The sequence below is a fragment of the Papaver somniferum genome, chromosome 8 (genome assembly GCF_003573695.1).
Source record: "Papaver somniferum cultivar HN1 chromosome 8, ASM357369v1, whole genome shotgun sequence".
In the NCBI taxonomy this organism is placed as follows: domain Eukaryota; kingdom Viridiplantae; phylum Streptophyta; class Magnoliopsida; order Ranunculales; family Papaveraceae; genus Papaver; species Papaver somniferum.
Genome location: NC_039365.1, coordinates 18484900 through 18556988, shown reverse-complemented (window position 1 = coordinate 18556988; position 72089 = coordinate 18484900). Strand labels below are relative to the sequence as shown.

The 72089-nt window shown below is 37.0% G+C and overlaps 6 protein-coding genes across 7 annotated transcripts; 3 read left to right on the top strand and 3 right to left on the bottom strand.

Annotated features, from left to right (window-relative positions):
* Positions 1-11121: 11121 nt before the first annotated feature.
* On the top strand, positions 11122-14342 carry LOC113305208. The gene is made up of 3 exons (XM_026554292.1): positions 11122-11629; positions 13767-13819; positions 14259-14342. Exons 1-3 carry the CDS (start codon positions 11122-11124, stop codon positions 14340-14342), a joined length of 645 nt encoding a protein of 214 aa, XP_026410077.1.
* A 23657-nt stretch (positions 14343-37999) lies between these two features.
* On the bottom strand, positions 38000-42239 carry LOC113303030 (leucine-rich repeat receptor protein kinase EMS1-like). Of its 2 annotated transcripts, XM_026552018.1 has the most exons (3): positions 41109-42239; positions 38887-41009; positions 38000-38792 (listed from the first exon to the last, which is right to left on the bottom strand). In XM_026552018.1, the coding sequence occupies exons 1-3, from the start codon at positions 42112-42114 to the stop codon at positions 38088-38090; spliced, it is 3834 nt and encodes a 1277-aa protein (XP_026407803.1). In that variant the 5' UTR covers positions 42115-42239; the 3' UTR covers positions 38000-38087. The 2 variants fall into 2 exon arrangements, with proteins under 2 accessions (XP_026407803.1, XP_026407802.1); XM_026552017.1 differs by having other exon boundaries at positions 38887-42239.
* An 11440-nt stretch (positions 42240-53679) lies between these two features.
* Positions 53680-54345, top strand: LOC113305207 (pre-mRNA-splicing factor 38B-like). Its single transcript, XM_026554291.1, has one exon. It carries the CDS (start codon positions 53680-53682, stop codon positions 54343-54345), a length of 666 nt encoding a protein of 221 aa, XP_026410076.1.
* A 2156-nt stretch (positions 54346-56501) lies between these two features.
* On the top strand, positions 56502-57726 carry LOC113305205. Its single transcript, XM_026554290.1, has 3 exons — positions 56502-56864; positions 57042-57303; positions 57416-57726. Exons 1-3 carry the CDS (start codon positions 56502-56504, stop codon positions 57724-57726), a joined length of 936 nt encoding a protein of 311 aa, XP_026410075.1.
* Positions 57727-64203: 6477 nt separating this feature from the next.
* On the bottom strand, positions 64204-64877 carry LOC113302807 (BON1-associated protein 1-like). The gene has a single exon (XM_026551765.1). The coding sequence runs from the start codon at positions 64770-64772 to the stop codon at positions 64311-64313; it is 462 nt and encodes a 153-aa protein (XP_026407550.1). The 5' UTR covers positions 64773-64877; the 3' UTR covers positions 64204-64310.
* Positions 64878-65542: 665 nt separating this feature from the next.
* LOC113304421 (E3 ubiquitin-protein ligase At1g12760-like) lies at positions 65543-68800 on the bottom strand. The gene is made up of 5 exons (XM_026553525.1): positions 68028-68800; positions 67721-67840; positions 67497-67629; positions 66264-66428; positions 65543-66086 (listed from the first exon to the last, which is right to left on the bottom strand). Exons 1-5 carry the CDS (start codon positions 68624-68626, stop codon positions 65913-65915), a joined length of 1191 nt encoding a protein of 396 aa, XP_026409310.1. The 5' UTR covers positions 68627-68800; the 3' UTR covers positions 65543-65912.
* Between the last annotated feature and the right edge of the window lie 3289 nt (positions 68801-72089).

Sequence of the window (72089 nt, the reverse complement as noted above, 5' to 3'; positions counted from 1 at the left end):
ACTTCGCATCAAAATTTCATCCATGGGATTGGAGGTTAGCTCTAAGTGTAGCAGGAGTTCCTTCTCTTATGCTCTTTGTTGGTTCTTCTATTATTCCTGAAACGCCTGCCAGTCTATTAAAGCATGGTCAAATACAAAAAGCAAGAATGGTTCTTGAGAACATTCCAAGAACGGAACAAGTTGACGATGAATACAATAGAATGGTAGTGTACTAGCTGAAGAAATTAAGAACCCAACCCTATACTACTTCTTTCAGCATAGGAACAATTCTGCATCTGAATCTGAACGCGACTGAACCATTAGGCTCTATACGATCAACCTGTGTAGTGATCTTGGTTTGTTTATACGTCATGAGCTCCGTGTTAAGAAATATTCTAGTGTATTCTGCGTATCTTCACATATCCATCTCATTATTCTAGGATATACTGTATTACTCCCGTATATATTAGTTTCCTAGGATATTTCATATTCTGTAAGATATTTGTTTCCTTCTCTAGTGTAATATTTCTTGTAGAAGAAGTTTAATGCTCTATCGTAATTCACACAATCAATATACACATAACTCTTGATTCCACGACTATTTTTGTCATGGCACCAGAGCCACAAAAAATCCAGTAATCTTCCGCTGCAAAACATCTTTCTTATCAAATGTGAAACTCAACGCATCCTTCATGTGTATCACTCGTATCCTTAATTTCGTTTATATCTGCGATATCATTTTTCATTCATCATGTCCCGAGAAGACTCTCAACCTATTACAACTAAGTTTGATGACACTGACTATAATCATTGGTCTTTTCTTATGAGGAGCTTTCTCAAGGGAAAAGGATTATGGAAATATGTCGATGGAACGGAGAAATGTCCAGTTGCAATTAATCGGGATAAATCAAATAAAACTCCTACCGCAACCAGTGATAGTAGTGATAATTGGGAGATTAACAATCACAAGATACTAACATGGATAGGAAACACTGTGATCACATCCATCAGTATGCAACTTACCAGTTTCAAAGTTGCTAAAGAAGCATGGGATTTCCTCTCCAAAAGGTATACTCAAATCAACTTTGCGCAGCGATACAAACTCGAACAAGATAATCGATCCTTGAAACAACAGAACGACCAGTCAATATCTGATTTTCATGTTGAGATGTCTATTATATGGAATCAGCTGGCACTAATGGAACCCAAATGGACTACTGATGCACATTTGTGGGAGAAATATCAAGAAGAATCACGGTTAGTACAACTTCTCATGGCTTTAAAGGATGAGTTTGAATCGGTTAGAGCGACCATTCTCCATCGCACACCTCTTCCCACTGTAGAAGCTGCATTATCTGAGCTTATCACCGAAGAAACAAGGAAAAGAATCAAACCTGACATCTCAGCCGTATTTTTTGTACCTTCACGATCAACTCATAACTTTCAGAGAAATCAAACATCATCAAAAAATCGTGATATGTCTCAAGTCCAATGTCACAACTGCAAGCAGTTTGGACACATTGCCAGAAACTGCACTCAACCATCTACTGTGTCCACATCATCAACAACATCACAAGCTTTGTCTCAACAATAATGCAACTACTGCAAGGAGTTAGGACATACGGTGAACAATTATCCATCACCAACATCCAGAAATATGCGTGAAAAGAGGAGGAACTCTAACACAGCATTGACACGATTCATTGCAGCACCTGTTTCATCTGAGATTGAGAAGAAGCATGAACCTTCTCTAGCTGATATCCAAGAAATGATCAAACAAGCCTTATCTATTGGTAACAATCCTAGTGTAGCCTCAACACTTGCAATTTCCCCAAGTATTTACTCAATTGGATGGTTTCTAGATTCAGGTGCATCCAATTATATGACATTTAATTCACAGTATTTTGAGAAGTTACATTCAATACTAACTCCTAAGATACATATTGTTGATGGTTCAGAATTATTGGACTGGTTAAATCCTCAAACAAAATATGTGTGCTTTTAGTTCCAAAGATCACCATGAATCTTATTTCTATTGGACAAATATGTGATCAATGACTTACTATTCTCTTCTTTACTTCTGGTTATGTTATACAGGATCCCAAGACGGAGAAGCTAGTTGGGATAGGTCAGATAATGGGTCGATTATACCTTCTTGAGTCTCTTATTATCTCTCCACAGTCTAAAGGTCATGTTGATGCTGCTTCAACATATGAATCTCCATCAAGTGTCTCCCCATTCATGTCTTGGCATTCTAGGTTAGGTCATATTTCGTTTTCCCGTTTTACATATATGATTAATAAAGGTCTCTTAGGATCAGTTCAGCTAGATAAAGAGCCTTGCTGCATCACATGTAAGCTGGATAAACAACCAGCACTTCCTTTTAATAAGAGTACCACCTTTTCAAATGCATCTTTCGATTTAATTCATTCAGAGTTTGGGGAAAGTCACCTTTTGTTTCTAAAGGAGGGGTTATGTATTATGTGTATTTTATTGACGACTAAACAAGATACAATTGGGTTTATTTATTCAGTTCAAGATCTGATTTTTTGAAAATATATACTGAGTTTGCTTCCATGATCAAAACCCAGTTCACAAAAACCATTAAAATCTTCTGTGTTGATCAAAGGGGGAATACATATCAAACCCTTTTAAAGATTTTCTCAAATCTAAAGGTACTCTTCTTCAAATTTCTTGCACAGAAACTCCTGAGCAAAACGGTGTTGCAGAACGAAAACATCGTCACATTATTGAAACATTAGAACCCAATTACTTTCTGCATTTGTTCCCTCCAATTTTTGGGGAGAATATGTTCTCACTATTGTTTATATAATAAACCATAGTCCTACAGCTGTTATTGGTGGAGTGTCTCCATATGAACGACTTTTTGGAGAAATACCTAACTACTCAGGACTTCGTGTCTTTGGTTCAACTTGTTTTGTCCTTCTTCCAGAACGGAAACATAATAAACTCAGTAAAAAGAATGCAGCTTGTGTGTTTGTAGGATATGGTATAGAACAAAAAGGGAATAGATGTTATGACCCTGTCAGCAAGAAATTGCGTATATCTCGTCATGTAACTTTTTGGGAGAAAATATCGTATTACTCTCTCCCAAATAGTAAAACTTCTAAGAGTTTCACATATCTAGACCCCTTTGATGCATTAGAACCCATCACTCCTATTCCTGAGATCACTACTTCTTTAGAAACTCCTTCTGCCATGTTCTTTCGAAAGTCAGATAAATGAATTGTTCTTATCCTTCTTTATGTTGATGATATGGTTATCACTGGAAGTGATTAAGAAGGTGTTAATGTTCTCAAATCGCAACTAAGTTTATCTTTTGAGATGAAAGATCTTGGTCATCTAAGGTATTTTCTCGGTATTGAAGTTGATCTATCATCTAAAGGATATTTTATATCTCAGGTGAAGTATGCTACTGATATTCTTCAACTTGCAGGGCTAACTGATAAAACTGTTGATACTCCCCTTGAAGTGAATGTGAAGTATAACCCTACAGATGGAAAAGTTCTATCAAATCCTACATTATATTGACAGCTAGTGGGTAGTCTCAATTATTTGACTATTACACGACCTGATATTATCCATGCAGTATATATTGTGAGTCAGTTTATGTCATCTCTACGTTCGACTCATTATGCAGCAGTCCTTCGAATCCTGCGTCATCTCAAAGGTACAATATATCAGGGATTACATTTTTCTTCCACATCTTACTTAAATCTCAAGGCATATTCCGAATCTGATTGGGCTGGTGATGTAACTGATCGTCGATCAACTACTGGATATTGTATGTTTCTTGGAAATTCTCTAATCTCCTGGCGTAGTAAGAAACAATTAGTTGTTTCTCGCTCAGTGCTGAAGCAGAATATCGAGCATTGGCTCACACTACATCTGAGATTGTCTGGCTACGTTGGATTATTGTTGACATGGGAGTTCATCTTTCAAAAGCCACTCCATTATTTTGTGATAACAAAGCTGCTATTCACATTGCACACAATGATGTCTTTCATGAACGCACAAAACACATCGAAATTGATTGTCATTTTGTGAGACATCATTACAAGAAAAAACCATTGGATTGCATTATGCTGCTTCAGAGTTACAGATTGCAGATTTGTTAACAAAAACGCATCCCTCTATACGAATTCAATTTTTAAATTCCAAACTCAATAAGTGTTGTAGACCATCTTGAGTTTGAGGAGGGGTGTTAAGAAATATTCTAGTGTATTATGCATATCTTCACATATCCATCTCATTACTCTAGGATATACTGTATTACTCCAGTATATATTAGTTTCCTATGATATTTCGTATTCTGTAAGATATTTGTTTCCTTCTCTAGTGTAATATCTCTTGTATGAGAAGTGTAATGCTCTATTGTAATTCACACAATCAATATACACAGAACTCTTGATTCCATGACTACTTTTGTCACTCCGCATGGTCCTAAGAACCATTAGGTTGGTTGATTTCAAGTGAGACGTTCCCTCCAGAAACAAGGACAGTGGGGTTGACATTCTCAAATTATTCAAACACGATGTGCACCTTCATCATAGCCCAAGCACTCTTATCAAATGATCTGTCATATGAAAGCTAGCATGTATTTCTTCTGCTTGGATTCTGGTTATGGGATTATTCGTATGGTTTTTCGTGCCGGAAACCAAAAAGTACCATCATTTGGGGCATACAAGAAAATTTTGGGGCCTATTGAATAAGACAAAAACATGGTGGGAAATAGTGTTTTTAGGCTATCACTTATCTAGCAACTTTCAAAAATGCTAAAATGCCCTTGGATGATTAGTGTTAATTTTAATAATTAGTTGTTAATGATTATAGTTTGAGTTAGCGTTAATTTAAGATAATAATTATCTTTTTATAGAGATTGAATGAGTTATTATAGAAGAAGAAGAAGAAGTGTAGTAGAGAAGGAAAAAAAACTTTTTTTTTGCCTTTGTGATTGTTGAAATATGTGTGATTCAAATTCGAGTGAGGAAGGTGAATCTTCATCACGTAAAGCTAAGAAAATACATATTAATTACGATGGAGATCCGGAGATGGCTTATTTGTTGGATTATGAAAACGATTTTAAATCTAAAACTCCACTTTTTTTCTCAAGCTCAAGATGATTCCTTTTTGGAGCCAAATCCAGAAGATGAGTACATTGATGAGGAACCCAATGCTAATAATATGTATGGTTGTAGACGTTGTTTATTGTCCATTTTGTAGCTTGAATTCACCAAAAGTTTGAATTTTTGTATGTAGTTCGGCGCAACATTGTTAGGTTCGGCAAACAATTTGGATGCCGAACCTTGAAATATAAGAACAGTTCGGTATATACGATTGCATTCTATATAAGCCGAACTGTCATTAAATTTTTTTGGCGCCAAATAAATTACTTGGTTCGACTTGAAAATGTTGTGTTCATATAAGCCGAACCCTATTCAAAAATATTTATGAGTTACAGTGTCATGTTCGGCTCATACGTGTTCCAGCCGAACATAATTTTATTGTTTTGGTAAAACTCAAGTGTGGTGGTTCGTCTTATAATGTTAGTCCCCTATAAGCCGAACCCATATATGTTTACTAGTTCGTCTTTGGAAGTCTAAATCGAATCAGCCGAACCCTAAGATCGGCTTTCAAGTATATTTACGAATAATCCGAACCTTACCCTAAACGTATATTATATTGTTGTAGATTGTTCCTGAAACGGAAACTATGGAGGACCAACCACCTCTTGTTGATGTAATTCATGAAGATACTATAGATCACTTCCAAACTGACTTGGTAGGTAATCTAATTTGTGTTTTTTAATTATTTTATCAAGTATGTTGTATTCAAAATCCGTAATAAAACTTAACTTTTGTACTTGTATCTATGTAGACGTGGAAAACTCGAGATGAAGTTGTTCAATGGGCTGAGGAACATGGTTGAAAAATCAATTGCGTCCTAGTTAAAGGAAGAAAAAGATGAAAGGAGCGAGTTGAGATGGTTTGTGAGAGAGGGGGGAAGAAAGTAAGCAAAAATAAAAAAAGGTGAGGTGTATGTTTTGAAGACCGGGAAAAAGTATAAGACTAAATCAAGGAAGATAAATTGTCCCTTCAAAATCGTCTTCAGTTGTAACTCAAATGAGAGGGTTTTCACCATGAATAAAGATATGGATTGGCGTCATAACCATCCACGTTCAAAGGATCTTCATGGACATTATAGAGCCGGAAGACTCAAAGCTCGTGAATATGCGGAGGTAGATAAAATGACACGACCACGTATGACACCATCTAAAATTGTACACTTGAACAATCTAGAAATCAATCATAAACCCTAATTATAGAAAAGACAATCGATGATAATTAAAACTTCAAAAAAACTTGTATTAACAAATCAGACTTCACGTCTAGAACGTTGAATTCATCCTTAATCAATCAAAGTTTAGCTTCACATAATTACAAGAAGAATGGATTATCCCTAAAGGGGTAAACCCTAAGTTTTAATGTAAAAGATGTAATATGATATAAAAGATGTCTTCTCAAGGATTGGATGTCTTCTTATATAGAACTCTCAAAGTTAGACTTTAGAATCCTACTGGGGCCGTGTTTTCTTGAGTTAGAAGTCAATTTCGCGTCCAAATATGTCCCAGGAAGTTGTCAGGTTCTGCTCATAACATACCGACCTTTCCTAGACAAACCTGAAAAATGAAAATTACTCCAGGCGAGTGTTAGGTTCGGCTCACTCGATTAAAATACTTTTGATCCGAACATCCTTATGTATACTCCTCGAAAATATTGATTTTTAAGCTCCAGGTTCGGCTGACTCGAGCTGATGAGTTTTGAGCCGAACCTCTCTCTGTAACTTCAAGTTTCAACTTTGTTTTGCCCATAACTTCTTCGTCTGAACTCGGAATGACCTCATATTTTTTTTGCGTTCTTTTCGTATTCTCGTTCTCTTCAAGATGGTATTGAGAACTCCTATATTTGAATGAGTTGAATTTGGACTTTGGCCTTCCTCCATTGATAGACTCCACTTCCTTACTCATTTAAGCACTTTGTAGCTCCTTTTTGGATGATTCACCTGATATGACACATAAACGAGAAAACAATCATAATAACAAGTAATATTCAAGAATTATAGCTTAAACAAGTATGGAATTGACATTATAAACATGTAAATTATAGACTTATCAGTCGAACAATCTAAGATAGCATATACACGTACTTAAGTTCGGCTTATTAGCATAAAAATTAAAATCAGCCGAACATGCAGGTTCGGCTGATTCGATATTTAAAAAAAAACATACGTATCATCCGAACTGTTCTTCGTATGTAGAAAAAAAAAGGTTCGGCTGATAAATGTCAGCCGAACAATACACTGTAAATACTGCAACCGCAATGAATCATGGATTACATTCATCAAATCAGTGAAATACGAAAAAAACAAGCAATGGGTTTGTGCGAAATACCTTTATATGTGCAATTTTAAGGAATCAGGGTCTATTTCTCGCTCTCCAACACCTATTAATCCACTATCCTCTTCAACTTCTTCTTCATCAAAAACCCTAGGTTGAGTTGCTGCAGAAACAACTGCTGGATTAGGCATCCTACCTGATCTTGAAACTCACTTATAACGAGGTGGCATAATGTCTCTGGGTTTAATCAAATTTTTTTTGTGATTCAACATTTTTGATTGAGTTTTTAGAAGAAAATGAAGAAGAGAGAAGAAGGAGAAGAAAATGAGGGAAGAAGAAGAAGATGAAAAAATTGAATTTTTGTATTAAGTTTTTAATTAAATGGGTTAATTAGTGGGAGAATAGTTAATTAGTGGGAGGGTAGTTAATTAGGGATGGTTAATTAGTTGGAGGATTATATGATTAGAATTAAATTTAGAGTAAGGGTAATAATGTAATTTAAACTATATAAGGGTATTATAGTAACTTAAGCATCACTAGACACCCCATATCAGGAATCTTTGGATGGCATAATAAGTTTGTATGCCCCAAAATTTTCTTTTATGTCCCAAATGATGGTACACCAAAAATGTTCCAATAGAGGATATGGCTGAAAAAGTTTGGAAGCAGCACTGGTTTTGGAAGAAGTACATGGACTGCGATGTTGATGAACATGGCGACAGAATCGTTACGGATAATCCTTAGAGCAAAGTCTATGGGTAGTCTCCATTTGGAGACTAACTCTCCCATATGAACGAGTATAGCCATTGTAGGCAAATATAAAAGAAGGACTAGACGGGGGACTGTCCCCCGTTTAATAGTTTTTTTGAAATTCTACGAGGGACTAAATAAAAAGAAATCTTGACGAGGGACGGTCCCCCGTCTAGAATATAAAAAAATCCAAACGGGGGACGGTCCCCCGTATGTGTAGGAAGTCGATATCAGGAGAAAATTTCCCCCGTATGTGTAGGAAGTCGATATCAGGAGAAAATTCTCCTGGATGTTTTCATTCTTCTTCAACATTTTCATGGTTTTTCATCTTCTCCTTCACTATAATCTTCAATAACGATAAGCAATCTGATTTCTTGAAAAAATAAATGTATCCCACTGATTAACTAGTAGAGGTAAATTCTATTCTAACAAAAAAATCGTTTATTGATATTAATTTCATCATCTTATTTAGGTTTTGGTTAAAAGTTACCCTAATTTGATTTTTTTCTAAATTATTGAAGGTGTTGAGCTAATTGGGATAATTGAGCGAATTAAAGCTATGATTCTTAGCTTAATCTTAATGTTGAGCAAATTAATTTTGTTTACCTCTTGTTTCATTGTTTTAATTTGATTGATTTATAACTTAATTTTGATAAATGGTTAATGACACTTGTTTTAGGGTTCATATAGAGAACAATGGATTATACTATTTTGTCTTCTAAAGGTGAAGAAAATCATATATGCAACACTCTTGACATTGTAGATGGTGAACCTTCAATTAGATTTAGAGGTGGATGGAGCAATATGCATAATCTGTATGAAATTGTATGTAAAAATGAAAAATGTAAGTTGTTTGTAGACCAATGTGGATTGGGTCGATTACTTGAGATAAATGTTTCGAAAGATGATCAACAACTCACACATGCAATTGTTGAGCGGTTTTGGAAATCTACAAATACTTTTCATTTTCCAACATTTGAAATAGGGCTCACAGCCAATGACTTCTCTTGGTTGACGGGTTTAGAAGTAGGAAAAGGAGTAAAGCTAGATTATGTAAATTGGTGTGATAAGGAAAATAGAGAAACTTGCTTGGAGTATGTTGAAAAACTTTTGCCCAATTTAGCTTAACTTATTTTCGATAAAGCCGAGAAAAAGAAAGTCGCGGAAAAGAAGAAAGCACTAGAAAAGGGGAAAGGGAAAGCCAAAGCAACCGAGCAAGAAAGTGATGAAGAAGATATTCATGAGAATTTGGAGCCGAATGATAGTGAAGAATAAATTGGTGAGAATGGGGAAAACATAATTCGTGGTCTTGATGTGTCCTCCTATTTGAGCAAGAGGAGTGGTGATATCAAATGTGTAGATATGTGTGATTGGTTGAAGACATTTAAAGGAAAGAGTGGAGCGGCTATGGAACCATATTGGGATGAAATTGTTCGGGTTTTTATTTTATGGATGATTGGTCAAGTGCTTATGCCAAATAGTGTATCCACCACAAAGGTAGGATGGTTATGTAACTTTGAGGAGTTGGATTTAGAAAACATAAGTAGGTTTGATTGGGGATCTCCGATGTTGGCTTGTCTTTATAAATCTTTGGGCGAGGCTAGTAGAAAATTGAATACTTTCAACGGGATGTGGATGATCTTAGAGGTATGTACATATGGCTCATTTTATATCTTAAACCCATTTAACGTTGATATTTGTGGAAAAATGTTCTATATTAATTTCCCCCACTTTTTTTTTGTAGTATTGGTTTTACTACTATTTCCACACTTTGTTTCCCAAAATTGATGGGGATGCACCGGTTTGGGATGATTTGTGGCCAAAAATTAAGGTGTTTAAGAAGGAGAATTTAGCGGAGGTTCAAAGGGATATGGGAAGACATTCAATTACTATTGCTCGTAAGCAAATGGAGAATAGGTCAATACAAGGAACAACATGGCAGCCATGGCGAGGAAGTGAGCATACTAATAATGAAGTCCTAAGATATTCGCATAGGTTGTCAAAGAAACGATGTGTTTTCTTGTATATTGAAGATGATCAAGGCTATAGGTACTTGGGTGAGAGATGTTCGTTTCAAGTAACCGCTGTATTAGGTATTCTGCCTCGCCCACCTCCTGAACATGAAATGATACGAATGGATCAAAGAGCATGTGAGAAGTGCAAAGGTTTGAGGACTTGTAGGGAACCCAATAGGATTGCAACTGTTGAGGAGTATGAAAGCTGGTGGTCTCAAGTTTCTGTTGGTCCATACTTTTCAAGGGTTAAGCCAATATTGGTTCGAGGACGGAATCGTGACGACATTTCTTCATCATCTCAAGCGTAGTTTCGTGTTCCATATCCTCCTCCTATGCAAACAAGTTCATATGTGTATGAAAATGAGCGAGCTCAGAATGAGAATGAGAATGTAGAGCTTGAGTATCTTCGAAGTCGGGTTGTAATCCTTGAAAATGAGAATGTAGGGCTTCGAAGTGAGAATGTAGGGCTTCGAAGTGAGAATCAAATTTTACGAAGCTCCTTCAATTCACAAGAGTGTTATGCTCCAATTGTTGGGGGGTTATCTAGTCAAGTTTATCCGGATGTTGTTAATGAAACTCAAGATCCTCCTCAACCATCTGATCCATCTAATACTACTTGGAATGGACAATGGTTTACGGACTTAATGAGTTAGAGCAATTGGATACCTGCTTCATTAAAATTGAATGTCATTTTGTAGTTTTTCTTTTTAAAAATGTATGTTATTTTGACACTTGGTTGTTTAAAAATTAATGTTATTTTGGATTTACAAGTTATTTTGGATTGACATGTTATTTTGGTTAGGTGACATGTTGTTTTACTTATTTACATGTGAAGTTGGTTATTTGCAAAATTTTCGTGGTCCTAATTTGTTTTAAATTTTTTACAGGTATAATGAGTGACACGGACTCGGATGAAGATTACTTTCTAGACGTCGTAGAAGGAGACGAGCTAATGCGGCGATGGTGGTGAGGACATTAATGTGGCAACAATCAATCGCTCTCATGGCTCAACAACCCGAACATATTGAGGTAAAAAGAAAACGTTATTCCATTAGGAATAGGGTTCTTCATGATGCTATTATGATGCGTGATTATTTTACCGGTGGTAAACTCACTTATTTGGAAGAGAATTTTCATGACCGCCTACGTATGAAAAGAGAATTGTTTCTTAAAATTAAAGATGATTTGTGTGAAATGGACCCAGAGTGGCCTCAAAGAATAGATGCACTTGGAATCCCGGGTCATTCTCCACATATGAAAACGCTAGATTGTCTTAGGTTACTTGCTACGGGTCAATCAACCGACTCGATAGATGATTATGTGAGAATGGGAAAAACAACTCTATATAAGTACTTGAAGAGATTCGTTAGAAACATAGTTAGGCGTTATGGCGGGGAGTACTTGCGCAACCCAAACCAAGATGATATTAATCGCATTTTAGCCGAGAATGAAGCAAGGGGTTTTCCGGGTATGCTTGGGAATGTGGATTGCATGCATTGGCCTTGGAAGATTTTCCTTCGTCTTGGGCGGGATATTATGCATCTTATAAAGGTGAATCGACGATAGTTTTGGAGGGGGTTTCTACTTATGATTTGTGGTTTTGGCATGCATATTTTGGGAGTCTCGGATCAAATAATAATCTTAATGTACTTAACACATCTCCATTGTTCGATGGTATCTTCGATGAAAATGCTCCAAAAGTGATTTTCAAGTAGGTGGTAGAAGATTTGATATGGGTTACTACTTGGCCGATGGGATATATCCTAAGTTATCCACTATTATGCAAACTTATAAGAAACCAACAAACCCGAGACAAAGATGTTTTACCAAGATGCAAGAAGGGGTTCGGAAAGATGTTGAGCGTGCACTTGGTGTTCTACAAGCAAAATGGCATATAGTGAGAGGTCCGGTTGAATATTGGGATGAAGAAGACTTAAAATCATAATATTGGCTTGTGTGATATTGCATAACATGATAATTGAACATGAGAGACGAGATGGGGCATGGAGAACCTTTGGGGATGAAGAATATAGGGTATATCGTGACATTGTACCTCGCGGAGCCGTTAACTATCATGAGTTCAAACATGAACCCTTGTATAATAATCTTCGACTAAGATTGACAAATCATGTTTGGGATATGTTTGGTAACAACATGGCACCGGAAAAAGCGGAGGAAGCACAATACATGGATGAACCGTAAAGAACAAGGTAATTAAAAGTTAGTTTCATTTGGTTGTTTGGACAATGTGTTTATTTTTGTTAATTTGTATGACTAAATAACATTGAAACTTAGAAAAGTAGTAGTTATCTTAAATTTGTCCCATTAATATTGAGTCTTACTAACTCATTATATTGCATATTGTTCATGGTAACAATCTTTTAATTGAAAGGAAATTATAATTAGGAAAACAACAACACCAAATATTAGACACTACTCATCCTCATTACTATCTTGCTCCATCAAGTTCCTTTTCTCTAGTATCTTGTTTTGTTTACGTTCAAGCCAAATTTGGCCGGCATTAGATAGCTTAGACATATCCGCCATCATGATTCTTTCTACACGTTCCTTTTTCTTTTCTTTGATCCTTCTCATATTCTCCTCTTTTAGTTGTTCTTCTTGATCTTTCAAATAACCTAATGTAAAGACCCTAAGCTTGTTAACGTTATTTGACTGGTCTAGCGATGATCAAGAGAAGATTTAGCCGATATTAACTCGATTATTTTTATACAAATGTTAATTACTAGGAATTAATCTAACAGTAATCTAGAGATGAAACTAGTAACGCTAGATAGTTCTCGAAGAGTTATGCGAGACTACTCGAACGTGTCATTCGAATACCGGACGAAGAAGAATTTATCAGATTAGTGAGAAGGGCAAATTAGTCTTTTAACATTCTAACTGACCTGTCTTCCCTTATCATTCGGGGGAGTTCCTTTATAACTTGTCTTGGTCTTATCTCAATCGAGAAGATAAAACTTTCTCTCTTTTATTTTCTTCTTCATTCTTATATTCTCTTCTTTTCTTTCTTCTTCTCTCTTATTCTCTCTTCTGTTCTTCTCCTGTGATTTGTTTAAGAATGGAAATTCACGATTTTGTGTTTGAATCAAGAGAAGTCAAATCAAGGAAGGATATCTGGTGGTGAAGATTGCTATGTTTCTTAATCAGACTCAACATGAAAAGGGTTTACAGAGAATTGAATTAGGGTTTTGGTTGTGTTGTTGAAAAGGTGATGAAGATGATTATGAGACTGAAATCGATAGAAGAAGAGACTCATTTGGTGGTGGTCTTAGTTCAAGCGGCTGGTTCAGATACTCAGAAAAAAAAAAAGGTAAATTAGGGTTACCTTAATTTGAAGATGGATTGATTTGTTTGAATTTGATTAATTAGAGATGGGTTTTAATCAAGTATGAGGTTGAGATGTTCGGTGAAGTTTAATTTTGATTTCAGAAGAAATTAAGGGTTCTCTTATTTCAATCTGTTTTCATAGAATTGAGGATGAAATGATAATATTTGGATTGGATTTATAGTTGAGTTAGATAAATGGGGTATGTGATGGAGATGAAATTGTTTATCTGTTGATTTTGTTTTGAGATGATTCACAGGGAAGAATGTTTATTGGCCTTTAGTGAAGAACATGTTGCACAAAGATGAAACTGTCAGTGTTGGTGTTTACTGGTGCAGGGAAAGCTGGTTACATATTATGATATTTGAGTCCTGTATGTGCTATTTGAGCAGATGTGGAATGAGTGGGTAAATGTAGATATTACAGTTGGACAATGTTATCCCAGTTAAAGCTTATATGTATGAAATAGGATTGAGACAGAGTTGAAGGATGTTATATTGTGGCTGAGTTCTTGGTGGTAATATTGACTTGAGGTTGAATTGAGGGAGCTGTGTTGGGTTATAGTGAACTAAATAAGGGATGATGTTGTTGTGTAAGTCTGAGAAGGTAGTGACAATGAAATAGAGAATGGAGATGTAGTTGTGAATATCAGGAAAAGGATGTAGATGAATTGAGAAATTACAGATGTGAAGTTGGAGATGTTGCTGATGTTGAAATGGAGTTGTAAGTGATGTTGGTTTGGTAAGTACAGGGTCATGGAGTGGTTAAGGGAGTTGAGTTGCGCTTGAAGGGAAATGGGGATGCTATTAGGGGGCTGACTGTGTTGTTGGGTTGAAGATGTAGTATTAGTCTGAGTTAAGAGGGATTGGATTGCAAATGAAGTCTGGTGGTGCTATGTTGAGTTGCAATTGATATTTGTGATTGAATTAGTGATCAGAGTACATGGAGGAGCCCTGGGATGTATTTGAATAGTGAAGTGGTGACTGGTGGTGTTTGAGGGATAAATGAAATTGTAGTTAAGGTTTAAATGGATGGAATGTACTGAGATATGACTTGAGTTAAGTTGATGCAGATCATTTCTTCGCGGCAGTTGTGAGGACTTTGGATTTGCAAGTGTATTTCAGTAAGAAGAATAGTCTTACAGCTGATGGTGTTGTGTATGGTGGAGGATGAATGTTGTTGTTGATGTTGCTTAGAGTTAGAATTGTAGTTAACAAATGCTGTGAAAGCTTGGAACTACCAGTGTTGCAGGTAGGCTTAAATTAAAGTTGTATTGAATTATTGAATTTTAGTTGAATGAATAGAATGTATGGTGATTGTATGAACTTAATGTTCTGAGACTTGGGCATGCTAGTCTTCACTTAGTTAACTCAGTGTGGATTAGTTTAGACTCTTTGGTTTGACAATTTTGACCTGGACTTTGACCTGACTTTGGATGTTGACTGTTAGTTGACCCATTTGACCATCAATGACCGTTAGATTGACCCAGTTGGATCAGGCCTTGTGTAATGATTTTGTGTAGTGGACTTGGGCTTAGGATTAGTTATCCTAAAATGATGTTTTGGACCTTTTATGGTCCGAATTATCCTTTGGCTTCTTCTACAAAGTTGTAGATACTTATAAGACCTATCTAATGGACTATAGAATCAACCTAATTAAATTAGTAAACCTTAGTTACGCTAAATATAGATAAATAAAAGATGTAGAACCTTAAATGGGCCTAAAATCATTAGAAAGACTTGTATGATTCTTGTGTGAGCCTTTTGGCTAGATTCTTAGACTTCTTGTGTGATTAACAGTTAGTCTATATTAACAACGATCGATTCAAATGATGAACCAGCGGATCGTGGATCTCGAGGTAGGCGTGGCTTGTCACCAAAAGAGGTGGAAATACATTTGACTCTTTTGTAACCATTGTTGTTTCTTTTACAAAAAGCTTCTGCTTAACAAACTCATGCATTTTCTAGTGTGCATTCCATGCTTTATATAAATTGCATTATGATAATTCTGTTGATTCTTGGAATCTTTCCATGAAATGGAAAGGGACTTGTGAGGTATGTCATTATGAATTGTTATGGGAAATGAGAATTTCCACTTGTGGTATATAGGGTACGCTCCTTCACATTTATACCTACATGAATTCAGCTTTTATGCTTATATCGGTCCACAGTTTGCGAGTTCAGAATTGTCGACATCCATATTTACGATTAGGTGTGGATTTGCGAGTTCGGAATTGCACAATATACATTGTTTGAAGGAGGAGTTTGTCCATATACATGTTTATTTACTTTTGTGAGGATATGCTCTTTCGCATTTATACCTACATGAATTCAGCTTTTATGCTTATATCGGTCGACAGTTTGCGAGTTCGGAATTGTCGACATCCATATTTACGATTAGGTGTGGATTTGCGAGTTCGGAATTGCACAACCATAGTATACATTGTTTGAAGAAGGAGTTTGTCCATATACATGTTTGTTTACTTCTGTGAGGATATGCTCTTTCGCATTTATATCTACATGAATTCAGCTTTTATGCTTATATCGGTCGACAGTTTGCGAGTTCGGAATTGTCGACATCCATATTTACGATTAGGTGTGGATTTGCGAGTTCGGAATTGCACAACCATAGTATACATTGCTTGAAGAAAGAGCTTGTCCATATTCGTGTTTGTGTATCTCAGTGACTTGGTCACTATTTAATGTCTGGGAAGAAAATTATTGTTTTTCTTAATCTTGTTTATGATTACTTAGAGGTTAAATGTTAATTATTCCCACTTTCAGTTTTCAGAGACAGATCAGAGTTGCGCAGTGAAAGCCACAAGTGTTGACTCTGTTAATTAGTTAAGTTCCCCTATGTCTATTATGTTGTTTATTGTATTTGTAAACCAATTGACTATTATATATGTATCATTTGAGAGAAGTTCATGTATATATATTCTGAGCGGGGTTAGTTTTGGAATAAATTTTGTAGCAGATTTCTTAGTTGAATGTTTAAGTATTTGAATTAGATTCGTAATGCCTCTTTATTTAGTTAATCTTTTGGATTAGTCAGTTGCTAGCTTAGGGGAGGCTACACCTAACATTCTCTTATTGGTTTCACTAAAGTTGGAATCAATGGAATCACTTGGAGTACCACTTTGATATTTTGCTTGTTTTTGAGCTTGAAGAGCTTTCTTCTCGGGTCCCCTTTTTTTTTCCCTTGAGCGTCACTCGTTTGTTTTGTATTACAATCGACTCCCGTATCTTCGTCCTCGGCACCATCGACACCCTCGGCACCATCATCATAAACAACTTGGACCACGGGTGGTGGGGGTAGGGGGTACTTCAACATACTTGGTGTAATCGTAACCGGGTTCATTCTTGTATAACTCGTAGCACTCATCAAGGATGAAGGGTCTCCCATGTAGCTTGTGGAAGTCACACCGACCACGTATCATCTACAATGTAAACTTATCATATGAGTATTCATTTTTACAAACATAACGAGCAATACGTACGAAACAAAAATACTTACCGTGTGCTCGGCTCCGTAACCACTTATTCTTCCTCCTCGAAATAATTTTCCAAGAACGGCGACAAATAGCTTAATGTCTTTCTTTATAGCATATACTCGGTTTTCTAAACTAGTTTTGTCTCTATCATTTGGGTTACCTTTCATTTTCTCGATAAATAATGGAATAATACGATCCCAATATTTGGTTTTTCCTTGATGCACACCAACACTACCATCACCCGTTATTGCTATATATGCTTCGCAAAGAGCTACATCTTCCTCCGTAGTAAATTTAATTTGTTGTTTCCTACGAGTTTTTTTGAGCTTTTTGGGTTGAAGGGGTCGGTGTTGATGAAGAAGACATGGACAAAGAGAAGAAGAGAACTTCAAAACTAAAATGGAGTAGAATGAAATTGAGTTGGAGTTGAAGTGGAATGAAGAGAAAAGAGTTTTATGGGTTGGTTTTATAAACGGGAGACTGTCCCCCATAAAGAAAAAAATAAAAACCTTACGGGAGACTGTCTCCCGTTTGTTGTTATTTTTTCTTATGGGGATAGTCCCCCGTCTAGTGTGAAACTCCGACCATCAATCTCGTTCGCCTGAACGAGTGTGTGGAAGGATTTGTGCGGGAAAATGGGTTGAAACCTACCCATAGGAGAGCCTAATTTTCTCAAGTTGGTAGTGCACTCTTTCATTTGAAAGGGTGACACTACCCATAGCCCTTGCTCTTAGAAGGTTGGTGTAAATTTCTGTCTGCACTGTGCGCTAAGTTTTATTAGTCCAAGACATTTTTTTCTCCTCGCGTTTTTAGGGGCCACTCAAAAGGATTTAGGGGCCAACAATAAAACAAAAAAGGTCACCCAAAGGGAAAATGTAGCCAGCCCTTATCTCGCGTAATTCGTAATGGCAAAATTACCCTTATATATTCGGAGGATATGATAACATTTTTATCCTCCGATTTCAATCGGAAGACAAAAATTTACCCAGACTTCCGATTGTAGTTGGTGCAGTATTAGAATGATTTCTGTTTCATTTTTTCCATTTGTTTTTCATTTTTGAGTTGTTAGAGTTATAGAGAAGAAGATGAAGGAAAAAAGGGAAAACCCATTTTATCACTACAAAAATGGATGGATATGAAGAAGAAGGTGAGAATCATGGCGAAGACGATTTGGGGTATATGTTGAATGATACAAACTTTTGTGGAGAGGAAAACCTAGACGACCCTTTCATGGAAGAAAATGGAGAATCGCCTGATATTGAAGCTAACGATGCATGTAAAACACAGGTATTGTGTTAAGAAACTCAAATACTCGATTTGTATGCGTTTGTGTGCTTTTGTAAACAAGAAAAACCGATTATTGCATGCATTGAATGCCATGAACTAACCAGATTCAGTAGATAATTTCTCGAATAAACTTACGAATATAACACACTGAGTACCAAATATGTATATTCGGTAGTTCCAAGATAGTAGTTTACTGCCGAATATGAGAAAAAACCCCAAACTGGTTTTCCAAAAAAATCTACATTTTGGTAGTTATGTAGAGTTATTTACCTCCGAATGGCCCCAAAAACGAATTCCTCCAAAAATTTCAAAACTCAGTATTCTTATCTTTATAATCGGTAATAGTTTAACATTATTTGACTGCCGAATATAACAGTGGTCTCAAAATAAAATTTCCGAAAACTTTAAAATCGGATGTTTATCGATTAAAGTTATCTCCCGGTTATTTATATTCGGCTGTTTTACTATACATTTTAGATTCCGATTATATCATTTCTTGCACTCAGTAAACTGTGTACATTCATTTGCATAAATCGGGTGTTTTGGGTAACCGATAGGATTCCGAATATAGTATACTCGGCAGTTTGAATTATTTAATAACCTCCGATTATTGTATAATAATTTGTTGCTTTCATATGCAGGACGTTGAAGAGTTTGTTGATGATTTCTATTTGAGGCCCGACACTTCCCTATACTATGCAAACGATTTGGTATACTCATTACTACTTTTCTTTTTTTTTCAAAATTTATATGTTAAATGGTTATGCTTATTAGATTTGTTTTGTTTTATGCACGTTTAGACATTTGGAAGTAATAAGGAGGCAAAGGAATGGCTTATGAACAAGGCAAAAGATAACATGTGCGTGGTAGTTCAAAATAATCATGTTAGTGACACTCGATTTGAAATGATTTGTGAGAGAGGTGGGACGTGAAAGAGTCACGAGGGAAAGAATAGTAAGTACGTACGGAAGACGAATAGGAAATACCGAAGCAATACCAAGAAGGTAGGATGCCCATTTAAGATTGTCTTCTATAAGCCCGATGGTATTAAAGGTAAAGAGTATAAAATGTATAAAGTTGATAACGGTTGTCACAGCCATGATGATCCGTTGGATTTAATTGGACATGTAATGGTTTCCAAGTTAAAACCACATCAAATGCAGACGGTGAGGTCTATGCGGATCCAAAAAGCGAGTGCGATCTTAAGTAAAATAAAGGCGGACGACCCCGACAACTTGTCTTCTTTGTCTACAATTAAGTCGGCCCTAGCTACGATCAAAAGGACTGAATGGGATGGTAGAGCGGTCATGCAACAATCGGAGTGGTTAGCGGAGTTACACGGCTACACCTTGAGAAGGGAAGAAAATGATGGTATAGTGGTTCGTATTTTCTTGGCACATCCCGAAATGATCCAATTGGCACAATGCTTTCATCAAATTTTGTTGATAGATGCTACTTATAAGACAAACAAGTATAACATGCCGTTGTTGAACATTGATTGCCATACTTCGGACAAAAACACGTTTACGATTGCATGGGGTTTAATGGATCATGAGAACAATGTGAGTTTCATTTGGATGTTGGAGACGTTGAGGTCCATTTATAACGGTGATAATTTTCCAAGGGTTATTTTAACGGATAACGATCAAGCCTTAATGTTGTCGAAGAAGTTGTTGAGCAAATGAACGCCTCGCAACAAACCCAACCAATGGAAATTCTTACTATAAAAGAGGACAAAGGTACTCTTCGTTGCCCTAGAGATCTTAATGGAAGACCAAATCGATCCACATATACAATATACAAAGAGTATTTGGAACAACTCCCTCAACTTATCATTCCATTTGTTTTGTCGACTGACGAGGTTGATGGGGATGGAAATTGTGGGTTTCACGTTGCTACGGAACAAATGGTTTCTTTAGAGAGGCGGATATCGAAGATGTCACCCAATGCCAATATTTAAGAAATAAGATAGCGGTGCAACTTGTGAAGGACAAAGGTTTTTATATGGAGATGATGAGGCGAGGAGATAGATACGACATGGTTGTGACAAGGGTTCTCTATGATGGAATTTTTCTTCACCTCGCTTCTTAGCCTTGATTTCCTCTTCCTCCTCCTTCGTTGACAATAACGATGGTTTAATTTTTTTGGGTTGTTTTTTCCTTTTTTGTATTTCTTCTTCCATTGCTGCAATTGATGTAGTTGTTCGCTTGCATCTTCGAAGTATGTTGTCGATTGATGATGGACTTGCCATTGAAAAGGTTTTTCATTCTGATTTTTTACTCAATAATAACTGAGAGGGGTTACCCTCCTTATATAGATTAGAGTTCCAACGGCTCTAATTTTTGAAAATATGGCCGTTGAGGTTTCTGAAAATATGGCCGTTGAGGTTTCGTATCAATGATGCACCACAATCGGTTGCTAACGATACACATATTCCCTCCGAACAAGACATTCAGTAGCGAACTTAAATTTTTATCTACCGATTAAGTTGGTATTTCTAAAAACGACTATATTATTCGGAGGATAATTTTTTTTTGTAAAGTCCCGAATGTACGATGGCCCAAAAATCAGAATTTTGGAAAAACTGATACTTTTCAAATTTTGAACTTGAAATAATCGGAAGTTAACTTAGTTACCCGAACTTCCGAATATGGGTTGTCTAACCTTCTATATTGGCCCTTGGAACCACCTAGAGCCATGGGATGGTTTGTTTTGAACTTGTAATATTCGGAGGATAATATTTTTTGTAAAGTTCCGAATCTACGATGGCCCAAAAATCAGAATTTGGGAAAAACTGATACTTTTCAAATTTTGAACTTGAAATAATCGGAAGTTAACTTAGTTACCCGAACTTCCGAATATGGGTTGTCTAACCTTCTATATTGTCCCTTGGAACCACCTAGAGCCATGGCATGGTTTGTTTTGAACTTGTAATATTCGGAGGATAATTTTTTTTTGTAAAGTCCCGAATGTACGATGGCCCAAAAATCAGAATTTGGGAAAAACGGATACTTTTCAAAATAATCGGAAGTTAACTTAGTTACCCGAACTTCCGAATATGGGTTGTCTAACAACACAAATCATTGTCATTTGAACTTGTCTAACTTAGTTACCCAAACTTCCGGATGTACAACACAAATCATTGTCATTTATCTGCTCTTCTTTACTTTACGACCGTGACTACCTCCTAGTCCTGCACGACCACGGGTTTGAGCACCTTCAGTTGGAGCAGCTTCAGTTGGAGCACCTTCAGCGCTCGATGAAGCTCGAGTTCTTTTACCCGTCTTTGATACTTCCACCTTGGGCGGATGCCTCTTCGTGACTTTCTCCCCAAACTGGGCAGCATAATCTTCGTTATCCATATTATGAACTAGATCTCTAGCCTCTTTGATCTTCTCAGCTGGCATGGGATCTCCGCTCTTCAGGCATGCAGTTAACGTTTTGGAAACACGCTTGAACCTATTCACCTATTTTTTATACGTAATGACATAACATCAAACGGTAATTTCCTAAGATTTATAGGAATAATATAAAATGAACAAAAATATAAGAACACGCACCAGTCTATCATAACCAGCTGGTTTGTCTTTGATGATACAATTATAACTTGAACCCGCCGCAGTAGTGTTGGATTTGATTTCACGGATAACCAAAGGATGTGATACCTTGTTATACCAACTCATATAGTCTGGAGAATTTTCATCACCTCGGGTGGTTCGTCTACCAGTTTCGATAATGAAGTTATTCCTCTTATCCCAGTTATCAAGAACAGAAGGTGGGCCTGTGTGAACAATCGTGAGATTATCACCACTAGAAGAGCACAACTCCAACTCCAATTTGTAGTAATCCCCTATTTTCTCCACAGGTTGATGTTGTATATACCCGTGTTGTCGCATCACCCTAGAGGGGTTATACATCATATATCCTGTGGGGTGCCACAATGGTCCAAAATAAAGGGACAAGTCCGATCGAACATTTATATGCCCACTGGCTCGATCTTCCTTTTATGGATCAAAGCATACGTCCGAGGCCTTCAATTGGTCCAAAATCTCCCTCATGCAAATCAACTGCTTCTCTTTTTTCCTAGAACGGTTGTCTTCAAATATATACTTTGTTCCTCTAGGAGTACCTTTGCACCACCCCGGGTTCTCTCCGGCCAACTTCAGGATAGGGAAGTGGTCATAGATCCATGCCTATATACATAAGAAACCAAGTTTTAGTAAATAGATTGTGTATATTCGGTAGTAATTTCCAAACATTATTTTCGATTATACATAATCGGAATAAAACTGAGTACCTATCCACCGAATACCAAACATTCGGAAATAGATATGGATCATTTCCTAACGAATATGCGTCATTTGGAGTTCAGTAACCTATAGTTTTTCTGGCCTGTATATTCGGTAGTAATATCAAAAGAATATTTCTGATTATATATAATCGGAAATAAAACTAAGTACCTAGCCACCGAATAACCATTATTCGGAAAAAGAGATGGATCATTTCCTACCGAATATGCGTCATTTGGAGTTCAGTGACCTATAGTTTTTCTGGCCTGTATATTCGGTTCTAATATCAAAAGAATATTTCCGATTATATATAATCGGAAAACAAATTAAGTACCTAGCCACCGAATAACCAACATTCGGAAAAAGAGATGATCATTTCCTACCGAATATGCGTCATTTGAAGTTCAGTAACCTATAGTTTTTCTGGCCTGTATATTCGGTTCTAATATCAAAAGAATATTTCCGATTATATATAATCAGAAAACAAATTAATTACCTAGTGGTAGGACTCGAAATGATCCTAAAAATTCTAACTGCAAGTGCACAGTGTCGGCAAGCAACACAGGGCAAGCACAGGTCAGTTCCACAGGGACAAGGGGGTGCAAGTGCTATTTTTCTTATTGTAACCAATTTCTAACTGATTACACTAACCAGGGCAGATTACTAATCATGAGACTTTAAACAAGAACAACAAAAGTGACAGTTGAAGCAAGTTCAACACTGACAGTTGAAGCAACAGCAACTGACAGTGAGGCAAGATGAATAATGGACAGTGAGTGTGTGAAACAAGTAAAGATTGTGATGTTAAGACACCACAGTGAGCATGAGGGGAAACAAACAGTGAGCAGTGAAGGTAAAACAAGTGAAAGAAAACAAGAAAACAAAGCTAAACAGTTGAGGATGGAATTGCGGATGACAGGGAAGGTTGATGGCAAACTAGGGTTTAGATTCCACCTCTTAACCTAGACTAAGTCGGATATTCCAATTGCAACTAAATTATCCTCCCAAAGTACTAGCTATCTGATTAGAGCATAACTAGTCTAAGGTTTGGACCATAATCAATTAACATGGGCTGCTGCACTTTCAATCACAGGGGTATCCTAACTACAATGTATGCCTGACATACAATGTGAGAGCAAAGTGATGAGAGGCCAGAATTGTAGTCTCCTACACAGTGGAATTAAGGTTTCATCTTCACCCTAGTGGTGAATTAGAACATGAACAGAAATTGAAATTGAACTTGAAATTGCTTTGAAATGGAAATTGAAATGAAATTAACCCAATTAGGGGGTATCTCGGATGACCCAAGAACAACCTTTTACATCTCATACACATCCCCTTTTATAGTTTTACAAATCCCTAAAATTTCTACAAACCCTAATTTTGAAAACCCTAAATTGATTTTGGGGAAAATCAAATTTGACATACCAATTGGATGGTTTCGACCCAACCCATGCTTTGTACTGGCTTTACGCTGCTCGAAATCCCCTATTCTTCGTCTTCTTTGCACTGCAAACCCTATCTTGGAGCGAAACCCTAAGCCTGCCTCTCTTAATCTTAGCACCTATGTGAGAAGAAGCTATGAGGGAGAGAGATAGACTAGGGGGTTCGATAGGTGTCTTGGTCGGCTGGTTGTGGAGGTGGTGATGGAAGAGATGGTGGTGGCAGGACATGGTGTCTCTGCAAATGTCGGGGAAGAAGAGAAATTTGGGGGAAATGAGTTTTGGGGAAGAAGAAGGTGGGTGTTTGTTTGGGTCGATGGGTTTGATGGCTAAGGTGTTGAGCGGGATCATCTGAAGTTGATGCGCAGCGAGGAGATCCGTCGGATGTGAAGATGGTAGGTGGATCTAACGGTGGTATGAGAGATGAATCACTTCGACCGTTGGATTGTGAAATACAACAAAGTTAACGGCGAAGATCGAGGTTAGGTGCTGTAGTGTTAAGCGGAAGTATCGAGATTTGATGAGCAGGCAAAGAAGCGACCGTAGGATCTAAATGTGATCTAATCTGAAGGCTTAGAATTTAGGTGCTATGGTATGTGATAGGAGCTTCAGATTTTGATGCGCGATGAAGGAGCGACCATCGGATGATGAGATGGATCCAATCCGACGGCTGAAGATGGAGGCGGTTTTGGTTACAGAAAATGGGTTTGGGTAAGGGTTTTGGGCCTTGGGTATGCCAAGCCCATATCTTCTTTAAGAACAATTCTTCCTTCTTGTGCCCATTTCTACCCTTTTGGTCTTGTGCACAACATTCTTCGCGGCTTCCTTGTGTAATTCCTCCCGGCTTTTCACTACTTTTCTGCTCTATTCCGCTCCGCAATTCATCCAGACTTTATTTATTACCTAAAAATGCGAAATTAAGTAAGAAAAAATATTTATTCTTGAAAACAATGAAAATACAGAATATGGGATAAAATGTAGAATTAATGCGCAAAAGATGAGTTAAATGCCAACAAAAAGGGATAAATATATACAATATTTGGCACTCATCACCTAGCCACCGAATAACCAACTTTCGGAAAAAGAGATGGGTCATTTCCTACCGAATATGCGTCATTTGGAGTTATGAATATGCATCATATGTATTGTCTACCGAATAACTATAGAGTTATAGAAAAAACTTGCAATAGAGCCACGTTCCCGGAAACTTGGCAGGTTCCTAGCCTCGAAGCCTTTCTCAACTCTTCCATCAAGAATGATAGGCATGTCGTGCCCCAAGAATAGTCACCGACTTCATGGAGAGGATCCAAAAGTTGTATAAGGTTGGCGTCGATCCGGTTGCTAGAAGTATTGGGGAATATGACACATCCCAATACACAAAGGAGATATGCGGTGGCAGCGTGGTTCACTTGCTCACCATTTAACGTTCCATTCTTTTCCTTCTCCAAGGTGCCTCGGAACATATTCATCAAAGCTGTAATGTTGATATGTCTTGTTCTGTAACTTGCATGCCTCCTAAACTCTGCTGTTGTTGTCTCTTCATCCCAACCTAAGCACTTTTTAGTTAGAGCATAAAGTTGTTCCCAACTTAACTGCTTTGTGTAGTTAAACTTCACAGTTGTGCCTTGGTCGGGAAGGTTAAGAATCTGCACAACATCATCCGGAGTAATCGTCATCTCCCCAAACGGCATATGGAAAGTATCGGTGTCGGGATACATTCTCTCCACGAATGCCAATATGGCCACACGATCATGTTCCAACAATGAATTCTCGACGGCATTAGCTAACCCCGAGTTGGCAACAATTGACTTGAACCTTTCACATTCACCGGATAAAGGCCACGCAAGCATTTTTGTTGGTGCGGCGGTAGGTTTGAGTAGACGGACCGCATCCTGATGATCCTATTAAAGTACATAAAAAAATCCTTAATACAAATCATTAATAAAAAATAGTAATTTTATTACCTCGGTTTCGTATATTTCTCTGGCCCATGAGTCTTTGTAACCAAATAGCAATTTTCCTCCATCCGCCGGTAGCCCAAGGATTGTGCCTGCTGGAATACCCTTCTTCTTCAAGTGCTGAGGGAAAATATGTGATGCTTTCTTAGCAATATCCTTCTTTACACCATCTTTTCCTTTTTTGGCTTTTTGGGTACCACTTGGTTGTCCTTCTTCTTCTACTCTTGGCACTGGATCAACTGGTTCAATTTCATGGTGGGGTGTAACTTGTGGAGCAGTTGGTTCTGCACTTTGTTGAGCGGCTTGTTCAACACTTGGTTGCACCCCTTGTTCACTGCCTTGTTGTTCTACACTTTGTTCAGCACTTGGTTGCACTCCTTGTTGACTGCTTTGTTCTTGTAAGCTTTGTTGAGCACTTGAATTATCTTTGGCACTCCTTTCCCTCCTAGCACTAGCTGTCACTTTCTTCCTCCTTTCTCGACTTTGTCTAATGATGAGTGCTAAAAAGTGCATATTTCTATATATTTTTCTTGGCATTTAACTCATCTTTTGTGCATTAATTCTCCATTTTAACCCATATTCTGTATTTTCATTGTTTTCAAGAATAAATATTTTTATTAATTAATTTTGCATTTTTAGGTAATAAATAAAGACTAGATGAGTTGCAGAGCGAAAAGAGCAAAGACACGGAAAAAAAGCCGGAGGAAACTCTAGCGGAAAAGAAGTGCAGAACGCGGTATGGAAGACTCAAGGATGAAAATGGGCTTAAAAAGGAAGAAATTGTTCTTAAAGAAGAAGTGGGCTCAAGATTACCTAAGCCTAAATCCAATTCCTAAACCCAAATCCATATCCTAAACCCAAAATCCAATACCCAAACCCGTTTTCCTTCTTAACCGTAAGATTGGATCCATTCCATCATCCAACGGTCGCTGCGTCATCATGCATCATATTTCGATGCACCTGACCAACACTACAACACTTAACTCCATCTTGAGTCGTTAGTTTCGTTGTATTTTTGCATCCAACGGTCGCTCATAATCTGTCTCCATCTCGCCGTTAGATCCGTTTCAGAAGTTATCATCCCACGGCTCAGCTTCGCGAAACATCAAAATCTTTATCCCTGCCTCACACCTTAATACCCAAATACCTAATACCCACACCCAAACAAGACCCTAACAAATTTCCATCGGGTTCTCCTTCTTCTCCCCCTTTCTTCTTCTCCACAGCAGAGCCTTCCCCTTCCACCTGCTCCACCAACTTGCTGCCACCACTACCAACTCCACACGATCCCTCAAATCTCTTCCATACGTAAACCCATCACTACCCTACCCCTCTATCAACTTATTTCATCATTTCTCAACCCTTTTTCTATGAATCCCTAGGATTAAGGGATGATGAAATAAGTTAGGTTAGAGAAGCAATTGAGAGTAGCAGGAGACGCAATAGAGGAAATAGAAGCATGGGTCGAAGCTCTCAAGTGTTTTCAGATATTAGGTATGCATTAATTTCAATTTTTATCAAACCCTAATTTTTCTGTTTTTGGGGTATTTTGGAGAGATTGTGTATAAACTATAAATAGATGCTTTGGGGTGTTGTAATAGGTGTTCTTGGGTTAGCCGAGATACCCCCTAATTGGGTTAATTTTAATTTCAATTTCATGTTTAATTTCAATTTCAATTATACTGTCAGTACTTGTTCTTCACTGTTAAACTCTGTTCTGATGTTATGTTCATGTTCTTGTGTATGTTAATGTTCATGTAAATCACCATGTTTGTTATGTTCTAATTCACCACTAGGGTGAGAAGACAACTGAACTTTGTTGGTTAGCCATTTGGGTTAGACCCTGTTGAGCTCAAAACATTTAGGTTAGTAACATTCCAAAGGTTCACTGGCTTGTGATTAGTGGTGCTTTAAACAGACCATTAATGCTAGGAGTTAGTGATAATCTAAGGGATTCACAAAGCCATATTAGTTAGAGACCTAGACCCTAAATGACCTGTGATTGCCTATGCTTTAATCAGATAGGCAATGATAGGGGTTATCCAAGGACTTTAGGTAGTTAATTAGCCACATGACAGGGATGTAACCAAGGTGAACTAGCTAGGTGAAGGAGAATTCTCATCCATCTTCATACACTTCCATCTTCAACTGTTTTGCTTGTTTTCTGTTTTCTTTCATTTATTTTACCTTCATTGCTCACTGTTTGTTTTCCCCTCATGCTCACAGTGGTGTCTTAACACCACAATCTTTACTTGTTTCACTCACTGTTTACTGCCCCCATTCAGCTCTCATACATCAGTCCATTCAGCTCCATGCTAGCTTAGGAAGCATCTAGAGAAGCTAGAAAACAACATTTGCTCCCCCTTGTCCCCGTGGACTTTCCCTTTCTTCCCATTCTAGCTACAATTGACCCTGTATACTTGCAGGTCAATTTGTAGGTTGTTTATAAAACCCACCAAGTTTTTGGCGCCGCTGCCGGGGACTCGGTTGCGGCGCATATGTTGTTTTTCTTTCCTTGCTCATTTGCTTGCAGCTGCACTTGCATCATTTGCTGTTTACAGGGCATTCTTGCTGTTTACATCTTCATCAAGTTGTTGGCTTGCTGTTCTTGCACAACATCAGAGCATCTTCTTGCCTGTTGCTTTAGTGCACTGTTGTGAACTGCTTAGCCCATTTGCACTGCCTCTGATGTTGCTGGTGAACTGGTGGAACTGAGGCTGTTACTCTCCCTGTTGCTGCCTGCTGCTGCCTTATGCACCTGTTGCTGTTGATCTGCTCCTGCTGCAAAGCCCTGAGCTGGTGAGCCTGCTGAAGACCAAGCCCAACAGGACTGTGCTGCTGAGGAGAAAATCACAAGCCCAACTGGGCCTGCTGAAGTTGCTGCCAAGCTTAACAAGTTGAGCCAAGCCCAACTGGGCCTCAGAAAAGCCAAAGCTTAGGATGATCCAAAGCCCAACTGGGCTTTTGCAACCTAACTGAGCAGCTGGGCTGTGCTTAAGCAAGTAAGCCTAAACCCATTAAGAGAACCCAACCTGTGGGCTTCCATTTTTAATTGTGGGCTTGTAATATTAAAGCCAATTTTTGGGCTTTTTATTTTCTGTTGGGTTTGTAATTAATTTTTGTGGGCTTGTTTGTTTAATTTGTGGGCTTGTATTTAATTTTTGTGAGCTTGTTTAATTTGGACTGGTATTTTGTATTCTGGGTTTTTAAACCCAGCTGAGCTTGTAACCGATCACGCTAGGTTAACTCGTTAGTGGGCCGAGTACCCAAATTCTAGGCCGAGATTTTGGACTCGGTTTCACCAAACGTTTTCAAACCAGCTGAGCCAAAGCAAACACAAAACCAACAGTGGGCTTGCTCCCATTCAAAAACCAAATTTTATTTTCTGTTAAAAAAAAAATAAAAAAAAAAAAAAAAAAAAAAAAAAAAAAAAAAAAACCAAAATTTTGCTCCTAATTTCAAAAACCAAAACTTTTCTCCCATTCAAAAACCAAATTTTACTTGCTCCCATTTTAACAACCAAATTTTTTCTTCTTTATCCCATTAAAACCAAGCTTGCTCCCAATTTTGAAAACCAAAATTTGTCTCCCTTTCAAAAACCAAATTTTTGCTCCCAAAATTAAAACCAAAATTGCTCCCAAATTAAACCAAATTTTTATCATCTCCCTTTAAAAAAAAAAAAAAAAAAAAAAAAAAAAAAAAATTGGGCTTGCTTTTTTCTGGCCTTACCTTTTTGTGATTTGTGTGATTATTTCATAAAACAAAGACATGTCTGGATTTTGGTCTGCCTCTGGGAATAAATCTATTAGAGATGCTTACGGGCAAGATTCACCTTATGAGCCTCCCACAGACCATATGTCAATAGTTATAGGGATTATAATTATGGACCTTTTCAAGGTCATGAGCCTCAATATGCAAACCCGTATAACTATTCACCCATGTATCAACCTAGCCAACCTAATATGCATGTTTGTACCTTTTGTGGTGGTTTAGACCACCCTGATGAATATTGCTATGTTTTGCATGAATTTAGGAAATCTAGGGGATACCATGAAAATCCAAATTATGAAATGCCCACAAATTGTGAGGCTGGTAGTCATTGGGACCATAATCAACCTTTCGAAGGTTGCGATCAATATTTTGTAAACCCTAATGACCATGCACACATGTACCATTCACCACAATTTGAACATGAAGAATTTTGTACTCCCATGAATTTAGACTCCACCGTAGAAGCTCTCAGACTCGGTGAGCAAAATTCTGATAGAACTATATCACGCATTCAGGCGAAGTTAGATCAGATTTTGCTTCAACTACAAAAGGAGGAAATTCATGAGGAAATGCATGTTGTCCCTAATGAAGTGTCCAGTCCCATTCATCTAAATGATATTGAATATGAACCTGATTTAGAGGAACATGAATCGACTAAGGACACCACCACTTTTAATGAGGATCAATATGCATGTTACCATGATGATGATTATGATGATAATGATATGTTAGAAGAACATGTTTTTGCTGAAAATATTGTGGAACCTTTTGGTTCAATAACATATGGCTTCTCAGCCTCAACCTTCATGAATGTTGTTTCTTCTGATACTCATTGTAATTCATATGATTTTGATTCTAATATGGGGCTTGTACAATTCTTTTGTGAAGATGAACATGACATAGGAATAGTTGAATCTTCTGTAGACACTAATTTTATTATGCATGAGGACGAATTTGATGTGTCTGATTCCTTGCCTAAGTCACAAAATGTTATTTCTTCCGGTGATGATTTGAGTACTTCGAACAATCATGATACTGATTTAGGTCTTGATGTTTTGTTCGATGAATGTGAGCATGTTTTACCTGTTTCTGATTTAGGGAAAGTATGTGTTGGTACTATTGATCTTACCCATGAAAATAATTTAGATGTACCCACTTTCTTACCTAAATCTCAAATTGAGATTATTCCACCCAACCTAGATTTGGTTTGCAACAAAAAATTTAAACCAACTTTTCTGAAAATTCCCAATCTAGGATTGGAACTGTGTGCCTCCCAAGTCCTCTTGGACTATTTTGCTTCAAAATATAACACTTTTAAAGAGCCACAGTTGGAATGCATTTCTTTGCCCATCCCGAAAACAGTCCATTATGAGTTAGACCTTTTGAATCCTGAACCCCTAAAATTAAAAGATTTTGTGCTTAAAAGTAAACCTGTTGAACAATTTAGGTTTAGGGGTGATTCATTCGGTTTTTCACTCTCACTCCCATTTCAGTCCAATTTTAGTGTTTTGAAACTTTCTATGTTTCAACACTTTGTCTTTTGGGTTGATCCTCAACTCTTTAGACTTTATGTATATAGTGAATTTTTTGTATATAATCCAGTAGATAAATTTTAAAACTTTTTGGTTTCTTTTGTATATATTTTGCTAATCCAATATGATCTAAGTTGAAATGTTGGATTCTAGCCGGTGAATAATGGAGTTCGGTTCGTTTTTCGACGAATCGGGTATTCTCTCTCCTTTTACTCTACTTAGCATGTTCCTCTTCATATGTTGCATTATAATTTTGTTATCTTTTGAAACATTGAGGACAATGTTTAGTTTAGGTTTGGGGGTATGGAATGGATACCATGATAATATGCTATAATTGAAAACGAACTCCTTCTCTTTTGAAAAAAATGAAAAAAAAAAAAAATAAAAAATAAAAAATAAAAAATCATAAAAATGGAGCTCATTTACCTTGAAATGTTGACTCTTGTGCAAAATGTAATTATTAGGAGTCTTAGTCTAGATATTTAGGCACCCTGATTCTAGCACAATTCACATAGTGATAAGAAATTTGCACGCGCACGATCTACCAATACATGTATAGCCTCGATCTTCAAGGTGTTTGATAGGAAGTCACGATTGCCAATCACTTTAGAATACTGAACGAAACTTGACTAGCTTGTTCTTTGGTTGGTTGGGATAGAAGGTGGAGGTTACATTAAGAAAGACAACCATCGAATTTAACTGGGTGCATCAAAAAGGGCTACCTCTTGCAAAGTGTCATGTAATCTTTTGTTTCCTTTTGTATATGTATCAAAAGTGTTTGCTTTAAAAAAAAAAAAAAAAAAAAAAACGATGTATATAAGAAAAAAATATCAGAAAAATACAAAAAAAAAAAAAAAAAAAATCAAGTATTTATCAATTCCATCCTCTCTTGTTCCAAAAATAAAAGAGAGTAGTCAATGTAAATAAGAGTCATGTAAAGAGTCATTTTGTTGTTTATTGTAATAAGCAAGGAGGGTGTATGCCATTGATGTACAACGCGAGTAATTGTGAAATACCTCCAACTCATTCACAATTCTCGTAAAGTCCGGACAGCTAGCTAGATTTCGACCTTGGTTCTTAGCCTGAGAAACTATCTCTTGGTGATTAGTAGTCATAACTTCAGATCTTTCTTTACACATGTGTAGATACACTTTACACTCTTATCACATGTCTTTTTTTGTTATCAGTGCTAGGATTGTGCCTTTGATAGCTAGATTGACATCTCCATTTTGCTGTGAGCTTAAACTATCTTGCACATGTCACATTTGATGGAATCTGAGCTTATATTTTGACCTAGAAATTGTAGGTACGTTCTAAGCAAACCTTCACGAGACTTCAACTCGTCCACTAGGGACACTTAGTGGTTTAAAAGGCTTAGTGCATACGCTAAATGCATTCGAGAGACCAGCGACAGTGGTATAGTTAGGATTTCCTTAGTTTTGTTTTACTTGAGGACAAGTAAAATTCAGGTTTGAGGGTATTTGATGAGTGCTAAAAAGTGCATATTTCTATATATTTTTCTTGGCATTTAACTCATCTTTTGTGCATTAATTCTCCATTTTAACCCATATTCTGTATTTTCATTGTTTTCGAGAATAAATATTTTTATTAATTAATTTTGCATTTTTAGGTAATAAATAAAGACTAGATGAGTTGCAGAGCGAAAAGAGCAAAGACACGGAAAAAAAAGCCGGAGGAAACTCTAGCGGAAAAGAAGTGCAGAACGCGGTATGGAAGACTCAAGGATGAAAATGGGCTTAAAAAGGAAGAAATTGTTCTTAAAGAAGAAGTGGGCTCAAGATTACCTAAGCCCAAATCCAATTCCTAAACCCAAATCCATATCCTAAACCCAAAATCCAATACCCAAACACGTTTTCCTTCTTAACCGTAAGATTGGATCCATTCCATCATCCAACGGTCGCTGCGTCATCATGCATCATATTTCGATGCACCTGACCAACACTACAACACCTAACTCCATCTTGAGTCGTTAGTTTCGTTGTATTTTTGCATCCAACGGTCGCTCATAATCTGTCTCCATCTCGCCGTTAGATCCGTTTCAGAAGTTATCATCCCAAGGCTCAGCTTCGCGAAACATCAAAATCTTTATCCCTGCCTCACACCTTAATACCCAAATACCTAATACCCACACCCAAACAAGACCCTAACAAATTTCCATCGGGTTCTCCTTCTTCTCCCCCTTTCTTCTTCTCCACAGCAGAGCCTTCCCCTTCCACCTGCTCCACCAACTTGCTGCCACCACCACCAACTCCACACGATCCCTCAAATCTCTTCCATACGTAAACCCATCACTACCCTACCCCTCTATCAACTTATTTCATCATTTCTCAACCCTTTTTCTCTGAATCCCTAGGATTAAGGGATGATGAAATAAGTTAGGTTAGAGAAGCAATAGAGAGTAGCAGGAGACGCAATAGAGGAAATAGAAGCATGGGTCGAAGCTCTCAAGTGTTTTCAGATATTAGGTATGCATTAATTTCAATTTTTATCAAACCCTAATTTTTCTGTTTTTTGGGGATTTTGGAGAGATTGTGTATAAACTATAAATAGATGCTTTGGGGTGTTGTAATAGGTGTTCTTGGGTTAGCCGAGATACCCCCTAATTGGGTTAATTTTAATTTCAATTTCATGTTTAATTTCAATTTCAATTATACTGTCAGTACTTGTTCTTCACTGTTAAACTCTGTTCTGATGTTATGTTCATGTTCTTGTGTATGTTAATGTTCATGTAAATCACCATGTTTGTTATGTTCTAATTCACCACTAGGGTGAGAAGACAACTGAACTTTGTTGGTTAGCCATTTGGGTTAGACCCTGTTGAGCTCAAAACATATAGGTTAGTAACATTCCAAAGGTTCACTGGCTTGTGATTAGTGGTGCTTTAAACAGACCATTAATGCTAGGAGTTAGTGATAATCTAAGGGATTCACAAAGCCATATTAGTTAGAGACCTAGACCCTAAATGACCTGTGATTGCCTATGCTTTAATCAGATAGGCAATGCAAGGGGTTATCCAAGGACTTTAGGTAGTTAACTAGCCACATGACAGGGATGTAACCAAGGTGAACTAGCTAGGTGAAGGAGAATTCTCATCCATCTTCATACACTTCCATCTTCAACTGTTTTGCTTGTTTTCTGTTTTCTTTCATTTATTTTACCTTCATTGCTCACTGTTTGTTTTCCCCTCATGCTCACAGTGGTGTCTTAACACCACAATCTTTACTTGTTTCACTCACTGTTTACTGCCCCCATTCAGCTCTCATACATCAGTCCATTCAGCTCCATGCTAGCTTAGGAAGCATCTAGAGAAGCTAGAAAACAACATTTGCTCCCCCTTGTCCCTGTGGACTTTCCCTTTCTTCCCATTCTAGCTACAATTGACCCTGTATACTTGCAGGTCAATTTGTAGGTTGTTTATAAAACCCACCAAGTTTTTGGCGCTGCTGCCGGGGACTCGGTTGCGGCGCATATGTTGTTTTTCTTTCCTTGCTCATTTGCTTGCTGCTGCTTTTAACTTGCAGCTGCACTTGCATCATTTGCTGTTTACAGGGCATTCTTGCTGTTTACATCTTCATCTAGTTGTTGGCTTGCTGTTCTTGCACAACATCAGAGCATCTTCTTGCCTGTTGCTTTAGTGCACTGCTGTGAACTGCTTAGCCCATTTGCACTGCCTCTGATGTTGCTGGTGAACTGGTGGAACTGAGGTTGTTACTCTCCCTGTTGCTGCCTGCTGCTGCCTTCTGCACCTGTTGCTGTTGATCTGCTCCTGCTGCAAAGCCCTGAGCTGGTGAGCCTGCTGAAGACCAAGCCCAACAGGACTGTGCTGCTGAGGAGAAAATCACAAGCCCAACTGGGCCTGCTGAAGTTGCTGCCAAGCTTAACAAGTTGAGCCAAGCCCAACTGGGCCTCAGAAAAGCCAAAGCTTAGGATGATCCAAAGCCCAACTGGGCTTTTGCAACCTAACTGAGCAGCTGGGCTGTGCTTAAGCAAGTAAGCCTAAACCCATTAAGAGAACCCAACCTGTGGGCTTCCATTTTTAATTGTGGGCTTCTAATATTAAAGCCAATTTTTGGGCTTTTTATTTTCTGTTGGGTTTGTAATTAATTTTTGTGGGCTTGTTTGTTTAATTTGTGGGCTTATATTTAATTTTTGTGAGCTTGTTTAATTTGGACTGGTATTTTGTATTCTGGGTTTTTAAACCCAGCTGAGCTTGTAACCGATCACGCTAGGTTAACTCGTTAGTGGGCCGAGTACCCAAATTCTAGGCCGAGATTTTGGACTCAGTTTCACCAAACATTTTCAAACCAGCTGAGCCAAAGCAAACACAAAACCAACAGTGGGCTTGCTCCCATTCAAAAACCAAATTTTATTTTCTGTTAAAAAAAAATAAAAAAAAAAAACCAAAATAAAAAAAAAAACCAAAATTTTGCTCCTAATTTCAAAAACCAAAACTTTTCTCCCATTCAAAAACCAAATTTTACTTGCTCCCATTTTAACAACCAAATTTTTTCTTCTTTATCCCATTAAAACCAAGCTTGCTCCCAATTTTGAAAACCAAAATTTGTCTCCCTTTCAAAAACCAAATTTTTGCTCCCAAAATTAAAACCAAAATTGCTCCCAAATTAAACCAAATTTTTATCATCTCCCTTTAAAAAAAAAAAAAAAAAAAAAAAAAAAAAAAAAAAAAAAATTGGGCTTGCTTTTTTCTGGCCTTACCTTTTTGTGATTTGTGTGATTATTTCATAAAACAAAGACATGTCTGGATTTTGGTCTGCCTCTGGGAATAAATCTATTAGAGATGCTTACGGGCAAGATTCACCTTATGAGCCTCCCACAGACCATTATGTCAATAGTTATAGGGATTATAATTATGGACCTTTTCAAGGTCATGAGCCTCAATATGTAAACCCGTATAACTATTCACCCATGTATCAACCTAGCCAACCTAATATGCAGGTTTGTACCTTTTGTGGTGGTTTAGACCATCCTGATGAATATTGCTATGTTTTGCATGAATTTAGGAAATCTAGGGGATACCATGAAAATCCAAATTATGAAATGCCCACAAATTGTGAGGTTGGTAGTCATTGGGACCATAATCAACCTTTCGAAGGTTGCGATCAATATTTTGTAAACCCTAATGACCATGCACACATGTACCATTCACCACAATTTGAACATGAAGAATTTTGTACTCCCATGAATTTAGACTCCACCGTAGAAGCTCTCAGACTCGGTGAGCAAAATTCTGATAGAACTATATCACGCATTCAGGCGAAGTTAGATCAGATTTTGCTTCAACTACAAAAGGAGGAAATTCACGAGGAAATGCATGTTGTCCCTAATGAAGTGTCCAGTCCCATTCATCTAAATGATATTGAATATGAACCTGATTTAGAGGAACATGAATCGACTAAGGACACCACCACTTTTAATGAGGATCAATATGCATGTTACCATGATGATGATTATGATGATAATGATATGTTAGAAGAACATGTTTTTGCTGAAAATATTGTGGAACCTTTTGGTTCAATAACATATGGCTTCTCAGCCTCAACCTTCATGAATGTTGTTTCTTCTGATACTCATTGTAATTCATATGATTTTGATTCTAATATGGGGCTTGTACAATTCTTTTGTGAAGATGAACATGACATAGGAATAGTTGAATCTTCTGTAGACACTAATTTTATTATGCATGAGGACGAATTTGATGTGTCTGATTCCTTGCCTAAGTCACAAAATGTTATTTCTTCCGGTGATGATTTGAGTACTTCGAACAATCATGATACTGATTTAGGTCTTGATGTTTTGTTCGATGAATGTGAGCATGTTTTACCTGTTTCTGATTTAGGGAAAGTATGTGTTGGTACTATTGATCTTACCCATGAAAACTACCGATTATTACCAGTTTGTATCCAGGAAGATATGGCCAACAGTATTCGGCCGATAACCATCAAATATTTCTCCCGAATACTGTCGATGTTCTTGAGAAATGAAGAACACGACTACATTCGGAAGTAAATAAGCATGAATATCGCCCGAATCTGGATAAATAACCGAAAACCCTAGAAATTTTTTTTCTCGATTCGTCGAATTAAAGCGAAATAAATCCCAAAAATGATAGATTCTTACCTAATTGGGGCCATTTGAAGTTGACGGAGTGTTTGACTATCGGAATCGCCACCACCGACTACATCGACGGGTACTTCTTCTTCGCGTTCTTCGCGTTCTTCTTCATTTGCAGCAAGAATTTCTTTATTTCTTGCTAAAATCCCAATCTTTGGATCGATACCCCGAGCAACGTTTTTGGTTCTAGGTCTGTGGGTTTCATTTCCCTTATCCATTGTTTTATAAACGAATCGACGATGTTTTGATTTTACGATTCGCGGCGATGTTTCGGTTGAACACAAGAACGAGGGAAAAAAAAAATTCTTCCACAATCGGAAGATAATATGAAACTGGAAGAAGAAGAGTTGAAATGAGTAGAATTTTTTTTGATTTGGTTTTTATACAGTTTTACCAGAAGGGCACTTATGTAACTTCAATATCATATAGGGTACCCCTTAACTAGAGTCTTTGGCTGGGTATAAATTGATGGCCCCTAAATCCTTTCGGGTGGCCCCTGAAAACGCTTTGTTTTTTTTTTCTTTAGCTGAAATAGAATACAGAGAACAAGAATTGAACCTGCTAAAATATATTATAAGATACTAGAGAACGAGAAAATTAACAATTACAAGCCTTACTTAAAATTTACAGTACTAATGGAACACAGGAACAATGATCATGGATCATTCCCGGATTCCTCTTCGTCGTTCCCTTTCAAGAACTTCAATACTTGTAGCATTGTTGGCCTTTTAGCTGGGTTCTCAGTTACACATAAAGTTGCAATCTGCAATGCTCGTAGCATTCCCTGTTTCGTCTCAACGTTCATAATCATCGCATCAAGAACATCAATGACTTCACCTTTCTTGATCTTCTGATGCACCCAGCCAACCAGATTTCCACCATCAATCTCTTTGAAATCAGGACCAGTCGGCTCCTTCCCGGTAACCAATTCAAGCAAGATAACACCAAAACTATATACATCTCCCCTTATTGTAGACCTGCAACTCTGGCCATACTCTGGTGGAATGTAACCAAAAGTTCCAGCAATATCAGTACTGACATGTGTTTCACAAGCACTGATTAATCTTGCGAGGCCGAAATCTGCAACTTTTGGTTCAAAATCTTCATCTAGTAGAATGTTGCTTGCTTTAATATCTCTGTGAATGATGTGAGGAATGAAACCATGATGCAGAAAAGATAGTCCTCGAGCAGATCCTAATGCAATCTTGAAACGCTTAGACCAGTCGAGAACTTCAAGAGCACCGGTTCGGTTTCTCAGCCACATATCTAAGCTTCCATTTGCCATGTATTCATACACAAGAAGTTTTTCTTCATCAAAAGTACAGTACCCGAGTAACGAAACCAGATTTTGATGCTTTACCTGTAAAACCATAAACATGTATCACCCGAAATCAATATGATATTTAGTTAATAAATTAACAGTAGAATGGGAAAACTCAGAAAACTGTAATTACCTTGCCCAATGTTTCCATTTCGGCTAGAAATTCGCGGTGACCTTGTGTTTTTGCATGGCTTAACTTCTTAATAGCAACTGTTTTTCCTTCCTCCAATATTGCTTTATACACAGTTCCAAACCCTCCATCTCCAATAATATTTGTTTTGCAGAAATTATTAGTTGCTCCAAGTATGTCAACTAAGGTTAGCTTCAGTAGAGGCTGCTCAAACATGGCAATATTGATGCTTAGCGGCTCTTTTGATCTGCTACTGCTAAGATAATAAAAATTTGGATCAGTAGAGCTATTAAATTTGCTGTCATCCAACTTCATTGAAGGACTTTCCCTGCTGTTACTCATTTTCCTTCTCATCAATATGTAAACAACCGCAAGAGCAACAAATGCACTGCCCACTACTACTCCTGCCAATCCCCATGAATTTAGAAATGGTGGTACTCCATGAATCCCACTCATCTCACAGTGCAAACCAAGAATTCCCCCGCACAGATTTTTGTTGCCAGAAAGAGAAATCTTTGAAAAATTCTGACAAATTCCAATCTTCGGTACCAAACCTCCCAATCTGTTATCAGCCAGATTCAAGTAGTACAAATTTGAAAGCGCACATAAACTATCCGGAATTGTTCCAGAAAGCGAATTGCCCGAAATATCAAAGTATAAAAGCTGCTCAAGCGCCCCAAGCTCAACAGGAATTTCTCCTGTGAACATGTTTCCATGAAGATCCAAATACGTTAAATACAACAAATTTTCCAATGAACTTGGGATATTCCCATCAAAGAAATTCATACTCAAATTCAAGACTTCAACCCTCCACGATATATTACTCGGAAATAGTCCATCTAAAGAACCAGACAACTTATTCTGCTGAACATAGAGACCAACAAGATTAACCATGCCTGAAAGAGACGAAGGCAACACTCCCCTAAGTTCATTCGAGCTTAAATCCAGGTGAGAAAGTCCATCCAGCTCTCCAAATTTCAAAGGAACAGAACCCGAAAGCATATTTCCAGTTAAATTTAACTTCACAAGACTAGTGATGTAACCAAGTGTTTCAGGTATCATACCCGTAAGCCGGTTATTACCAAGATACAGTCCTTGAAGCTTAACACAATACTTTAACTCGTCCGGAATCGTCCCCGTGAGAGCGTTACCAGACAAATCAAGCGAAGTAAGATTAGTAAGCCGAGATATCGATTTTGGAATACTCCCAGAAAGCCTATTATTGTTCAGTGACAAATCAAGAATCACAAAGCAATTACCAAGCTCTTCAGGTATTGAACCCGACAACCTATTATACGACAAATCATAAACTCCATGGTGCTGAACAAAACTTGAATCCGGTATATTAATCTGCCGAAAATAAGCAGACGGGGTCGAAGGTATTGATCCGGTAAGCTGATTATGCGAAAGAACCAAACACTGTAACTGCTCCAAACCAACAATTCTCCCTGGAATCGACCCCATAAAACTATTATTACCAAGATCCAACGTCGTCAGCGAAACACAATCAGCAATCTCATATGGAATAACCCCACTAAGAAAATTCGAATTCAACGATAAAACCGAAAGCGATTTCAGTTTACCAATCTCTTTGGGCAGCTTCCCTTGTAATCCATTGTTACTCAAAATCAATCTCTCAAGTGCTTCTGCATTACCAATCTCAACAGGAAGATGTCCCTCCAAGAAATTACCCGAAGCCGAAAACTCCATCAAATTAACTGCATTCCATATACTTACCGGAAGTTCACCAGTAAAATTATTCGAATCAATATCAATTACCATCAATGGAAGCTCAGATAAATATTCTGGTATCACCCCACTAATCTGATTATTAACTAAAACCAATTGAGTCAAATTCTTACAATTTACAAATGTCTTCTCAATAGTACCAGTTAGCAAATTACTATCCAAATCAATCTCTGAAAGCGAAACAGCAATACAAATATCTTCAGGAATTTCACCACTAAGTAAATTATTGCTTAAACTAATATGACTAAGTGCAGAACAATTACCAATCTCCGGTGGAATTTTGCCCGTAAAACGATTACTGGACAACAATATAGAATCGATTGTCTTCCATTTCCCAAACCAAGATGGTAATGAACCAGAAAGCTGGTTCCTTTCTGCTGAAAATGATAACATTGGCAATTTTGATAGTTCTTCAGGTAATGAACCAGACAATGAATTGAAAGAAAGCATTAATGTCTTCAGATTCTTGCACTCACCGAGCTCTGCCGGAACAGAACCATTCAGTTCAGAATACACAAGATTAAGAATTGATAAATTTTCTAATTCTCCGATTGATTTTGGAATTGGACATTTCAATGGATTATAAGAAAGATCAAGCTTATTCAAATTCTTCAACTTTGATATTTCATCAGGCAATGGACCTTTAATCAAACAAGAAGGAGAGAACAAGTTTTCAAGATTCTGTAAGTTTCCAATTTCTGGTGGTAAAACTCCGGAGAAATGATTGATTCCGATATAAAGATCGGTGAGATTTTGTAAATTTCCAATTTCCGATGGGATAGTACCAGATAATGAGTTATTAGAAATGTCTAATGAAACCAGAGAGTTCAGCTGTGTAAACAGAGTATGAGAAAGAGAACCTGACAGAAGATTATTACCAAGATCAAGAATTTCAATGCGAGTCAGTTCCCCGAGCTCGACAGGGATATCTCCGGTTAAAACATTCAGAGACAAATCAAGAAACTTAAGCTCCGTCAGTTTTCCGAGCTCTGCTGGGATTTTTCCGGTGAAGAAATTACTACCAAGTTTCAGAGTTTCTAACTGAGTTAACTCACTTAACTGACTAGGAATCTCACCTGATAATGAGTTTTCATTGAGAATCAATTCTCTCAGAGATTGCAAACTAGAGATTGAAGATGAGAGATTGCCATAAAACTGGTTTCCAAATAAATCAAGAGTGATGAGATTTGAAAGAGAGAATAAAGAAGAAGAAATAGGACCTTTCAGAGACTGAGTTGAAAGAACGATTGAAGTAACTCGGTTATCTTTATTACAGTGTACACCTTTCCATTGACAATAAAAAACAGAGGGGTTCCATGAAGATAAAACACTTGGGTTCTCTAAACTGCTTTTGAATAACAAAAGTGATTTTCTTTCTGGGTTTTCATCTTTTTGAACTGAAACGAAACTAGATGAAGAAGATGAGAGAAACAAACATACAAGAAGAACAGGAAGAAGGAAAGATAGAATCTTCATCGCCATTTTCACATGAAATGAAGAGCTTGAATGGAGGTTTTATTTGTGATTTTTTTACAGTGTGGTATTGAGCTATAGAGATAGAGAGACAAGAAGGTAGAGAGGCATTTAAGCTGTGAATCTTTGCAACTAAATACTGATGTTTTTGGAAGTTGAAATCTCTGCAAACGAAGTCATGAAAACAGGGAGTTTTATTCATGCAATAAATTTTGCTCTGAAAATATAAGTCCGAAACGTTACGTTACATTTGAAAAGACCTCCTCGCATGTCTGAGAAAAGCTGTCCATAGTACAAAACACAAAATGTACTGGACTCATTAAGACAATAACACCCTCGAAAAACACCTGAAAAGTGAACAAGTATAAGGGTAGTCCAGTCAAAAGGACTGACAGAATATTTAACTTACTTTTTCAGGGACTTTAAAACCATAAAGTTTTTTTTTCAAAACTACAAAACATTAATTTTCCGGGTGATTTTTAGAATGACGAAATTACCCTTGGATGGGTTGTTGGCGAGTTTGGCAATCACATTTAAAGTCTGCAGTGTTTCTATGCATGAAAATGGTAAGAGAAGGGTAGTTATTGTAATTATGCGTCTGCACAGGGATTGAGAATGGAAAGAGGATTTGATAAGACGTGAGAACAAGAAAGAAAGTAATGTGGTCAGTCAGATGAGTTGTCTTTCCTGCTGAAAAGAGAGACAAAGTCTGAAAATATAATTTTGCTAAAGAAAGACTAAAAATGAGAAAACTTGTCTTCTAGGGATGAAACATGATGTTTGATTTGGGCACAATGACAAAAATTTTGAAATCAATGGTGCAGATTTCATTGTTTTCTACTCATGATTTTGTTGTTTTTTGATTTGATATGATTTGATTTAGTTGACTTGTAATTGTCTTTTAAAAGGGTTATTAAGGTGGTGTTTCCCAAAGCCAACCAAACTTCCTAAACAAAAACATTTGAAAGGCCGATTATTGTTGTCGTACCTCTGAGATAGGGCCGGAGTTTAGATAATCTTTAAAACTACGGTATTATATTGTCAAAGGGTCTCTCTTAATAAAAAAAATAAGCTAGAGCAATACCAATGTTCTCTATTGGGAAATGTTGTTTAAGTTGAAAATTTGAAATACTGCCTAGGAAACGAATAGTTGTCGGTGGTGTCGTTGGAGAAGCTTCCGAAAACAAAAATCTAGTGATAATTTTTAATAATTTAGCTATTGGATGCATACGATTAGCGTTGACGATAAAAAGAAAGTTGAAAGTACAAGTACCTCATCCTGTGATCCCGCCATTCCCCTAGGTTTGAATCCCATAACAGGTTTTATGGATTCAAAGAACACGAAGGAGAGATGGCATTTCCTAGCTAGCTTCAGAAGATCCAAAGGTTAGCGTTGTAAAGTCGTCTTCGTCAAAGCCAGTTATAGGAATTGGTATGAAATTGAGTATGAAATCTAATGGTATATGCATGGGTACTCTCACAAGTTTAAAAAAGAAAATATTTCCTAAATCTAAAGTTGCTAACAAAGTCTCGGCAAATAAACTAGTGGAGTTTGATTTTTCATGGGGATTAGAATTTCCAATTCTAAAGACTAATCGTGAAGAAACGTTTAGCGATCTCGCAAAAAATCATGATGATTTAGTTATAGAAGATGTTGATAAGTATGCTAATTGTCATTAAGCATCGGTTTTTATTGTTTTGTCAATAGGCAGCTTAGTGTTCTGCCAGGTAAATGACAAAGCCTATCACAGCCTTGTTAAGCTTTTCACTGAATTTGGTGATTCTTCAGGTCAATTATTCAACCTGAACAAATCGGGTGTGTTTTTCAGCCCCGAAACTGAAACACACATTCGTTAGAGAGTTAAACAAATTTTAGGTGTTAAGGACATACCCCAAAATGATAAATACCCGGGGTCACCTTTATCACCAATAGACCGAAAATGGACTGTTTTGAGCCCTTAGTTCAAACGGTGAAGAGTAGACTGCACATCTGGAGGGGAACAAATTTAAACTTGGCAGGTAAAACTGTAATGATAAAAAAATGTTTCAACTTCACTGTATGCTTATCAAATGAATTGTTTAAAAATCCCAGTTAATATATGCAATAACATTACAAAATTTCAGAGAAATTACTGGTGGGGAAGAAAATGAAAAAGGAAAAAAAGGGAGTTTTCCTTAAAAACTGGAAGTCGTTTTGTAACCATTGGAAGAGGGAGGTCTTGGGATAAAAGATATACGAAACTTCAATGTAGCAATGATTGCTAAAATGGGTTGGAGGCTAAAAGAGAATCCTGATTTTTTTTGCGCCAAAACCCTTAAAGCTAAATATTACCCTAATTGTGACATACTTCACATAAAAAAAACTCCCAACAGGAGGGATAGTTGGATTTGGAAAGGCATGTTAACAGGAATTCACCAAATCAAAAAGGGATGTTGCTGGGAACTAGGAAATGGTGAAACTATTTATATTTGGGAATATTCCTGGATACCAGGAACAAACATCCCGATTCATAAACATGCAACTGATATTGATGGCTTATCAAAAGTCAAGGATTTGGTTACCTTAAACAACACCTGGGACTTAGAGAAACTTGCAAAATGTTTCGATAACCAGAAAGTTGAATTAGTTAAGCAAATAAATATACCTTCTGATAATATGAAGGACATACCTCATTGGAGGATAAATGAAAAAGGGATATTCTCAGTAAAATATCTTTATAATCACATAAACTCTTTTGGGGATATAAATCAAAACTGGATGAAAATATGGAACTTGAACACCTTTCCTTCTTTTAAACACTTTATATGGAAGGCATCTCATGCCATCCTACCAAATAACATGTGTATGGCAGCAATTCTGCCTGACACTGATACGACTTGCAAGCTTTGTGGGGAGGGTCAGGAATCCCAATCTCACTTGTTCATGAAATGTAACTATACCATACAAGTTTGGCAACATTTAAATTTCGATATGAACTTCATTATAAATGGCACAACTGACTTTCATGAATGGCTGAATGATTATTTGGGAACTAACAATAGAGATGGTTATGCTGTAGAATGGAATGTTTTATGTAGTGTTACCATATGGCATGTTTGGAAGATACGATGCGATGTAGTCTTCAAAAATAAAAGTAAAGAGAGTACAACCACAGCTGATGAGATAATGAAATTCATAAACAACTATAAAATGGGAACAAGACCTGGTTACAATGTACTACAACTCAACAATCGATGAAAATCTTATGGTAACAAACATGGAATCTGCTGACTATTCAGATCTGGAAAGGATGACAGGCTACATGAATCTAAAATTAAACATAACACTGACAATGATGAATACTGGATCAAATGCTGTCATTTCTCTAACTTTATGTGATTACTCAGGTAACATTAGAGAAGCTTGAGACATCATCACAGATTGCACTACCACATAACAATTAGAGCTTCAAGGAGAAGAAGTGGCTTTCCGATGGGCAACAAATTGGAGTGGGCACACAATTACTTTCCGAAACGATTCTCGCCAGACTCTCTTCCGGCTGATAGGAGTGTACGCCAAATCCAGTGAGAGAAGATACAAAATTAGCAAGGATTTTGGAAATACCACTAAGTTTGATATAAACTTTAGAGTGAATGCCTTTTTTTTGGTAAAGAGAATAGACATAATATGGGCAGCTAAATTAGTAGTCTTTTGTAATAAGTATGATATAAAAAATACTTGGAATGGAAATAGCTTATGGGCAATCCTAACTTATCTAAATATCCAAACATGGAACTATGATGAAATGATTCATAGGAACTCCCATTACGGAGCATCTGGAAACTTGACGTTCAATGAATGAGGGATCCCTCTTTTTGCAAAAAAAAAAAGCAGTGCCGCATTGGTTTTTGTTGTGGTTCAACTTTATCGTAGCTTTATTTTTACTTTGTTGTTTTTTCTGTTGGTTTTCCGCTCTACACACGATTTACGTGTCTTTTAATCAATTCTCTTTGCCCGGTCAGAAAGAAAAAAACGAATTAAAAAAACTAGAGCTGTCAATTATTAACCCGACCCGCGGGTTGACCCTAGCCCGGCTTGTTTCAACTCGGCTTGGCTGGGCTTGTTTCCTAAACGGGCCGGGTTAGGTCTGTTATATCTGACCCTAATAGAAAACAAGCCGGGCTAGGTCTAACCCGCGGGTTACCAGCCAACCCGTTAAATTATGATAGTAACCTAGAATCGGAGGTATCGGTAGTATTTTACCTTCTACCCAGGTAACCGGGTACTTCTCATTCTTATCTAAGTTTTCTAAAGAAAGAAAAATCAGAAAACTTCTCTTAAGTTTTAGATCTGGACTGGAGGGTGGAGGCAAAGCAGAGCTGCAGAGGTATTCCGTATTCGTGTTCGTCTCTTTTTCTAACTTAAAACTAAATAGGGTTGTTTTTTTCTATTCTGAGTTCTAGATTAGATTTTGAATCTTTGATCTTTAAGTTTACTGTTTAACTATAATGATCTTTTTTTTTTTTAATTTTCTAACTATCTGTTATTCTGTTTGATTTTCAGGGGTTAGGGTTAGGGATTTACTCGTAATCAACTAACCAAGTTTTATCCTTTAGGTTGTTTTTTCACTTCTAAGTTATAGATTAGATTTTGATCTTTAAGTTTAACTTTAATGATCTTTTTTTTTTAATATTCTAACTATCTGTTTGATTTTCAGGGGTTAGGGCTTTCTTTAGACTACCGTTGAAGAAGAATAGGAAAAATTGGCCGATGATTTTACTTCTACTTTCCTAATATAGGTGAGTAGTTCTAAGTTTTTAATGCATAACTTGTTTTAAGTACTGTTAGGTGTTTGTGGAATGATTCTTAGAACCCCAATCTCCTTTTCACGAATTTGTGTCATTTATTGTTAACTCATGTCTCTTAATGTCAATCTATCTCTTAATGTCAATCTATAATAAATTAATAATGCATAGCTTGCTTACGTTATGCTTGTGAATATTTATTTGAATTACAAAGGTTTACTGATTCTGAAAATGGAAATGAACTCCATATGCAGCATGTCAGAATCAGAAAGCTCATGTTTTATTTTGGCTTACATGAAAGTGTAAAAAAGCATACTTTTGTTGGCTTTTCCTTTGCCAGTTTGGGATGTGTACTTGTTGGGATTTTAATTATTGACAGCTCTAGTCCCCTGTGATGTAGCTCAAGGCTTACTAATTTTGATTTTTGAATTCTTTATGTAGCTTCCTAAAATGTCAGTTGAAGAAGACCATGACGATGTCATGAGTGAAGAGGATATCACAGTAGTAGAGTCAATGACAATTCAAGAGCATGCTTCAAAGAAAAGGAAATTTACATCAAAAGTATGGAATGATTTTGATTGGTCACGAGACAAAGATGGTAAAGAAAAGGCTATGTGCAAGCATTGTGGGAAGGAATATGCTTATGACAGTCAGAAAGGAGGAACATCAACTATGTCAAGGCATTTAGAGAAGTGCCCTAGACTGAAGATGCAAGATGTGGGGAAACTTTTGTTATCTACAAATAATGGAGAACTGGCTACTCGTGCACGCAAAATAGATCAATCAAAGTTTCAGGATTTAGTTGCAAGACTAATTATTGGTAAAAATCTCCCCTTTAATTGTGTAGAATGGACTGAATTTAGGGAGTTATGTAGTTATCTGAATGTCGATGTTGAAACCATATCAAGGAATACTACAAGGTCTGATATTCTTAAAATGCATAAGTTCCAAAAAGAAGTTATTCGCAAGAAATTACAATGTGCTCCAGGTAAAATATGTCTAACATCAGACATGTGGACCTCCGTCAACACCACTGGATACATAAGTTTAACAGTACACTTTGTTGATCAAGATTGGGTATTGCAGAAGTTTCTTTTAAATTTTTCTCCACTGCCACCACCCCATACTGGTCAAGCACTTTCAGATAAGTTATTTCTGATGTTAAATGATTGGGGAATTGAAGGAAAAGTAACCAGCATCACTTTGGATAACGCTGCATCAAATACTTCATGTGTTAAGATAATGAAGAGTCGATTCATTGCAAGGATGTTATGTCGGATACTGGGAAAAGAAACTTTCATATAAGGTGTTGTGTCACATAATAAATCTTATTGTAAGAGATGGACTGACAGAGATTGATCCAGCAGTAATCAAGATAAGGTTAGCAGTGAAGTACCTTAAAGGTTCACAAAGAAGAAAACAAAATTTCTTGGATACTGTCAGCGATTTAGTCAGTAAAGATGGGTGTTCGACAAGATGTTAAGACAAGATGGAATTCTACTTATCTTATGTTGCAAAGTTGTATTTCGTATGAAAAAGTCTTCACTCATTTGAGGTTGGTGGACCCTGACTATGCAGAGTCTCCTAATGGGGAAGAATGGGAGAAATCAAAGTGGTCACGAAGTTTCTCAAGGTCTTTTATGACCTCACGACTCTATTCTCTGGAAACAAGTATCCTACTTCTAATTTTTATTTTGATGGGGTTTGTCAGATTAAAGTATTATTAGATCAAGAGACAACTAATGACATTGAGTTCATCAGAAACATGGCGAAGAAAATGCAAGAAAAATTTGCCAAGTATTGGAAAAAATTGAGTCCAATATTGGCAATGGCAGTCGTTTTAGACCCTCGATTGAAGTTTGAATTTGTAGAGTTTACTTTAGAAAAGGTGTATCCTGTTGAGCGTGAAATGAAGAAGGAAGTTGATATTATTAGAAAAAGGATGGCGGCACTCTATAAAGAGTATCATACGGCGTCAACTTTAAGAGGTTCGACAACCAATGAAACTCAGAATTCGGGTACTGTAAATGGTGGGAATTCTGGACGCAATGGAAGTGCTTTTATGCAGGTGATATTTCTTTAAGTTTTAACTGCTTGAACATTTCTATAACTGTCCATATAGAACTGGTAGTTAATTGTTGAAGTTTTTTGATGCAGGAATTTGCCGCGGAAAAAAAAAATGGTGGTCAACAATCTGACAAGTCAGAACTAGAACAATATCTAAGTGAGTCATCAGGATCAATGTCAACTGATTTTGACATCTTGAAGTATTGGAGAAGCCAAGAACTACGATACCCTAATCATACAAGAATGGCAACCGATATTTTATCAATTCCTATTTCAACTGTTGCTTCGGAATCTGCATTTAGCCTTGGGGGAAGGGTACTTGACAGATATCGCAGCTCCTTATCACCTGAAAGTGCCGAGGCATTGATAACAACTCGTGATTGGATATATGGAATCGGTAAGACTATAAGAGGCTAAGTGTCTTGAGTAATATTTAAAATTAGTTGTAAGTCTATTTAACAATATATATGAGATTGATAATTACTTATTTTCAATTATATGTAGGAGATGCATCAACTGATGTTGAGGAAGTGAAAGATAATGATATTAGTGAGGATGTATTAGCATTTGAGCCAGCAAACAACAATGAGGCAGTAAGTTCTTATGCATCTAATTAGTATCTGTACTTCAGCGATATAAAGCGGGTAATTATGAAAATTCTATTTATTTACATTAACACATCCTTTTGTTTGATATACTTTTTGCTGGAAATTACAGATTCATACTGGAGCATCTTGAAGTGATACACTTCTAAACACAAAATTACAAAGATACATGGAAAAAGAACATTTTTTGGGCACTGATTTAGGAAATATTTTGGACTTCCATATGATATTATCACTGTCTCCTATTTTTTGTATAAATATGAAGGGAGACACTAACGATATATATTGTATATGTGACTGCATATGAGGGTTTAGGTTGTGATTCAAGATTTCAAAGGTAGTTCACTAGACGGTAGCTTCGGTTCAGTACTTCAGTTTGTCCACTTTTGTATATAAAAGGACAAACATAGATAATAGTTACTGTCACTTTGAGGATTCTTATATGAATCACAATCCTGGACCTATATCCTTAATTCCTTATTAATGAATATGATACCTTTTGTGCAGGAATTGGTTGTTATTATGGTCTCCTCTTCACTAGTGTAGTGATGAAGTGTTTTAGACTTTTAGTAGGTGATACCGTGGTAAACTGGTAGGCAGTAAAAGTGGAAGTTTGTATTTCTTTTTGGTTTTATATATGTATGTAACTATGTCTATATGTATTCCACTCCACAACTTTGGTTTGGTTCATTTCAATCATGTTTTAGTTGTATTGTGGAATCTGTAATCTGTTTTCAGTATTCATATTTTTAGCACAAAAATAATAAAGTCAAATTTACCAGCCAACCCGCAACCCGTCAGAGCCAACCCGTCTAGGATTGGGATTTTAGGCTTGTACATGAACAGTACTAGGACTAGGATTGACCCTAACCCGTCCGTGACTTGTCAAGGTAGGACCGGGTTGACCCTAGCTTGCCCGTTTGACGGCTCTAGAAAAAACTTACCATACTGTTCAGAGTATCCAATTTAAACTATTTTTTTTGTTTACGGTGGAGTGATATGGTTGTTTAAGGTGAAACGTCGCTTTATTCGCAAAATAAAAAGTTGGAACATCGCCAAGGAAACGAATAGCTATCGACTTGTGGCCGGTGGAAGAAGCTTTGGAAAATGATAATTTAGTGTTCATTTTATATAATTTTAGCTATGAGATGTAAATGATTAGCGTTGACAACATATGAATCAAATCCTAATCTGCTGATACTGATGTGGTTTAGTTCGAGTTCAAAGTACGAAAAGTACACCCTATGGGTCCCAAAACATGGCATAAAATGACGACATCAAATTGGAGCCGTGAACATCTTACGTAATACTACTATATTGCGTGGCACTATGGCTGTACAGAACTGGACGGCAAAAACGCGTGGATTAAAATGTCACTATGCCCTCTGAGGTGCGGTAGACCAAGATTTTAATATTGGTTTACCGGTTTTGGTTGCACAAAATAGATTGAAAAGACCAAAATCAACAATTTTTGGGTGAAATGGACAATTATGGACAAAAATGTAAAATAGGCACGATGTAACCAGTTTTATCGTGCCCATTTTCAAATATTTTTTTTTATTTTTAATTTACACAGGATGTATCCAGTTTCATCATTACTATTTTTTTTGGCTTTTCACCCAAACTATTTTTTACATATCCATTTGAATCTTGATTTAAAAATATTTGGACAAATGACCCATTTTACGGTTTGGTTGCTCTTGGTCCTGCCACTAAAATATCGCATAGGTCTAAATGTCGTGTTCTTGTAAGCCTAAATTACTAGCAAAAATAAGTAAGGTCTCATTCATGCTAGACCACTAATACATGTGGAGATTGAATCTAAATGCTCAACAACATCGCACAAGTCTAGCGGGGCACTATACCAAGTCTTTTATGTCGATCCAAGTAATCAAATTTATAGCTGTTGATGTGTAATAATGGAGTCATGCCACAGCCCAATGCTGAATATAGATAGAAGATAGGAACAAAAGCTATGGTCACGATAAATTGAATGAAGTCAATAATGATAATGGTCATCCATTATAATATTTATTTACCATGAATGCATTTATTTTCTACTTTTTAGGTGGTGTCTTTATACGGTTGTTGCATTTATTTACTGTGATCTACTCCATGGGAGAGTAATTGTTGTTGATTTGCTCTAGCTATATTTACTTATGTAATTCTACTTATCGGGGTATCCTTAATTGCGTCATTTTTGGTTATTTGTGTACGTCAGTATCACAATTAAAATTTTGCAGTGTACTAGACTGTTCTCGCATCAATCATGATGCATCACCCAGATAGCAGATTCCGGTTCAGAAGTTGCCCAACCACTTAAACAGACGGATTATTAACTGGAGACAAATTTAATACATGCAAGAAGATGTAAGTTAAGACGCAAACGTAAGCCTTGCAGAAAGATCAAAGCTAACTACCACCTCTGCCAATTTATGAAATACTGTTGAATCCACACTCACTCACTCAATCAGATCTCTAGGACCTAGGTCCGTAAAACAAGCTATGAGTTTTGGATAATATATTTGCATATAGTCTGAGCTATCATCTGCGTAGGTTTTTGACGAATAGCAAACGGAACCATACCTGTCAATCATGGAAATGAAATCCAAGCCATATCCAACAAAGTAAAACATATATACAGAGAATCATAGGGTATCTCTATAGAGACTATAGAGTTTAGGGAGAATGAATGAAAGTGAGAAAAATGTTTTGAAAAAAAAAGAAGAGAATCTGGTTTCTATGAATAAAGTAAAAGAGTGAAGACAAATAGAGTTCAAAACACTAACGCCAAATATTACTGTACTGCTACACGTTATAGAACAGTGAAATTCATCTGTGATCAAGAAATGGCAAAATGAGGCAGCTTTGATGCAGTTTCATATATCCCATCACTCTCAAAATGTCTCGTATGTAATAATAATTATTTTGTTTTCTTCTTTTTCTTTATCAGAAGTACCTTGCCTTATTTTGCATACAAAGTTGTGAGGATAACGATGAAACAAAAAATGGAAAACCGATATCGAAAGGTATAGACAGACTATGGCAGAGATAGCTAGAGTTTGAATGCATTTGTCTATATCATTGCATTATCTCTGTCTTCTTTTCCGTGACTAGCACTATACACAGCATGCAATACCTGCAAATATATTTCTCTGGAAAAGAAAAGAAAAGAAAAGAAATTTAAACTTGAAAGTTAATTTGTTTGCAGAGAAGGAGACCAATAAGAAAGTGACAAGTTATAAACAGTGCATCTCTCCCTCTCTCTCGTAATGTGCACGCTTATCTCTCTCGCATGATAGCGACAGGTTAAAGCTAGCTAGATTCATTTTCGCAACTCGCATTCATTCATTCAGTCATTCAAACTGACTCTGCTTCGGTACGTACTTTGGTGTTATGTCTTTAACAACTTTTTCTGGTGTAAGACATACTACTAGTACCGGTCCGGCATATGATTTCACTTATTTTTCATGTGGACTTTGTAGGGGACCTCACCCGACCCATACATGTGATTTAAATTACAGGGGAAGTGGTAAATAGAAATGTATGAGTGAGATATCGCACATGTTAGTAAGTATGCGAAGTGAAGACTATATAATTTAAACGAGGGAGATCGCACAAAGCAAGGTTGGGATGATGTAATGGATGATGTCAGCAAAGTCACGAGTAAAGTGTGAAGATCGGTGCGAGAACGAGTGATTGTACATGAGCGAGTGTATCGCATAAAGATTCTGAAAATAAAGGATCTCTTAGCTGTCATCCACTATGTAAGATCTTATATAAAGAGGAGAGGTTATTACTGGTGGAAGGATTCGGAGAGTAAGTGTTAGATAGGAAATCAGGAGAGAGAAAGTAAATCTAGGAGCAAGTAAGATTGTTGTAATACTTGTATCCATCTTGTAAACCGACTTAAGTCTTGATAAATCAATGGAGAGTTTAATGATGATTACCTAATATGGATCATAGCTATAGTGGAGTGTGGTTGTGAGGAAACTTGGAACTACATTTTTGGCGCTAGAAATAGGGATAGATAAATCATGTTAGTAAATCCATTGAATTTTGGAAAAAGTAAGATCTGAAAATTGTGGAGAAAACTTTTAATTCTTTGAAACTAAAGATGGTGAGAATCGGATCTACTATTGAGCAAGGAACAACGGATAGAAGGAGCAATAAAATCGCAGAGAGAATAAGAATTACAAATCTTGATCACCAAGAGGAAAGAATAGAAGAAACTCAAGAAAATGAACTCCAACATGAACCTCAGCCCGAACAAGAGCAGAACAATGATATTAATTATGATAGAATGAGTGTTCATACTTCGCAAACAAGTTCTACTGGAGAAGAAACCCAAAGGACTGGAATGCCAGAAAGAATTTATGGAAATGAAGAAGATATGACAATTGCAGAACTTAGAAAAAGATTGATTGCAGAACGGAGAAGAGATGACGAAGAGCGTGCGAATTTGATTCGTCAAAATGATGATCTGAGAGAAGAAAATCTTAGGTTACATGAACAGAGATCAAGAAGTGCTACAAGGTCAAGATCAAGGTCAAGCAGAAGTTCATCAAAACAAAGTCAATCTAACCGTGAAAATGATAGGCAAAGACATCGCATGGAAGTTATTGAAGAAAATTCGCAAGAACATAACAATTCACGGGATCAACAAGAGAGAAGATGTACAATTCAAGATCGAGGAAATAAACGATATGAACATCCACGTGAGCTTCTTCGTTGCACACATCATAATGTTGAAAGAGAGGAAGATGATCCAAGACAAGAGTAGATGATGTTACATGGAAGAGAAATGGTGAGGAATCAGTATGAGCGCGAAGAGGAGATTACACGTGCGAGAGATGAAAGAAATGGACAGAGAAGAAGAGAAGAAATTGAAGAGATAGAATTGGAGGAAGCGTTACGTCAAAACAATCATGACAATAGATTAAGACGACGCGAACGTTATCGCATGGATGATACAGAACAAAGAAGAGATGAAGAAGAGAGGCATGATAGAGTGCATAATGATATGAACATTGAGAGAGAAAATTGTAGGCGAAGAAGAGAAGAAGCTGAAGAATGCGAAATACAAGAGGCAGTACGTCAATGATCAGTGCATTATAATGCATATATCTAGATCATTTCGTTGTTGTTTATCACATATCTAGTGTTTTAATGTTCTATTTTATGTCAAAATCTTGTATATTGTGTATATGTCCGTTAGCGAGTAATTTTGTCGGAATAATCTCATTTTGTATTGTGTTATAGGGGTTGAGAAAATGATGAATAAGAGATCAGCGGGACGGTGAATGGAGCGTAAGAAAATTAATTTGGAGGCATTTGTTGGATCAAGGAATTGATAAAATGATGAGTTACAAGGGTGTTGCCACCTGTCGGTTCAATTAGAGATTGTTTTTGCAAAGTCGTATGGTTAAATGATAAATGAGGCAGTGGAGCATTCTTGGCAGTCACATGAAAAGAAGAAATGGAAATGTTATTTCATACAAATCTCCACAGTCTGAGATATAAAATCCAGAGTCCATACAGGTAACCAAGACCCAATCCCTATTCAGGTCTGAGCCTTCGGATTTGATACAGATGCTCATCATCCAAGGAATCTCCACACTGCGTATCAACGTTTGATACTCCCACCTCACACCCGAGTATCCTATATCCTTCCCCTAATCGAGCAGAACCAAATACTCCTCCCCATTTCGTTCTCATCTTCTCCACCCTCTGCAAAACATCAGTTCACAACCTTCCCATCTCCATCAATCACACCCGACCAACTCTGAAGCACATCCACCCTATCAACCACCCTATGCAATCAATCAACCTAACCTCCTAGTCTCTTTCTATCTCCATATTAGCTTCTCTCTTATCAAAATCAGTAACCTTAGAAGCTAGGATCGACAGAGATAAGGCTAGGGTTTCTTCACAGCTAAATCAAACATCAAATCAAGGAGATGTAAAGTTAATTCCAAAAGGGGTTCCTTAGAAAACGCATTTTGGGTGAGTGTTTATTCTCCAATTATCAAATAACATAGGAATTTAGTGGAATTGTGTATAAATAGGGATGCAAATTGTTTGTAAAACTCAAGCCCGGACTAGCCGGTGCAAGCAAGTAGTAGTATTTAGGTTTATTTTCCAGTTCTTATAATGTTCTAATTTTCTAACTAGGGATTAGAAGAAGCTCTTAATCTAATATCAGATAATTCTGGTTATGAATTTGTTCTTGTTGTGCTTAATTTCTTAAGGTTAGATTTAATCTTTGTACTACAACATATTACTTTCACCTTGTTTTTTATATGCAACCTGGGTAGTTGGAATAATTATATGTTGTTGTGATGCAACTCATCCTTAAATGAATCGATTTATCTTTTGATTAGTTGTGCTTTAATCATACAATTAATCCTTAGGATGAATACTTTAGTTGTGATTAATTATCCATCTTCAGATCACCTTGAATATGCGGTCGACTCGAATCTTCATCGTTGTTCGTTAAAAGGACCAGAGTAACTTCGATAACAGAATTATCTAATGTAGGTTAAGTGGCGGATTCGAATGCCTTAGTACCTCTCCTATAATTGTTTATCTCTGTGTTTGTTCTAATCTTGTTTGTTTAGTATAATCAATCTTAATCTTGTCGTATCGACACAAAACACCCCATGTTTGGTTATCTTTTAAAGTGAATCAGTTGTCGTAAGGCCATAGTTTCAACTCAACACCCACCTTGTCCCTGTGGATCGACGTGTGCTTGCCCGATGTTGCATATCGATACTGTGCACTTGCAGTTTAATATTGTAGGCATCTTCTAGTCCTATCAGTCAGAATAATCATGAGAATATACTGAGGCAAGCAAGATTAAAAAGACCAATGCGAGAAGATTTAGATCAAACCTTAAGTGAATAAATTTTGAGAGAAATTGCAGAATTAAGAGAAATAATGACTACACGAAGAAATGGTGGAAGGAGACAATTAGAAGAAGCAGTAGAAGAAGCTGTAAAAGCTCCTTTTACAAGACAAATCCAAAGGGCAACGATACCGTCCAAGTGCAGCTTACCAGTATTTACTAGTATATTTGATGCAAGTTCTTATGCAATACAACATGTGAAAGCCTACACTCGATCTCTATTGCAATGGGAAAATAATGATGCAGTCATGTGTAAATATTTTGCTGCGATCTTGGCCGGAGAAGCTTTGAAATGGTTTGAAGGGCTACCAGTAGAATCCATTGGGTCATTTCACCATTTACAGAAAGTCTTTTTAGGACAATACATCAGCAATAATATGTCAAGACCAGGGACTGTGACAGCATTCGGACTTCGCAGAAGAACAAATGAGACTTTGCGTCATCTAACAACACGCTGGAGAACCATGTGTAGCGAAATGGGAAGACGAGTAGATGAGCGACCCCTTATTCTTGCATTTATCAATGCTCTCTTTTCTATAGATTTATTGTATACACAAATCTTTCGGATAAAGGATACGATAACAATGTCAGAATTGCGCGTTCAAGAAGAGTACATAGCACTTGAAGAGAAACAAAGAGATGTGGAGTCGTACCCAGTTGCAATACCAGATGTGAAGGGTAGAAATGTAAGTTTACTTCCAAGATTGACAAATACTGTTGCGAGTACATCGCAAGGGAATCAAGGAAGGAATGTTGCAGAAATGGAACAAAAACTGGTAGCCATGGGTAGTGAAGATCAAGCAGAGTTTGAAAAGCAACATCAAAATCGCGGAGGTACTGATACGATTCAACCAGGAAGTTATGGAGGTCCACAAACACATTATAATAAAAAAATTTGGAAGAATAGTGTGAGAGCAGATAAATTTGCCAAAGTTGAATACCACAGTGGATAAGATATGGGAAGCTGCCATCCTAATGGAAGATATTCCAGAACCACATAATGCAAGAGACGAACCACCACCAGGGAGGAGGAGTAAAGAATTATGTGTATATCATAGATTTCACGGTCACACAACAACTAACTGCAGAAATGTAAGGAAAATCATATTAAGGATGATTGAACAGGGAAAGTTGAACCATTTTTTAGCACAACCAAAGAATTTTCCACCACCACCACCAAGGGGAAATGAGTATAAAGTGGATAATGGAAAGAATGCACATATAATTGAAGTAGGTGTGAAAGCGAAGAACTTGTAGTGTAATTTGATTATACATTCATTCAAGAATATAGAAGATTTCCATGATAATATCTTAAGTAGGGTGTATGCGAGAGATGTTGAAGGCAAAGAGATCCTAAATCTTGTGAAAGTATCACCATTAAAAGAGTGGAAAAAACAAGTTATCTCATTCAGCACGAAGAAACACCAGGCGGAGGAGAATCACATGAATGTCCATTGGTGGTAAGATTAGGAATTAATCCAAATCCGAAAGTAGAGGACGATGAAGAGGATGAAGCAAACACATGGGCTATGAATAAAATACTAATAGATACTGGGAGTTCTGTTGATATCCTTTTCTATCACACATACAAAACTACGGGCGGAAGAGATGATGAGTTAATTCCTTCAACATATAAAATTTATGGATTTAATGGAGCGGCGAACAAGCCAAAAGGAGAAGTGACAATGTGAATTCTCCTACAGAACCTATCAACGAACATTGTTTTCTGTGTAGTGGATGTCGAATCACCTTATAATGCTTTAATTGGTAGACCATGGTTGCACAATATACTGGGGGTGGCATCGATATTTCATCAATGCATAAAGTTCCCTTTGCCTAATGGCATTGGAATAATCAAAGGAGATACAATTTAAAGTAGGAACTCTGAAGAAATCGACATTGATAAGTGAGAAGAAAGAGAAAGTAAGCGAAGGAATTGGAAACAACGTATCGCAGAGAGTCAAAGAGCTGAGAAGTTAATGGTAGATGCAACATATAAAGTTGAGTAATGCACAAACTTTTGCAGAAATTAAAGCTGAGAAGTTAATTGTAAACAAATAAGCAGAATACTGAAGCAGAATCTTCTGCGAACAACAGTGCTAAGCGAATCATATATTGCTTCTATAGAAGAAGGAGGCATGCAGCAGAAGTTCTATTTTCAAGACAAAAACAAAGGATTCTAAGAATCTTGCATAGAGAACTAATATTCTGCAAAACATTTGCAAGCTTAAGGAGAGAAAAAGAGTAGTATGAGAAATGCACATGCTTTTCTTTATGCGATACAAAAACAATAAAAGATCTTTGTACTAGAGTTGTGAAAACTCAAATATTGGAAATATGGAATGAAAAATTCAAATTTCATATAGTGATATTACGTCAAAGAAAAAAGAAAGAGTTAAATCTTTAAATAAGACTTTAAAATAAGGCAACAGAAATGATATTTATTATCAGATAGACTAGGAATCTGAATATGGCGTGCAACCTAGTTCGCATACATGCAAGAGGCAAAAGAATATGTAAAAATAAGACCTACCGCACGTCATAGTCAGAGAAACCTAGAAAGCATGACTCAAGGGAAAGCAACACCGACCCTGGAACTTGAGTTGTGGAGATTTGGGGTGAGAAAAAATGAAAATGCCCATCCGGGAGAGATACCTTAAATTTTCAGTCTAAGATAATAATCTTAGATTGAGAGCCTAAGGTGAGAAAGTATCTCTCAAGGCGCCGAGGTACCCGGGTTGAGTCAAGAGTGCCCGGGGCGTCTGGAGCGTACCTTGCCACTCCTGACAAGTCCTGACTATGATGCACTTGGTCCGAAGATACCCCACCTAGGGTGCAGTCTTGCAACCATAAACCTCATCGGTAGTATATGCGAGACTGCGAAATCAACTGGTTGTTGAATTACCGGATGGGAAGAGCCATAACCTTAACCCGGTAGAGGTAAGCTTCCTTAAAGGGGAAATCAGAGGGGAAGATAAGGAAGACACCCTCCATTAGGGAGCTGAATTGTGTCAAAAGATGTAAATGTCATGAGACTTTTTACTCACGGGAGTATTAAGACTTGTCATATTTATGCGATAAAACCTGAAGAGGTAATAATACAAGAAAAGGGTAAGATGAGATCAATGGGTCGATACACTACAGTGTAAAGACTACCTGCGATCTCGTCGCTCAGAAATACGGCAACATAAGACCTTTACATAGGAAGACAAAATAAGACCTAAGAGAAAAAAATATTGAAGTTAATGCGATAATGTTCGCACAAGAAGAAGTTTATGATAAATGATATAAATCATACTTGGCCTATCAAGATGCGTCAATTAACAAGAGGCAAGAATGGGAATGCAAAGGAAATGTTAATTTCCCCATTTAATAGTCTTATATACATGCGAGAAATAATATTTTCAGCATCAACAAGATTTGCATTAAAAGGATGAAAGTTAATATCTTCAAGATATACAAAAAGAAAGAAGAATTTACAACAAAGGAATTTGTAACAAGAAAAAAATGAAGGATTAATCTTCATTTCCTTCATCTTCTCGCTCAGCATCAAAATCACTAACTTCTTCTTCAGAATATTCATCTTCTCCATCACTGATTATAATATCAGGAATAGGTACATTTTCAGGAATCTCTGGTAACTTATACTTCGAGACATTGATATTATTCTCTAGGCACACTCGTTTAACAACAGCTATACGAGCGCGATTAGCGTCATTGCTGTTGTTTGAAACCATACGGGTCCAGTTTTCCTTCAATTGCTGGTACCTGAAGTTGCGATTAGAAGATTCTTCTTCTTTAGCAGTTAAGCGAGTTTCTAAATCTCTAATTCTCTCAAGATAATCCTTCTCCTTCATTGTGAAATATGAGCAAGCAAGTTAAAACGACGTAAGATGTTATTCTTGAAGTATGAACAAGCGTTAAAGAACAACAAATGACCTTCATAATTGGAAACAATGTCTGCGACCAATGCGGAATGCTCAGTATAAAGGCTCACATTTACACCTAAATTATTCCTAGCATCATTCAGAACTCTAGCAGCCCAACTAAATTCAGCTTCACTCTCTATAAGCAGTTTAGATCGAATTGAATTTCTTTCTTCAATAATGTGTTCCTTTCGCTCAAAGCTGAATCACGTTCTTTCTTAACTTCAATAATGGATTCTTGGAACTTTTCTAGTGCTTTCGCACCATTAAGAGTGATGTCATATTTTTCAGTAATAAGTTTATTCTTCTTCGCTTCCAATACTCGAATTGTTTCTCTACTTTCATAAAGACGATGTTTAAAGCTATTGAATGAGGTTAATGCATTTCTATGGCTTTGCCTAAGGGTAGCGTATTTCAACATTAATTCTTCCAAGCTAAGGTTCTCAAATCCTTGAGCGGGATAATTATTTAGGGAAGAATTGAGATGCTCTAAGAGAATTTCAGCATCAGGGAGATTAGCTACTTCATCTGAAAGGTTATACAAGTCTACGGACATAATAAAATAAGAAGTGTGAATTATCGCATGAAAGAAGAATGATGAAGAAAATGATAATCACATACCAATAAGTTCATTATTTCTTTCTCGAGCCTTGCGAATCAATTCAGAATTAGTTGAGTTCTCATCTTTAAGTTTGGCATTCTCATTTTTCAGCTTGAGAAGCTTCCTTTCATAATCCACAGAAATTGCGTAAGACAAACGAGCTCCCTACGAGGGTGTAAAAGAAGCATTATAAGTAAAAGGAGGGGATACTAAGGAAAAGTTAAAAATAAAATTACGAATATTACCATAGCGTTAAGTGTAAATTGGAGATATGAGTTTATCGCAGAGGCAAATCCACTAAGAGATGGATCCTCCAAGTTAGGAGTGATACATACATTTGAGACTATTTTAAAGGCACGATCGAATCCTTCATGATCAATAGTAGTCAACATATCCCTACAAAAAAGTTTTGATAATTCTTTCGCATAAGAATCAATTGATGAATCTTCTTCAGGAGCGAGAATGTCATCATTAGTGGATTCCGAACTTGAGGAAGAATCATATCTTTTGCGCTTCTTAGAGAGATCATCCATGGACGAAGTCGTTTTGGATGAAGACTTAGACATGGTTTTCTTCAGAATGCTCTTACCCTTGCCCAAAGTCTTATCACCCAAAGATTTCACATACGCGAATAACCAAGATAAGAAACAGAGGCAACAATATTGTCAAAATTAAAAAGGATGTTTCTTACTTTCTTATTCTGCGAAGGTGATGCATCATGTGAAATTTTGGCCTTCTTAGCAGCCTGCAGAGAAAAATACAGGAAATAAGAAATTGAAAGAAAGGTTATGCGAAATTGAGAATACTTATGCGAAAATTACATACCACTTTCTTTGTCTCACTCTCGGACAATGCGAACTTCCAAGGTTGATAAGAAGAAAGATTATCGGGAAGCGGAAGATCAGAACCATCATCAGCTTTACCAGAAATGTAGGGACCTTCTAAAATAGTGGGAAAATTAAGCCAACTTGAATCATTAGATCTGCGAGAACTGTTATTGGATTTGTCATTCCAGTCAACGTCTCGCATGATTCTGTTATCTTCAGCAACGCCGTCTTTTCTTCTTAAGCGAACGGCCCATTTAGTTGAATTACTTTTCATAATCCCAACATAGTAATGATTGAAGAAATTATCAAGAGTATATTCAGTGGGATCAATAACTTTATCACAATACAATTTGTTTCGGACCTCATAAGGGTAAGAGGACTCTAATCCAGTTGTGCGACGAGAATATTCTAATGCTATTCTAATCGCATCACCACTCAGTTGAAATATTCCCCGTGCGAATCTCTCATCAGCAAGAATTTTATAGAAAAGAGGAATTTCAGGGTTATAAAGGGAATTGGAAGAATTTGAAGTTTCCATAATGAAACAATGACTCTCTTACTCCACTGTTCAGAGTTGATCAAATCAAAGTTAAGTTTGGAGGAATAATCAGTTGATGGAGGAAGAGAAAGTCTATAAGTTTTCGAATGAAGTTCGTCCTTTAATTTTGTAAATTATGTCTCCATCTTTTTACCAGCAGGAGCCATTAAAGAATGGGAATGGAGGTTGTTTGATAAAGAACAGTAGCAGAGAAGACGAAAAAGAGTAAAAGAAATAAAAAGAATGAAGAAGAATATAAAGGAAGATATATAGGGAAAGTATGTCCCATTTTTCAAAAGTTCTTCTCATTAATGCGAGAAAATGAATAGATAGAAACAAGCGGTTAAAAAGACGTGTCAAAAAATGAATGGTTAAAAAGACACGCGTAAACAAGGGAAGACGGAATTTCGAAAAATTGTCGGCAAAGCAAAATTTGAAAAGACAAGCATATGCAATAATATAGGGTGGGAGTTTCTCATATCGTTCACCCTGTAGAATAAGCGAAACGAGAAGAGGCAGAATGTAGGAGTGAGATATCGCATATGTTAGTAAGTATGCGAAGTGAAGACTATATAATTTAAACGAGGGAGATCGCACACAGCAAGGTTGAGATGACGTAATGGATGATGTCATCAAAGTCACGAGTAAAGTGTGAAGATCTGTGCGAAGTATGGTCTGTGCGAGAACGAGTTATTGTACATGAGCGAGTGTATCGCATAGAGATTCCAAAAATAAAGGATCTCTTAGCTGTCATCCACTATGTAAGATCTTATATAAAGAGGATAGGTTATTACTGGTGGAAGGGTTCGGAGAATAAGTGTTAGATATGAAATCCGGAGAGAGAAAGTAAATCTAGGAGCAAGTAAGATTGTTTTAATACTTGTATCCATCTTGTAAACCGACTTAAGTCTTGACAAATCAATGGAGAGTTTAATGATGATTATCTAATATAGATTATAGTTATAATTGAGTGTGGTTGTGAGGAAACTTGCAACTACAAGAACCATCCGGACACCAGCTTGTTTTAACCTAATTTACTTGTACGTTGGAAGAATCTAAGGACTTGAAGTGACTGCTAAATTGTTTTTTTTGAGTCTGTTTCTCATGTTACTACTCGAGAGGAGGAATGGAGCTGGCAAGTCCGTTTTGATGTCCCCGACTTGTCAACTGGCTCTCAATGTTTGTTTACCTAAAAAAAAAAAGAACATTATGTCGACGCCTTACTTCAAAAGCTAAATAATCTTTTTTTTGTTTCTACTTTCGTGAAGCCAGCAATGGTAGGTTGATCATGGCAGAGAGGCCCAAACCCAATACATAAAATTTGGCTCGATTCATTTTTTCCGCCTCTAATTCTCTGAAAGATCGTTGTCTTTCGTGTCATCTTCCTCTCAGCGTGTCTTTTATGTCGATATCATGTTAGCCTACAACTCATAATACTTAACATGGCATCCGCGTTTTATCTATATTTTATGCAAAATGAGGATGATGCTGAGCATATGTTGCTTTCTTTCGTTGCAAGGTAGTTGGGGAAATATGGACCACATACACACTCGTTGCAGAGAATTGACGAATTAGTTCTTGCTGAGGGAGGAAGAGAGGTGACCCTTCTAGGTTCTATAATGGTTTTACTACTACCTTTGGCGCTCTAATTCTCATATATATCACGCCTCTTCAAAAAGAAATAAAACTCGCGAAAACAACTGGTTGCTGAGTTGATGTAGCTTAGTATTATGTCGTTGGAGTAGGCTGAACAGCCATTTTCATGCAACTTCCTACTTTCAACATTGTCACACCAGAAGGAAACATAAATTCAACATTTTATATCATTAATATCACGGGGTTTTGAACTAACCCATTTTCCCAAACTTTAATTTTCATGTCTTTACAATTCAACCAAACACAATTAAAAAAAAAAAAATGAATCCAAAATAGATGTAATTCACATAACTTTAGACCTTAGACCCATATGACACTGGGTATCCTATGGCAATTCCACCAGGATATCGTTGTGGTGGTTCGACTACTCGAATCGAGAGATTAATAATACCGTTAGGCTCGCCAGCACGATCCCTCAGCCTATAACTTAAGAAATGTAAATAAAAAGGAGGGAAATAACTTCCCAAGAAATCAGAAATTGGAATCTTTGCTTCTCCCATCATTTTTGCACCAGAACTGGTTTTATACTGAGCCTCCACTCTGATAAATCGGACATTGTGGTATAATGGCAACTCTATCTTCTCATTCCATGAAGGGTAGCTACCACCCTCGGTATCGATACTCGTAGAACGATGATTGGTGGAATAATCTGTTTGTACAACTACAAGTGTATTTTTAACCCACCGGCTATTACGACGTAAATCCTCAGCTGAGACAACTGTTACTTCTAAAATCTTTTGTGCTTGCCTATCCATCTATCAAGTTTTGCTTATCAAATGAATTGGAATAGAATCGCTGGATACTAGCTATATATATGTGCAGCAAATAACTTTTACAGAAGCTAGTGGGCAATTTTAGTTGTTCTTTTTTGAAGGTTGCAGGAAAATGGAGGGAAATACATACGTTGGTTCTTTATTCAAACACACGTTAATTGAAATTTTGCTATTATTTTCAGGGACGGAGAATTCTAGACTTTACTTTTAAGTTATCTGTCAAGTTAGGTGTTAAGTTGACTCTGTACTAAAATATTGATATACAGGATTTCTCATAAGATGAGATAAACTGATTCCCTCAAGTCTCTGATTAACATAACATCTAAATAATACAAGCAGCAAACAATGGCGTATTAAATTATTCGACTGTAAAATCCCTAGTATTGCATTGGGTCGACTATCTTAATTTTTCAGCAAGGAACCCTGGCCAAATAAAGACAAATCTGTTGGACTCGGATAGAAGGTTACTCAATCCTGGCATGCTCTGATTCCCCGAGTCCCGAGCTAGGTACAAGGTCATAATTCTGTGATCAAATGAAGAGCTAGTATTTTCGACAACATATCTAATGAACCTAACAACCATCACAATCAGTTATCCTACCAGGCTAATGCACAAAATAAAACAAAGAAGCAAAACCATTGAGATGTTTCAAAGTCCAAAACAAGCAACAAGCACACAAAGGAAACAAAGACTTTGAAAAACAATGATGATGTTAGCTAATGACTTCATCACCCGTGACATCATTAAAATGTATCATCAAGAAAAGTAGGGGACAAGCTGTTCAAGCAGAACACCAAGCAGCTCCGGTATAACATTACAATATATATGTGCACATGGTTCTGCCATTTCAAGTTTACATACAACGAATCTAAGCAGAAAGATATAAAACATACCACACACATAAAGGAGGAAATCTTCACACATGATAAAAATGATCCATGGTGCCCATGGATAACATGCAAAACCGCAGGCTGACGGTGAAAGGATTTGGGGAGAAAAAGAACGAGGATGTTCTGTTCTACTCGCACTAACTAGGTGGAAATTTGAAAGACAGGTGTTTACAATAACTAATGAATACCTGAAGCATGTACTACAGGTGAGATTTCAGAAGTTTAGACACTCTATACTTGCTCTCTTCCATTGCTGCCAGTCTTTAAGATGTTATACTTACAGAGAGGACAGGTGGCATTTATAAATAACCACTTATCAATGCACGCACAGTGAAAATGGTGGCGACAAGGAAGCTCACGCAGCTCAGCTCCATCATCATAGGCAGAAAGACAGATGCAACATTCCTGCAAGAATCATCATCCACATCACAACGGAGGTAACCCTTCTTTTTTCTTGTTACTGTAACACTGTTTTATTTTGGCCAAGACTGAGGGATGGGTTTTACTAACTTTTAACTATATATAGAAAGTTGTCTGACTATCAAAATTCAAGGTCATACAAATATGATCAGTTCAACTTACTGCATTCTCCAAAGAGAGAATGTGCTCTACAGGTGCATCAGTGTTGCACTCAGTCATGATTCCTCCGAATGGCCCCTGTACCTCACCGCTCTGTTTCTCAAAATCACCAATTTTTCGGAATTTGAACTTTGGTAGTTGATCAATGTCATCCTTGGATGCACCTTCCTGCTTGCATTAGGGAGAGAATCAAAATTCGATGAAAGAACCTAAGGATGAGTATAGAAGATCATGCTAGTTCAGGCAAAAGAAAGAAGGAAAATATGACAGAGCCAAAAGCTTTTCAAACTCTGAGTAATATTTCAGAGAGGTCTCAGCTTAACACCAACACCACAAAGAGACCCAATTTTTACAGAGTTAGTGTCACATATTAAATCAATCGGATGGAAATTGTACCCTGTGGACGTTGCTCTTCGGGCGTAGTATCGCCAAGGTGAACAAAGAATGCAAAAAAAAAAAAAAAATGTAACTACCTTAAATGCTTCAGTATATGTAAATAGGCCTTCACCTGCAAATAGTTACTACATAACAAAAAATGCTGCTTCATGAAAAACTCACCTATTAGTCGAAAACACAAACAAGGGTACATTTAGGTATATGACAGTGGCGGAGCCAACCCATGGCAAGGGTCGACAACTGCCTACCCTTCCTGGATGGCTCCCAAGCCTAATTTTACCTATTCCATGCCTTTTTTTTCTCTACCCCAAGCCTAATTTTTTCCTTTTGCTTACCCTAAAACAATTTTGCCTCCCCATAGGAGATTTTCTGGCTCCGCCCCTGGGACATGTCATATGGACATCTCCATGTATTTGGCTTTTCATCTCTAACGTCAATAATTAAGAAACTAAAATACATATCTTCTAGTAACCATTTTTTATCGCCTCTATCATTTCTAGTAGATAACTGTATTTGATGTTTTCTTCAAAAGCCAAATATCCTGAGAAATTTACCAAAAAAAAATAAATATGACGAGCATGTCTAGAATTGATTTTTTCAGACTACTTGAATGCCTAACTGAGGTTTTCCAATTTCCTACCATCCTACTTGGATCAAGCTGCATAGGGATACTCTAGCTTCTTAACAATTGCCTTCAGCATGCATACCCAACATGACAATACGTCTGAATCTGATTGTAAACTGGTATCGCAAAGTGGAATATTCATGTTGATGGAAGCATTTATACAAGATGAAAGTAACATACAATATGACCAAAAAGCAGGGAAACCAAGAAGATACCTGATCTGCCACAGCGTATAAGATAGCAATTATACATGGAAGACAGCAGCAAACAGCAATACCAATAACACATGCCAGGGCAACACAGAATACCACAAAGAAAACATCAAACGCCAAAAATACAATACATAACCTGCAAAATGAAATAGTCCTAGTCAGAAACAAGACCAAACTAACATTCAATTTCAACTCAAATCAAAACAAATATATAACTCATTACGAACCAGTAAAGCTGAGGAGCATCAGTTGTCAATGTCTGGCCACCAGCAGATACCCAATAGAATCCAATAATCCACCATATGAATGAAAACATCGTATTAGCAGACTCCAAATGCTTAGCAGCACTGTCAACAATAAACCCAAAATTCATCAAAACAGCTATAAAACTCACCAAATTACATCCAAATAGCTCCAACTCAAAATCCTAGTTTCAGCCAATAATTTCAAACAGCTAAACTTTTCCCAATTCGCATTCAAACCATCATAAAACTTAAAGAACTCTTTAGCTAACTAGATATCAAAATTATATACCTGGAAGTAGAAGAACTGACACCCCCTTCTTGTTGCTGTTGCTGTTGTTCAACAAGATATTCATGAGAATCACTAGATCCCTCCTGAGAACTAGTACTCAAACTCCCACTACTCTGATTCCCACCAGTCCCAACAATCGGAGCCAACCGCTGCGGTGGATTTCTTCGTTTATACTCAACACAAACGAAAACCATATGAAGTATACACTGAAGAGCATAACCACAAATCCATAATCTCAATGGCAAAGCTGGTTTTTCATTTCTACCCAAAATCAAGAAAACAACAGCAATAATAACAAAAGCAAAATTCCATAATATGTCTAGAACAACAACAGGTCTTGAATATGCCCAATCACTTTGTCTTTCTTCTAATTGTTCTGCTGCTGTTTCTCTTACTAACATTGACGGTTCTCTCATCATTCTTCTACTACTTGCTCTTCGTAAAAACCTTGCTGCTCCGCGTAAACCCGATGAAGAACTTCGATTGATTCTGTTTCCATTGTTACTACCATCTTCTCCTCCACCTCGATTTGAATTGCCTAATAGTGGTTCTATGATATCCGCTGTTGGTGAATTTGATGTTCTTGTTGTTGTCTCCATTTCTTTAAATGTTTTTGATAGAAATGAAATGAAACCCTAATTTTTAATAACCCTAATTGTGATTTCTGAGAAATTGATACGGAAATTATCCCATTCGCAAAACCCTAGATTGAGAAACGATGAGCCCAAATTTGTGATGATCGATAAGAAAAAAAAAATCGGTTGGTCTTTTTGTGATTTTTTTTTCTGGTTTGACTTCACGTTAAGATATTGAGGCAGCGATATCGTGTAGCGCAGATGTTTTATGTAGTAGTCGCGTTTGATCATCCAATGGTTATTGTTGAGTTGAAAACTTATCATCTGGAGAAGGCTGGGTGGACTACAATTATTAAGCACCATCATATGTGATATGTCGTTTATAGGGCCCATTATGTTTATTGCGACCCATTTCTTGACAACAAATCTCAAAGATTGCGGTTTTTCTCTCTTCTGATCCAAGATGACCGTGATTTGTCTAAACATGCTTTAAAACACAGAAGCAGTATAAATCCGGATTAGAGATGTCTAATAGGACAATATCAAGTGGATTTACTTCAAAATAACACGATTTATAAAGGGGATATCAATCCTACTAAGTGCTGATACCATTTCATCGATCCAACGGTCAGGATCGGTGAAATCTTTTTGTCATATAAAAAACGGTATCAACACTTAGTAAAACTGGTATTCCTTTTATAAATTATAGAAAATAAGTTAATAAAATTGCATTCATATCGTGCCACCTTTGAAGATTACGACCTAACATGGAGTCGGAATAAAAAGAAGTACACATCAATATCAATGTTCCATGATTGAGTACGAACGTGCGTTGAATACATAACCTGATTTAGACCCCGCTAGTTAATTTTTATGCAAGTACGAGATTTTTTTTTTTTTTGAGTAGAAAAGTTAGGATTTCATTAATAAAAAGAGAAATAGGAGAGAGGAGCGCCTAAGCCAGTCGAGATGATGAGGGAAAATGCGAGCACCAAAAACTAGAAAAACAAACTAAAAGAGTGGCCATAGCCAACTCCTAAACCATGTAACAACAAGAGAGATCCTGTAACAAAACAGGCTAGTGCAGAAATACTCAATGAACAGAAATGTAAATCTACAGTTGCTTCTCTATTTTTAAATTAACGGAAAATGGGTCATTTGTCCAAATATTTTTAAAACATGGTTCAAATGGACGAGTAAAAATTAGTATGGGTGAAATGGACACTAACAAGGATGAAACTGGATTCATCCTAACATAAACTTAAAAAATAGTAAGGGTGAAACTGGATGCATCCTGACGTAAATTAAAAATAAGAAAAAGTATTTGAAAATGGGTAGGATGAAACTTTCTACATCCTGGCTATTTTTACGTTTTTGTCCATTTAAACAGTATCAAAATCTAAATGTCCTTTTCACCCAGGAATTGTTGATTTTGGTCTTTTTAACCAATTTTGTGTCAAATTAAATAAACGGTTTTCATTTGCAAAATGCTACAGCTAAATTAGTCGAGTCTTCCTTTAGGAAAAGTGGTGGGGACCACTAATACACATCGCATATACCAATGATAGAATGGTTAACCAAACCATATCTTCTTATGTTCATAGGATATGCTGAGATCAGTCTAGAGTTGTTCTTTTAATTTTCATTTGTAGCAATACTTCCTCGAGCAAAGAATGGAAATACAGAAAAATTGTAATAAAGTTAAGAGTTAATAATATCCGAAAGGGAATTTGGACTTTGGAGTACGCTCGTATCATTTCACCAAAAAAAAAATAACTCCCACAGAAAGAAAATGGGTACATATAACCTTGATAAATTTGAAGAACATCGTCTCTCTATTGAAGACGAATTCCAAGGATTGTCAATATAATGATTCTTCACCACCGATTGACCAAGAAATCCATACACGCTTGTGTTTCTTGTTGTAAAGTTTGTCCTCCAAAAACCAAAGGATCTTCGAGATCTAAGTTAAGACTATGAAAGACTTCACTTGGGATTAGTGAAACACGAGTTTATATGTCTTCTAAGAAATACTGGAATACCTGCATTTTTCGCATAACTCATGTTCATTGCGTCATTGAATAAGATAAAATTTCATCTCAAGCTTGTGTGTTCCATTCACGGCATGTTGGCTAAGAACTGAAATTGCATCACTGTGGTGCATCATGCAAGCGGGATGCTGGCCAAGAGCTTCAATGCATCACAATGATGTATTTCGCAAGTTGAGCATTGGACGAGAACTGGAAATGCATCACCATGATGCGTCTTTCCTAATAGCCATAGAAGCAGGTGGACTTTATATATATGGCCATCCACTCCCCAAAACTTATTCGTAAAGAAAAAGTCAATAAGACATATATAGGGAAGGTATGTAGGTTGAAGGTGCATTAAACGGAGATTACATCCTTAAGTTATAAAGCTTAACCGATGAGGCATATATAAGCAAAGGTATCGTTATGCTATGTTGCTTTCTCGAGAAATCTTCATGATGCATAGGCATTATCGTTGCTGCGTTACTAAACCAAAAATGTATCAGAATGATTTAAAACGAAGGAAATATGAACATTGCAATAATTTGCATGGACCGAGCTAGATAAACATACTTGCAAATTAAGTGGCCCCAATGATGCATACTCTTGTGCATCACTTGCAAAAAAAAAAGACTTAGAGTATACATACTAGGCTTTGCTTGGATTTTGTCCTTGTAACACGAGTTGGATTTAGTTCCTAGTCCCTACATTGATGAACTACGATGTTTGCTAGATCTCTCAAGTTACGGGTTAGGTATGTAGGATTTCATTGTACAACGCATTTGTGGTCCAACACTTTATCTCTCGCATCATATAATTCATAGATGATTGCGATACTTGTCGCTTATAACATCTAATTATGAGATGATTACGACACACATAATGAGGTAGTTGCAGTCCATTCCTTTGATCCTCATAATTCTTATCAAGCCATTCGATGTTGGCTTGTACCATTAGAATTGGGCATGGCCAGGACCGGAAGCTAACCAATATACAAGTTACAGGATCTTGCATAAACCATTTTCATCACGAGAACAATGCACGAGAAGAATGGCATGAGCCTGGATGATGCACCCTTAGCATGAGAAAGACCATTACATGCATCCAGCTCAATGTCAAAGAAAAACAGTGACACGGAAGTAGGTACGCATTGGCCTATGCGCAAGTGACATGCTTTATGTTTGGACAGTACTCGGAAGTCGGTATATATATGCATTTATGGCCCTGCACCCTTCGCATAACAAGGGTAATTTGGAACAGTATGGATGATACGTTTGAAGTGTTCATGATTGCTGTTGAGGGGTGATTTTAGGTTTGAGGTTCTACCCGTCCTAGCTAACCAAATGGCTTCACTTTACCAAGAATAGTAAGAGAGAGAGTTTCATTTCCATTGTACCTTGTCCTTCTTTATATAGACTTTCCAAAAAGACCATTCCTTTTATGACATCATGCCATGT

Excerpts from the sequence above, each read along its gene's own strand:
- LOC113305208 (XM_026554292.1), top strand. The coding sequence starts at position 11,122 with ATGGTGGTGAGGACATTAATGTGGCAACAATCAATCGCTCTCATGGCT. Across the intron at positions 11,630-13,766 it reads TGAAGCAAGGGGTTTTCCGG|GGAAGAATGTTTATTGGCCT; the intron begins GTATGCTTGGGA and ends GATGATTCACAG. Across the intron at positions 13,820-14,258 it reads TGTTGCACAAAGATGAAACT|GGTCATGGAGTGGTTAAGGG; the intron begins GTCAGTGTTGGT and ends TGGTAAGTACAG.
- LOC113303030 (XM_026552017.1), bottom strand. The coding sequence starts at position 42,114 with ATGGCGATGAAGATTCTATCTTTCCTTCTTCCTGTTCTTCTTGTATGT. Across the intron at positions 38,793-38,886 it reads AAATGGAAACATTGGGCAAG|GTAAAGCATCAAAATCTGGT; the intron begins GTAATTACAGTT and ends ATGGTTTTACAG.
- LOC113305207 (XM_026554291.1), top strand. The coding sequence starts at position 53,680 with ATGGTGAGAATCGGATCTACTATTGAGCAAGGAACAACGGATAGAAGG.
- LOC113305205 (XM_026554290.1), top strand. The coding sequence starts at position 56,502 with ATGACTACACGAAGAAATGGTGGAAGGAGACAATTAGAAGAAGCAGTA. Across the intron at positions 56,865-57,041 it reads ATATGTCAAGACCAGGGACT|GATACGATAACAATGTCAGA; the intron begins GTGACAGCATTC and ends TTTCGGATAAAG. Across the intron at positions 57,304-57,415 it reads GCAACATCAAAATCGCGGAG|TGGATAAGATATGGGAAGCT; the intron begins GTACTGATACGA and ends TGAATACCACAG.
- LOC113302807 (XM_026551765.1), bottom strand. The coding sequence starts at position 64,772 with ATGGATAGGCAAGCACAAAAGATTTTAGAAGTAACAGTTGTCTCAGCT.
- LOC113304421 (XM_026553525.1), bottom strand. The coding sequence starts at position 68,626 with ATGGAGACAACAACAAGAACATCAAATTCACCAACAGCGGATATCATA. Across the intron at positions 67,841-68,027 it reads GTCAGTTCTTCTACTTCCAG|TGCTGCTAAGCATTTGGAGT; the intron begins GTATATAATTTT and ends TATTGTTGACAG. Across the intron at positions 66,087-66,263 it reads TTCTCTCTTTGGAGAATGCA|GAATGTTGCATCTGTCTTTC; the intron begins GTAAGTTGAACT and ends TGATTCTTGCAG.